At 28.9% G+C, this 61,638-nt stretch overlaps 1 protein-coding gene across 1 annotated transcript; it reads left to right on the top strand.

Moving 5' to 3' along the window:
• The first annotated feature begins 4,758 nt into the window (after positions 1-4,758).
• Positions 4,759-49,113, top strand: LOC140183544 (uncharacterized). Its single transcript, XM_072231994.1, has 4 exons — positions 4,759-5,362; positions 44,589-44,807; positions 46,964-47,346; positions 48,712-49,113. The coding sequence occupies exons 1-4, from the start codon at positions 4,759-4,761 to the stop codon at positions 49,111-49,113; spliced, it is 1,608 nt and encodes a 535-aa protein (XP_072088095.1).
• Positions 49,114-61,638: the final 12,525 nt, after the last annotated feature.

Below are 61,638 nucleotides of genomic sequence, written 5' to 3'. Positions count from 1 at the left end.
CAATAATATCTAGTAAATAACAGATCTGTAAATTTATTTTTTTTAATTTTTAAAGTAAAAAATATTTTTCTTTAATTGTAAAAAATTAAAAAAATTTCAAAAATATCCAAAAAATAAAAAATTTTAAATTTTAAAATTTTTAAATTAATTTATCCTTAATTTTTGAACAAGTGTAGCAAAAAAAGTCATCAGTATGGGTGTAGCGTTATCCGTCGAATAAAAAAATAAAAAATATTTTTAAAAAAATTAAAAATTTTAAAAATTAATTTTTTTATTTTTTATTTTTTAAATTATATTATTAAATTTTTTTTATTTAAATAAGAAAAATAAAATAAAGTCCAACAATATATAGTAAACAACAAATTTGTAAATTTATTTTTTTCAATTTTTTAAATTAAAAATTCCAAAAATATCCAAAAAATAAAAAAATTAAAATTTTTAATTTTCAAAATTAATTTATTCTTAATTCTTGAAAAAGTGCAGTAAAAAAAAGTTAACTTTCTAGGTGTAGCATTATACGGTGAATAAAAAAATATTTTTAAAAAATAAAAAATTTCAAAAAACAAAATTTTTAATTTTTGAATTTTTTAAATTATATTATTAATTTTTTATTTATATAAGAAAAAAAATAAAGTCCGGTAATATCTAGTAAACAACATATCTAGTAAATAACAGATCTGTAAATTTATTTTTTATTTTTAAACTAAAAAAATATTTTTTTTATAATTGTAAAAAATTAAAAATTTCAAAAATATCCAAAAAATAAAAAAATTAAGATTTTTTAATTTTTTGAATTAATTTATTCTTAATTTGCGAACAAGTGCAGCAAAATAAGTCAACTGTCTGGGTGTAGCATTATCCGGTGAATAAAAAATAAAAAATATTTTTAAAAAGATTAAAAGTTTTAAAAACTAAATTATTTATTTTTGAATTTTTAAATTATATTATTAAATGTTTTTATTTATATAAGAAAAATAAAATAAAGTCCAGCAATATCTAGTAAACAACATATCTGTAAATTTATTTTTTTAAACTAAAAAAAATATTTTTTTCTAATTGTAAAAAATTAAAAAATTACAAAAATATCCAAAAAAATAAAAAATTAAAATTTTAAATTTTTAAAATTATTTTATTATTAATTTGTGAACAAATGCAGCAAAAAAGTCAGCTGTTTGGTGTAGCATTATCCGGTGAGTAAAAAGATAAAATATATTTTTAAGAAAATAAACAATTTTAAAAAAATAAATTTTTTATTTTTGAATTTTTAAATTATATTATTAAATGTTTTTTATTTAAATAAGAAAAATAAAATAAAGTCCAACAATATCTAGTAAAAAATAGATTTGTAAATTTATTATTTTTTTTGTTTTTAAACTAAAAAATTATTTTTCTTTAATTGTAAAAAATTAAAATATTCCAAAAATATCCAAAAAGTAAAAAATTTAAAATTTAAAATTTTTTAAATTAATTTATCCTTAATTTATGAACAAGTTGATGCATTTGCATCTTTTACTAAACCCCACTTTCATTAGGGGGAGGAGCTCTGTTTATTTGAATGGGTTGACAACAAATGGTTTCCTTCTCAATTTAAGTGGCTTATCTAAGAGGAAACTCTTGTGCTTCACATATTCAATTACATTCGAGAGAAGGATTAAATCTATATGAATTGTGTGGTGAACTTGAGAAAGAATCCATACAATTCAGTTTGGAGTTCTCCTTTCACAATTTCTTTGATTAATACACTTTGGGTTGGTATGTGAGATGTAACCTCCCTTAGTTGAGATCCTGGAAGTTGTGTGGCTTTGGATTAGAAATTTGAACTTCACCTCTTCTCATGACCAATTAGATCACGAGAGTGGCAATTGATTGTCTTGAGAGAAATTGAGTTGCCAAGAGATTGGGACTCAATTATTCACAATCCGCCATGGATCTATACCCCTGATTGAGAAGGAGATGAGCAAAGTCAATTCATGACAATTTACACCTCTGATCCCTAATGATCTCTCCATCATTAATTCTCATCTCTTTTGTTATTTAGTTCTTTGAATACCCACTACCCAATTCCCTTCTACATTCTTGCAATTTATCATTCTTGCCATTTACATTCTGTTTTATATTGCAATTTACCTTTCTATTCTCTAAAATTCTGTAATCTTTAATTTCTTGCAATTTATTTTTAATATCATTTAAGTTTCTTGCCTTTTAAGTTGCAGTTATTTACTCTCATTTCCCTTCCTTATTCTAGTTCTTTAAATTCCTTGTCATTTAACTTTCCGCAATTACATTCAAAAATTAAATCTCATGAATCCAAAATCATGTTTGCTTAACTAAATATACCATTTAACTAAAGTTGCTTAATCTACCAATCTCCGTGGGATCGACCTCACTCTTAGTGAGTTTTATTACTTGATACGACCCGGTATACTTGCCGGTAATTATGTGAAATATAATTTTCACGTATCGAGTTTTTGGCGTCGTTGTCGGGGATTGGAAAAGATTGACAATGATTAAGTGAATGATAGTTTAGATTAAGCATTTTTTTCTTTTTGTTAGACCCACTAACTGTTTGACATTTGGTTTCACTAACTCTGATTCCACTCTAGCAATAGAGTGCTTCACTTTTGTTATTGGTGTTGTTTATGTATATCAGGGGTAAATAGATTCAATATTGAGAACGAGAGAACCCTCCGAAGGATAAGGAGAGCAGAAAGAGGAAAGGGGATAGTCGGTGAAGAGGAATCAGAGGGAGAGGACCAAGTCATGGAGGACGACATGCACAATCCTCCTGGAGGAGCTGCTAACAATGATGGACCACCTAGAAGGGTGTTGTCTTCTTACACCATCCCTGATCCAAAGCATTGTGGGAGCAGTATTGCCACCCCAAATGTTCATGCTCACAATTTTGAGTTGAAACCTCAGCTTATCACCTTAGTACAAAATAACTGCTCCTATGGAGGGGGACCTCTTGAAGACCCAAATCAACATCTATCTGTTTTTCTAAGGATATGCAATACAGTGAAGACCAATGGAGTGCACCCAGACGTCTACAAACTGCTGCTATTTCCATCCTCTTTGAGGGACAAAGCCACTCAATGGCTAGAGTCATTCCCGAAGGAAAGCATCAATAATTGGAATGAATTGATGAGCAGATTTCTAGCAAAGTTCTACCCACCTCAAAAGATCATCAAGTTGAAGACAGAGGTTCAGACTTTTAGGCAAATGGACAGGGAGTCGTTATATGAAGCCTGGGAAAGGTATAAGGCATTGATGAGAAGGTGTCCACCTGATATGTTTAGTGATTGGGTCAAACTCCAAAACTTCTATGAAGGCTTAAATCTAGAAGCAAGGAAAGGACTAGATTACTCATCGGGAGGATCACTCAACATGATGAAGACTGCTGAAGAGGCTCAAGACCTCATTGAGATTGTGGCAAACAATCAGTACTATTACTCATCAGAGAGGCATCATAACTCAGCCCCAAGGAAAGGCGTGATGGAGCTTGAAGGTGTTGATGCTATATTGGCTCAGAATAAGCTAATGCACCAACAAATCCAACAACAAATGAAAATGATGACAAAGAGAATGGATGGCCTTCAACTAGCATCAGTGAATATAACAAATCAACCTTCACTTGAATGGGGCCAGGGTGACGGAACTACTGTTTAACAACCACAGGAACAAGTTCAATACATGCAGAACACTTCAAATTTCTCTCAGAATGAATTCCATGGTGATACATACAACTCATCCTGGAGAAATCACCCTAACCTGAAGTGGGGTGAAAACCAAAATCATTGGCAAAAGAACAATAACTCCAACCATACCCGCAACACAAACAACCAAAATCACCCTCCTAACAACACTAACCAATACAAGAAACCACAAAACATATACCAACCACCTCACAACAACCCATAAACTCACCAAAATAACTTCCCCGCACCAACGTCCAACTCACAAAGCTACCACACCATGTCTCCAAACAACTTCCAGCAACAACAATCACCCCCCATCATACCATCCATTGACCATCATGAAATCAGGATCTCTAGTCTTGAAGCAGCTTTGCAAGCCCTTACCCAAAATATACAGTCACTTGCCCAAACCACTCAAGGTTTAGCCAAGGGGCAAGAGACTTTGATTAAAGGACAAAAGAGACATGAAGCCACCATGAGGAACCTTGAGCGACAAGTGGGACAAATGGCTAAACATATCACAGAGATAGGTGAGAAGCGAGCATTCCCTAGTACCACTGAAGACAACCCAAGAGACATAAGAAAAGCCATAAAATGGGAGGAGTGTAAAGCAATCACCCTGAGAAGTAGAAAGAAAGTTGAGACAGAAGCCATTACTCAGGAAAAGCACAACAAAGAAGGCTTAAAAGAAGAGGTGAATGAACAAAAGCAGGAGCAAGAAACCTATACACAAAGTGATAAATTAGCTAAGAAGGAAGCAGTGAAAGCATACCAACCAATGCTCCCATACCCTCAAAGGTTTAAAGGAGAGAACAAAGAGAAGTAATACTCCAAATTCTTGGAGATATTCGAGACACTACACATCAACATCCCCTTCATTGAAGCACTTGAACAGATGCCCCTATATGCTAAGTTCATGAAGGAATTGTTGACAAAGAAAAGATCCTTGAAAGAGGGACAAACGGTTTTGATGACCAGGGAGTGTAGTGCCATCATCCAGAAAAAGTTGCCAAAGAAGATGAAAGACCCAGGGAGCTTTCATATCCCCTGCACAATAGGCAACATGATGATTGAGAGAGCATTTTGTGACTTTAGTGCAAGCATAAATCTGATGCCTCTATCTTTGATGAGGAAGCTTCAGATTCATGAATTGAAACCCACAAAGATAGCTCTTCAAATGGCGGACAAATCTATTCAGCAAGCACTCGGGGTTGTAGAGAATGTATTGGTAAAGGTGGACAAATTTTTCCTCCCAGTTGACTTTGTCATCCTAGACATAGAGGAAGATGTCAACACTCCCATTATCCTAGGGAGACCTTTCTTAGCTACTGCCAGGGCATTGATAGATGTTGAAAAAGGAGAATTGATGCTAAGGGTGCATGAAGAGCATATAGTGTTCCATGTCTTCAAGAATTTGCAAGATTCCACCCAAGAGGAAGGGTGTATGAAGATCGATTCCATAGATTCAAACTTGAAAGAAGCACCTGATGAGACACTTCCAATGCACCTAAGCCCATGCTGGGAAGAAAGGAAAGAGGTGGAGGTGTTGCAACAAGATCAAAGAATAGAGGAGAAGCGACAACCAAAGCCTGCATTTGAGACTCTCAGCAAGAACCTTCCAAAAATTGAGGCTCCAAAACCTGAACTACTTCCTGGAAAAGAAAAGAGTCCTAAGAAGAAAGTGCCAAGAGGATGGAGAAACAAGAAAATCCCTACTGAAGGCTTCTCACCAGGGGATAAAGTGATGCTAACCTACCAACCAATGGAAACATCTCCACATTTTTCTGGATACTACACAGTGAACAAAATCCTCTCACTTGAACATGTGGAAATCGTCAAGAATGATACTGGAAGGAAGCTCACGGCGAGAGGGGAAGGATTAACGCACTATGATCATCATCCTCCCTAAAAGGGGACAACCGTCAAGCTAATGACGATAAAGAAGCGCTTGTTGGGAGGCAACCCAACCAAAGGTAGTTTTCTTTTCTTAGTTAATTCAATAAAAGAGTTAAGTATATTTATCTGCATTGCAAGGAGCTAAGTTTGGTGTTGCACACCAACAGAATTTAGAGGTGAATGTGAGGTGCTAAGTTTGGTGTTCCACCAAAAAGTTTCATTAAAGACACATTTTAACCCTCTGCATGATTAGTCACTTGCTCCAAACAATCAGAAAAACTACTTAACAATTGTTACTTTTAATTTAGATTTTATTTCCTTAATAGAAGCACTTGATGTTTCTTGCCTGCATTCATTTTTATTGCATATTAAAGTAAGCAAGGGACTAAGTTTGGTGTCCTCACACCAACTTATGTCTAGAAGATCACAAGCATACATGCATGCTAATCATCTCTTAAGTGCTTGGGGACAAGCAACTTCCAAAGTTCATTGTAGGCAGTCACTTCAATCTTGGGAAGGGTTAAGCATCATCAACCAAAGAGACAAAGATGGATATAAAGACCAACAATGATGATGATAAGGAGTAAAGCAAGTAAACTCCAAAAGGTTGTATTGTTGAGTGATTGTCTTGTATTCAAACTGCTATAATTGAAAGTGATATTGTACCCCTGTTTATCTGCTTAGTATAACCTCTTTATAGTTCAATAACTAAGATGTTTGATACATTATAACACCATACTCTTGAAATTGCTTGCACTCAATATCTATAAGAATGCAAACAGAGAACATCTCTTTAAAAAGAATGATGGAGGAGTCGAAAATTTGTTTTGAGGTAAGCAAAAGATTAAGAGAAGTGGTGGTTCTAGTTGTATAATTGTGTATTGAGGTTGCATGTTTGTGAAAACTTGCATGGGAGCTCATAGGCAAGAAATAGAGTTCAAAGAAGTATTATGGAGAATCTCAAACATTTATTAATCCAAGAAGCAGCAACAAAAGAAAGCAAAAGAAACAGAAAAACAAAAGAACATGGCAAAAGGCTCTGAGCATCAATTACTAGGAAGAAAAAGAAAGAAATGAGAACTCAAAGAGTTACTATCCTAGTTAAATGCTTGTGGTAGAATTGTGTCAAAGAGAGAGGCTTGAGCAAGTAAATCCTAAGGGGTGTTTCAACACCTAATACCTTAAAACCAACTGGTTTGGGAGTATTGATTGAAAGCTTATCTAAAGAGCCGCTTTGAGACATGACACTTAGAGTCAAGGCCAAGACACAGAAACTATGAGCTGCTTCAAGATGATTACCTATAGAGAGATTTCCATGATATCATTTGAATGAAAGTCCTAAGATCTAAGACTTCCAAAATGTAAGGACTGATAAGCACTGGGACCCTTGCATGAACACATAATTCAGAGTTCACCCCACTATCACTTAATCACTTCATTCACCAAGGTATTACAAGCTATTCCTCAACTCATTCCATTTAAAAGAAATCTTTGTGCATAGTTCTTTTCTTGCTTGAGGACAAGCAAGGTTTAAGTTTGGTGTTGTGATGCATTTGCATCTTTGCTATATTAGCTTGTTAGTTTAGCTAGTTTTAGGTTAGTTTCATTCATTTTCTTTGAAATAAATGAACAATTTTGTGAGCTTTTCATCCATGCATTCATGAACCAAGAACTAAGTGAAATTTGATATAATCTATGCAAATGATTCAAGAAGTTTATATGCAAGTTGAGGTGAATGATTTCCTTGAAATTTAATGCATAAGATGGCAAAACTTTGAGGAAAATTCTTTGGTTTATGTTAGGTGATGAAGCAAGAAGACAATGGAGCAAGGAAAGCTTGGAACAACGAGGAATAGCAAGTTGGCAACTTGGAAACCAAGTTAGCAACGCCCATTTTGTGCAACCAGGAGCAAACAGCACGTTGGCAACTTGGAAACCAAGTTGCCAACGCCCATTTGGTGCTGCCAGGGAAGAACAGCACGTTGGCAACTTGGAAACTAAGTTGGCAACGTGCTAGTGTGTGTTCAGCAGAGTTGGCAGCTTGACCTCCCCCTTTTCAAGGATGAATAACTTGAACCACAGAGATCCAATTGACATGCTTTCAATTGTGTTGAGAATCTGACATCCAGAGCTTTCCAACGATATACAATAGTCCATAATGTGACATGAAATGGAAGCTCAAATCAGAGAGAACTTTAAGCCCCAAAAATAAGGAAATGAAGTTGGAGCAGAGGATGGGCGTTGTCTCTGGCGTGTTTGCCAATAACATGGGCAACAACGCCCATCAAGCCAAGTTTCCAAGAGCCTGGCGTTGCCACTGGTGTGTTTGCCAGCAACGTGGGCAACAACGTCCAAGCAAGAAGAAACAATGGGCGTTGTCACTGGCGTTGTCACTGGTGTGTTCACCAAAAACGCCCAACTCAGGCAGCTTGACCATACCATCTTCAAAGGAGCATAACTTGAGTTATAGAGATCCAATTGAGGTGATTCCATTTTTATACTGGAAAGCTGACATTCAGAGCTTTCCAACCATGTATAATAGTCTATAGTGAAGCACAAAATTGAAGCTCAAACAAGAGGCAACTTTGGGCATCAAAACTGAATTCAGAAAGGACCAAGTGTTCAGCAACAACTTGGGCTGGCAACGCCCAAGCACCAAGCCTGGTGCCTAGGAAATTCTTTGCACGTTGCCAACATGCATAAAGCTGGCGTTTTTGGCAACAACGCCCAGATGGGCCAGAATTGATGAGAAATTGCTCTTGTTCTCTTCACCACTTTCAAAGGGGAATTCTTCCTTCATTGGACCAGGAACTTAACCATGGAAAAGCTCACATTGCCAACCCAATTGAGGACCTCCAAATGAGTCTTAGGAGTAGTATAAATAGAGTTAAATTTTGTACTTGGAGGACTCTTCTTCCACTTTTTAGAGACTTTTACTTTTACTTTTGACACTTAGACTATTCTTCACTTTCGGGAGGATACCCAAAAGCTATTTTGTTTTTCTTGCAACTTTCAATTTTAGTTTTCTAAGAACTTCTTCTTCTTCATTCTTCATTCTTCATTTTCTTTACTGCTTAATTTTAATGTCTACTTTTGCAAATGTTGTTGAATTTAGAGCTATGAGTCACTAAACCCCACTTTCATTAGGGGGAGGAGCTCTGTTTATTTGAATGGGTTGACAACAAATGGTTTCCTTCTCAATTTAAGTGGCTTATCTAAGAGGAAACTCTTGTGCTTCACATATTCAATTACATTCGAGAGAAGGATTAAATCTATATGAATTGTGTGGTGAACTTGAGAAAGAATCCATACAATTCAGTTTGGAGTTCTCCTTTCACAATTTCTTTGATTAATACACTTTGGGTTGGTATGTGAAATGTAACCTCCCTTAGTTGAGATCCTGGAAGTTGTGTGGCTTTGGATTAGAAATTTGAACTTCACCTCTTCTCATGACCAATTAGATCACGAGAGTGGCAATTGATTGTCTTGAGAGAAATTGAGTTGCCAAGAGATTGGGACTCAATTATTCACAATCCGCCATGGATCTATACCCCTGATTGAGAAGGAGATGAGCAAAGTCAATTCATGACAATTTACACCTCTGATCCCTAATGATCTCTCCATCATTAATTCTCATCTCTTTTGTTATTTAGTTCTTTGAATACCCACTACCCAATTCCCTTCTACATTCTTGCAATTTATCATTCTTGCCATTTACATTCTGTTTTATATTGCAATTTACCTTTCTATTCTCTAAAATTCTGTAATCTTTAATTTCTTGCAATTTATTTTTAATATCATTTAAGTTTCTTGCCTTTTAAGTTGCAGTTATTTACTCTCATTTCCCTTCCTTATTCTAGTTCTTTAAATTCCTTGTCATTTAACTTTCCGCAATTACATTCAAAAATTAAATCTCATGAATCCAAAATCATGTTTGCTTGACTAAATATACCATTTAACTAAAGTTGCTTAATCTGCCAATCTCCGTGGGATTGATCTCACTCTTAGTGAGTTTTATTACTTGATATCACCCGGTATACTTGCCGGTAATTACGTGAAATATAATTTTCACGTTTCACAAGTGTAGCAAAAAAAGTCAACTGTTTGGGTGTAGCATTATCCGTTGAATAAAAAATAAAAATATTTTTAAAAATTAAAAATAAAAAAAACTAAATTTTTTATTTTTGAATTTTTTAAATTATAATATTAATTATTTTTTATTTAAATAAGAAAAATAAAATAAAGTCCAACAATATCTAGTAAATAACAGATCTATAAATTTATTTTTTTTATTTTTTAAACTAAAAAAATATTTTTCTTTAATTGTAAAAAATTAAAAAATTTTCAAAAATATGGAAAAAATAAAAAATTTTAAATTTTAAATTTTTTAAATTAATTTAACCTTAATTTTTGAACAAGCGCAGCAAAAAAAGTCATCAGTCTGGGTGTAGCGTTATCCGTTGAATAAAAAATAAAAATGTTCTTAAAAAAATTAAAAATTTTAAAAAATTAAATTTTTTCTTTTTTATTTTTTAAATTATATTATTAAATGTTTTTTATTTAAATAAGAAAAATAAAATAAAGTCCAACAATATATAGTAAACAACAGATTTGTGAATTTATTTTTTTTCAATTTTTTAAATTAAAAAATATTTATTTATAATTATAAAAAATTAAAAATTTCAAAAATATCCAAAAAATAAAAAAAATAAATTTTTTTATTTTTAAAATTAATTTATTCTTAATTCTTGAAAAAGTGCAGTAAAAAAAATCAACTTTCTAGGTGTAGCATTATATGGTGAATACAAAAACAAAAAATATTTAAAAAAAATTTCACAAAACTAAATTTTTTATTTTTAAATTTTTTAAATTATATTATTAAATTTTTTTCTTTAATTAAGAAAAAAATAAAGTCTAGTAATATCTAGTAAACAACAAATCTAAAAATTTATTATTTTTTTAATTTTTAAACTAAAAAAATGTTTTTCTTTAATTGTAAAAAATTAAAAAATTCCAAAAATTTCCAAAAATAAGAAAATTTTAATTTTAATTTTTTTTAAATTAATTTATCCTTAATTTGTAAACAAGTGCAGCAAAAAAAGTCAACTGTCTGGATGTAGCATTATCCGGTGAATAAAAAATAAAAAATATTTTAAAAAATTAATAGTTATAAAAAAATAACTTTTTTATTTTTGAATTTTTAAATTATATTATTAAATGTTTTTTATTTAAATAAGAAAAATAAAATAAAGTCCAGCAATATCTAGTAAATAACAAATCTGTAAATTTATTTTTTTTATTTTTAAACTAAAAATTTTTTTAATTTTAAAAAAATAAAAAATTTCAAAAATATCCAAAAAAATAAAAAATTTTAAATTTTTAAATTTTTAAATTAATTTATCCTTAATTTTTAAACAAGTGCAGCAAAAAAAGTCATTAGTCTGGGTGTAGCGTTATCCGTTGAATAAAATAACAAAAAAATTTTTAAAAAAATTTAAAATTTTAAAAAATTAAATTTTTTCTTTTTTATTTTTAAAATTATATTATTAAATGTTTTTTATTTAAATAAGAAAAATAAAATAAAGTCCAACAATATATAGTAAACAACAGATTTGTAAATTTATTTTTTTTCAATTTTTTAAATTAAAAAATATTTTTATAATTATAAAAAATGAAAAATTCCAAAAAATTAAAAATTAAAATTTTTAATTTTTAAAATTAATTTATTCTTAATTCTTGAAAAAGTGTAGTAAAAAAAGTGAACTTTCTAGGTGTAGCATTATACGGTGAATAAAAAAATAAAAAATATTTTAAAAAATAAAAAATTTTACAAAACTAAATTTTTTATTTTTAAATTTTTAAATTATATTATTAAATTTTTTTATTTAATTAAGAAAAAAATAAAGTCCAGTAATATCTGGTAAAAACATATCTGAAAATTTATTATTTTTTTAATTTTTAAACTAAAAGAATGTTTTTCTTTAATTGTAAAAAATTAAAAAATTCAAAAAAATATCCAAAAATAAGAAAATTTTAATTTTAATTTTTTTAAATTAATTTATCCTTAATTTGTGAACAAGTGCAGCAAAAAAAGTCAATTGTCTGGATGTAGCATTATCCGGTGAATAAAAAAATAAAAAATATTTTAAAAAATTAATAGTTTTAAAAAATAATTTTTTTATTTTTGAATTTTTAAATTATATTATTAAATGTTTTTTATTTAAATAAGAAAAATAAAATAAAGTCCAGCAATATCTAGTAAACAACAGATCTGTAAATTTATTTTTTTATTTTTAAACTAAAAAAATATTTTTTTCTAATTGTAAAAAATTAAAAATTTCAAAAATATCCAATAAATAACCAAATTAGAATTTTTTAATTTTTAAATTAATTTATTCTTAATTTGCGAACAAGTGCAGCAAAAAAAGTCAACTGTCTGGGTATAGCATTATCCGGTGAATAAAAAATAAAAAATATTTTTAAAAAATTAAAAGTTTTAAAAAACTAAATTATTTATTTTTGAATTTTTAAATTATATTATTAAATGTTTTTATTTATATAAGAAAAATAAAATAAAGTCCAGCAATATCTAGTAAACAACATATCTGTAAATTTATTTTTTTAAACTAAAAAAATATTTTTTTCTAATTGTAAAAAATTAAAAAATTACAAAAATATCCAAAAAATAAAAAAATTAAAATTTTAAATTTTTAAAATTATTTTATTATTAATTTGTGAACAAATGCAGCAAAAAAGTCAGCTGTTTGGTGTAGCATTATCCGGTGAATAAAAATATAAAATATATTTTTAAGAAAATAAACAATTTTAAAAAACTAAATTTTTTATTTTTGAATTTTTAAATTATGTTATTAAATGTTTTTTATTTAAATAAGAAAAATAAAATAAAGTCCAACAATATCTAGTAAATAACAAATCTGTAAATTTATTTTTTTTATTTTTAAACTAAAAAAATATTTTTCTTTAATTGTAAAAAATTAAAAAAATTTCAAAAATATCCCAAAAATAAAAAATTTTAAATTTTTTAAATTAATTTAACCTTAATTTTTGAACAAGCGCAGCAAAAAAAGTCATCAGTCTGGGTGTAGCGTTATATGTTGAATAAAAAATAAAAAATGTTTTTAAATAAATTTAAAATTTTTAAAAATTAAATTTTTTCTTTTTTCTTTTTTAAATTATATTATTAAATATTTTTATTTAAATTAGAAAAATAAAATAAAGTCTAACAATATATAGTAAACAACATATTTGTAAATTTATTTTTTTTCAATTTTTTAAATTAAAAAATATTTTTTTATAATTATAAAAAATTAAAAATTCCAAAAATATCCAAAAAAATTAAAATTTTTAATTTTTAAAATTAATTTATTCTTAATTCTTGAAAAAGTGCAGTAAAAAAAGTCCACTTTCTAGGTGTAGCATTATATGGTGAATACAAAAATAAAAAATATTTTAAAAAAAATACAAAATTTAACAAAACTAAATTTTTATTTTTGAATTTTTTAAATTATATTATTAAATTTTTTTATTTAATTAAGAAAAAAAATAAAGTCTAATAATATCTAGTAAACAACAGATCTAAAAATTTATTATTTTTTTAATTTTTAAACTAAAAAATGTTTTTCTTTAATTGTAAAAAATTAAAAAATTCCAAAAATTTCCAAAAATAAGAAAATTTTAATTTTAATTTTTTTAAATTAATTTATCCTTAATTTGTGAACAAGTGCAGTAAAAAAAGTCAAATGTCTGGATGTAGCATTATCCGGTGAATAAAAAAATAAAAAATATTTTAAAAAATTAATGGTTTTAAAAAATAAATTTTTTATTTTTGAATTTTTAAATTATATTATTAAATGTTTCTTATTTAAATAAGAAAAATAAAATAAAGTCCAGCAATATCTAGTAAACAACAGATCTTTAAATTTATTTTTTATTTTTAAACTAAAAAAATATTTTTTTCTAATTGTAAAAAATTATAAATTTCAAAAATATCCAAAAAATAAAAAAATTAAAATTTTTTAATTTTTTAAATTAATTTATCCTTAATTTATGAACAAGTGCACCAAAAAAAGTCAATTGTCTAGGTGTAGCATTATCCGTTGAATAAAAAATAAAAAATATTTTTAAAAAATTAAAATTTTTAAAAAACTAAATTATTTATTGTTGAATTTTTAAATAATATTATTAAATGTTTTTATTTATATAAGAAAAATAAAATAAAGTCCAACAATATCTAGTAAACAACATATTTGTAAATTTATTTTTTTAAACTAAAAAAATATTTTTTTCTAATTGTAAAAAATTAAAAAATTACAAAAATATCGAAAAAATAAAAAAATTAAAATTTTAAATTTTTAAAATTATTTTATTCATAATTTGTGAACAAATGCAGCAAAAAAGTCAACTGTCTGGGTGTAGCATTATCTGGTGAATAAAAAGATAAAATATATTTTTTAGAAAATAAACAATTTTAAAAAAATAAATTTCTTATTTTTGAATTTTAAAATTATATTATTAAATGTTTTTATTTAAATAAGAAAAATAAAATAACGTCCAACAATATCTAGTAAAAAATAGATTTGTAAATTTATTATTTTTTAATTTTTAAACTAAAAAAATATTTTTCTTTAATTGTAAAAAATTAAAATATTCCAAAATATCCAAAAATAAAAAAATTAAAATTTTAAATTTTTTAAATTAATTTATCCTTAATTTGTGAACAAGTGCAACAAAAAAAGTCAACTGTTTAGGTGTAGCATTATCCGTTGAATAAAAAATAAAAAATATTTTTAAAAAAATTAAAAATTTTAAAAAACTAAATTTTTTATTTTTGAATTTTTTAAATTATATTATTAAATGTTTTTTATTTAAATAAAAAAAATAAAATAAAGTCCAATAATATCTAGTAAATAACAGATCTGTAAATTTATTTTTTTTAATTTTTAAGCTAAAAAAATATTTTTCTTTAATTGTAAAAAATTAAAAAAATTTCAAAAATATCCAAAAAATAAAAAATTTTAAATTTTAAATTTTTTAAATTAGTTTATCCTTAATTTTTGAACAAGTGCAGAAAAAAAAGTCATTAGTCTGGTGTAGCATTATCCGTTGAATAAAAAATAAAAAATGTTTTTAAAAAATTAAAAATTTTAAAAAATTAAATTTTTTCTTTTTTATTTTTTAAATTATATTATTAAATATTTTTTATTTAAATAAGAAAAAAAAATAAAATCCAACAATATATAGTAAACAACAGATTTGTAAATTTATTTTTTTTCAATTTTTTAAATTAAAAAATAGTTTTTTATAATTATAAAAAATTAAAAATTCCAAAAATATCCAAAAAATAAAAAATTAAAATTTTTAATTTTTAAAATTAATTTATTCTTAATTCTTGAAAAAGTGCAGTAAAAAAGTCAACTTTCTAGGTGTAGCATTTTTTTCGTCTTTTTCGGCCTGTTGGTACTTGTCGAATTGAAACTCGATACGACAATAAGAAGATTCACCAACATTACCCATTTTTTTAGTGGATTCGGGCCGGGGTAAGTACGTGATTTCAAATTGCATCTTATAAGCATATGATCCTCCTTTTACTGTTAAAGTACCATCTCCGCCTTTGCTATCTATGCTTCCTGGTCGCTAGACTCATTCTTCTACTTGACTTCCAGCTACTCTGCTCTGAGCTTAAGAAAGGTTCAAAAGTAGCTTTGGTTGCCACTAAAATCGGATGTGATTTTTGTAGTGGTGAATTCCAGAACAGGTAAATTCCCCCTCTCCTTTCGGGAACTCTCTTCTCTAGGGATTCCAATTCTATTTCTATTGACTCTTCCATGGGTGTTTTGTATTTCTACAACAAAAAAATTTTTGGTAACTTACTTACAGATTGTATCTTAAATAAAAGAAACATCAACATCCTTTAAGCTAAGACTAAGGGATGGGGGGAACACTATTGATCCCGAGACAGACGACGAAGCTACATCGATTACAAAAAAATCCGAGTCAGTGGTGGCAGACCCTTTCCCGGCCCCTACAATCAAGCAACCCCATACATCTCGACAAGTTCGTGCCTCTTTAGGATTTTAAGTGCGAACTAAAACCTCTTTTGAATTCTTATTCCGACTCCGAAGTCCGGATATTTGGTTGCTTTCTACTCGACCCATGTGGTTCGGCTTGTTGCGCCACCTCACTTAACCAAGCATATCCGAGAAGAAGTTCTACCAGATCTACAGCACTTGCTGCTTCATGCCCGGTTGCATCTGACTCTGCTAGTTCACCTTCTAAACAGGTATTCGCACCTGATACACATCCTTCTCCTGTAGCTTCTTCTTTTTCCTATATTGTGGTGGCTTATTCAGCGAGCTGGTGCTCCTACAGTTCCCGCCCCAGCTTCAACTCTAGCTCCCTTCGGCCTCGAAGATCATCAGGTTCCATCAAAAGTTTCTATCTTACTCTGTTAATAGGTTTTTTACTTCTGCATGTTATATGGTGAATACAAAAATAAAAAATATTTTAAAAAAATAAAAAATTTCACAAAACTAAATTTTTTATTTTTGAATTTTTTAAATTATATTATTAAATTTTTTTATTTAATTAAGAAAAAATAAAGTCCAGTAATATCTAGTAAATAACAGATCTAAAAATTTATTATTTTTTTAATTTTTAAACTAAAAAAATGTTTTTCTTTAATTGTAAAAAGTTAAAAAATTCCAAAAATATCCAAAAATAAGAAAATTTTAATTTTAATTTTTTTAAATTAATTTATCCTTAATTTGTGAACAAGTGCAGCAAAAAAAGTCAACTGTCTGGATTTAGCATTATCCGGTGAATAAAAAAATAAAAAATATTTTAAAAAATTAATAGTTTTAAAAAAAATAAATTTTTTATTTTTGAATATTTAAATTATATTATTAAATGTTTTTCATTTAAATAAGAAAAATAAAATAAAGTCCAGCAATATCTAGTAAACAACAGATCTGTAAATTTATTTTTTTATTTTTAAACTAAAAAAATATTTTTTTTTAATTGTAAAAAATTTAAAATTTCAAAAATATCCAAAAAATAAAAAAATTAAAATTTTTTAATTTTTTAAATTAATTTATTCTTAATTTGTGAACAAGTGCAGAAAAAAAGTCAACTGTCTAGGTGTAGTATTATCCGGTAAATAAAAAGATAAAACATATTTTTAAAAAAATAAAACATATTTTTAAAAAATTAATAGTTTTAAAAAACTAAATTTTTATTTTTGAATCTTTAAATTATATTATTAAATGCTTTTTATTTAAAAAAGAAAAATAGAATAAAGTCCAGCAATATTTAGTAAACAATAGATCTGTAAATTTATTTTTTTAATTTTTAAAATAAAAAAATATTTTTATTTAATTGTAAAAGATTAAAAAATTCAAAAAATATCCAAATAATAAAAAATTTGAATTTTAAATTTTTTTAAATTAATTTATCCTTAATTTGTGAACAAGTGCAGCAAAAAAAGTCAACTGTCTGGGTGTAGCATTATCCGGTGAATAAAAAATAAAAAATATTTTTAAAAAAATAAAAAATTTTAAAAAACTAAATTTTTTATTTTTTAATTTTTTAAATTATATTATTAAATGTTTTTTATTTAAATAAGAAAAATAAAATAAAGTCCAACAATATCTAGTGAACAACAAATCTGTAAATTTATTATTTTTTCCAGTTTTTAAACTAAAAATATTTTTCTTTAATTTTAAAAAATTAAAAAATCACAAAAATATCCAAAAAATAAAAAATTAAAATTTTATATTTTATAAATTAATTTATCTTTAAATTGTGAACAGGTGCAGCAAAAAAAGTCAACTGTCTGGGTGTAGCCTTATCCGGTGAATAAAAAAAATATTTAAAAAATTAATAGTTTTAAAAAAATAAATTTTTTATTTTTGAATTTTTAAATTATATTATTAAATGTTTTTATTTATATAGTAAAATAAAATAACGTCCAACAATATCTAGTAAATAACAGATTTGTAAATTTATTTTTTCAAACTAAACAAATATTTTTTCTAATTGTAAAAAAGTAAAAAATTACAAAAAATATCCAAAAAATAAAAAAATTAAAATTTTAAATTTTTAAAATTAATTTATTCTTAATTTGTGAACAAGTGCAGCAAAAAAGTCAACTGTCTGGGTGTAGTATTATCCGGTGATTAAAAAATAAAAAATTATTTTAAAAAAATAAAAAATTTTAAAAAACTAAATTTTTTATTTTTTAATTTTTTAAATTATATTATTAAATATTTTTTATTTAAATAAGAAAAATAAAAAAGTCCAACAATATCTAGTAAACAACATATTTGTAAACTTATTATTGTTTCTAATTTTTAAACTAAAAAAATATTTTTCTTTAATTTTTAAAAATTAAAAAATCACAAAAATATCCAAAAATTAAAAAATTAAAATTTTATATTTTTAAATTAATTTATCTTTAATTTGTGAACAGGTGCAGCAAAAAAAGTCAACTGTTTGGGTGTAGCCTTATCTGGTGAATAAAAAAATATTTTAAAAAAATTAATAGTTTTTAAAAAATAAATTTCTTTATTTTTGAATTTTTAAATAATATTTTTAAATGTTTTTATTTATATAGTAAAATAAGATAAAGTCCAACAATATCTAGTAAACAACAGATTTGTAAATTTATTTTTTAAAACTAAAAAAATATTTTTTCTAATTATAAAAAATTAAAAAATTACAAAAATATCCAAAAAATAAAAAATTAAAATTTTAAATTTTTAAAATTAATTTATTCTTAATTTGTGAACAAGTACAACAAAAAAGGTCAACTGTCTGGGTGTAGCATTATCTGGTGAATAAAAAGATAAAATATACTTTTAAAAAAATAAACAATTTTAAAAAACTAAATTTTTTATTTTTGAATTTTTAAATTATATTATTAGACATTTTTTATTTAAATAAGAAAAATAAAATAAAGTCCAGCAATATCAACTAAACAACAGATCTGTAAATTTTTTATTTTTTAATTTTTAAACGAAAAAAATATTTTTCTTTAATTGTAAAAAATTCTAAAAATATCCAAAAATAAAAAAATTTTAATTTTAATTTTTTTTAAATTAATTTATCCTTAATTTTTAAACAAGTGCAGCAAAAAAAGTCAGTTGTCTGGGTGTAGCATTATCCATTGAATAAAAAATAATAAATATTTTTTAAAAAAATTAAAATTTTTAAAAAACTAAATTATTTATTTTTGAATTTTTAAATTATATTATTGAATGTTTTTATTTAAATAAGAAAAATGAAATAAAGTCCAATAATATCTAGTAAACAACAGATTTGTAAATTTATTTTTTTTAATTTAAAAAAATATTTATTCTAATTGTAAAAAATTAAAAAATTACAAAAAATTCAAAAAATAAAAAAATTAAAATTTTAAATTTTAAAAATTAATTTATTCTTAATTTGTAAACAAGTACAGCAAAAAAGTCAACTGTCTGGGTGTAGCATTATCCGATGAATAAAAAGATAAAATATATTTTTAAAAAATTAAAAAATTTTAAAAAACTAAATTTTTTATTTTTGAATTTTTAAATTATATTATTCAACATTTTTTATTTAAATAAGAAAAATAAAATAAAGTCCAGCAATATCTACTAAATAACAGATTAGTAAATTTATTATTTTTTTAATTTTTAAACAATAAAAATATTTTTATTTAATTGTAAAAAATTCAAAAAATATCCAAAAAATAAAAAATTTTAATTTTAATTTTTTTAAATTAATTTATCCTTAATTTTTGAACAAGTGCAGCAAAAAAAGTCAACTGTCTAGGTTTAGCATTATAAAGTGAATAAAAAATAATAAATATTTTTAAAAAACATTAAAAGTTTTAAAAAAATAAATTATTTATTTTTGAATTTTTAAATTATATTATTAAATGTTTTTATTTAAATAAGAAAAATGAAATAAAGTCCAATAATATCTAGTAAACAACAGATTTGTAAATTTATTTTTTTTAATCTAAAAAAATATTTTTTTCTAATTGTAAAAAATTAAAAAATTACAAAATATCCAAAAAATAAAAACATTAAAATTTTAAATTTTTAAAATTAATTATTTCTTAATTTGTGAACAAGTGCAGCAAAAAAACTAAATTGTCTGGGTGTAGCATTATCCGGTGAATAAAAAGATAAAATATATTTTTTAAAAATTAAACAATTTTAAAAAACTAAATTTTTTATTTTTGAATTTTTAAATTATATTATTAAACGTTTTTTATTTAAATAAGAAAAATAAAATAAAGTCCAGTAATATCTACTAAATAACAGATCAGTAAATTTATTATTTTTTTAATTTTTAAACTAAAAAAATATTTTTATTTAATTGTAAAAGATTCTAAAAATATCCAAAAAATAAAAAAAATTTAATTTTAATTTTTTAAATTAATTTATCCTTAATTTTTGAACAAGTGTAGCAAAAAAAGTCAACTATCTGCGTGTAGCATTATAAAGTGAATAAAAAATAATAAAGATTTTTTAAAAAAATTAAAAGTTTTAAAAAAATAAATTATTTATTTTTGAATTTTTAAATTATATTATTAAATGTTTTTATTTAAATAAGAAAAATGAAATAAAGTCCAATAATATCTAGTAAACAACAGATTTGTAAATTTATTTTTTTTAATCTAAAAAAAATATTTTTTTCTAATTGTAAAAAATTAAAAAATTACCAAAATATCCAAAAATTAAAAAATTAAAATTTTAAATTTTTAAAATTAATTTATTCTTTATTTGTGAACAAGTGAAGCAAAAAAAGTCAACTGTCTGGGTATAGCATTATCCGATGAATAAAAAGATAAAATATATTTTTAAAAAAATAAACAATTTTAAAAAACTAAGTTTTTTATTTTTGAATTTTTAAATTATATTATTAAACGTTTTTTATTTAAAAAAGAAAAATAAAATAAAGTCCAGCAATATCTATTAAACAACAGATCAGTAAATTTATTATTTTTTTAATTTTTAAACTAAAAAAATATTTTTATTTAATTGTAAAAAATTAAAAAATATCCAAAAAATAAAAATAATTATTTTTTATTTTTTTAAATTAATTTATTCTTAATTTTTGAACAAATGCAGCAAAAAAAGTCAACTGTCTGGGTGTAGCATTATAAAGTGAATAAAAAATAATAAAGATTTTTAAAAAAATTAAAAGTTTTAAAAAAATAAATTATTTATTTTTTAATTTTTGAATTATATTATTAAATATTTTTATTTAAATACGAAAAATGAAATAAAGTCCAATAATATCTAGTAAACAGCAGATTTGTAAATTTAATTTTTTTAATCTAAAAAAATATTTTTTCTAATTGTAAAAAATAAAAAAATTACAAAAATATCCAAAAAATAAAAAATTAAAATTTTAAAATTTTAAAATTAATTTATTCTTAATTTGTAAACAAGTGCAGCAAAAAAAGTCAACTGTCTGGGTGTAGCATTATCCGATGAATAAAAAGATAAAATATATTTTTAAAAAAAATAAACAATTTTAAAAAACTAAGTTTTTTATTTTTGAATTTTTAAATTATATTATTAAACGTTTTTTATTTAAAATAGAAAAATAAAATAAAGTCCAGCAATATCTACTAAACAACAGATCTGTAAATTTATTATTTTTTTAATTTTTAAACTAAAAATGTACTTTTCTTTAATTGTAAAAGATTCTGAAAATATCCAAAAAATAAAAAATTTTAATTTTAATTTTTTTAAATTAATTTATCCTTAATTTTTGAACAAGTGCAGCAAAAAAAGTCAACTGTCTGGGTGTAGCATTATAAAGTGAATAAAAAATAATAAAGATTTTTAAAAAAATTAAAAGTTTTAAAAAAATAAATTATTTATTTTTTAATTTTTAAATTATTGATGACATGTCACCATGTCATGTTTTCCTATGCTTTTTCACTAGTTTTTTACTTGGTTTTCATGCATTCTTATGCAATAAGTAAGCCATTTGGGTGGAATTTCATGTTTCCTTGGATTCAATCAACCATGGATGAATTAATGCAATTTCATGAGATTTTGTGCTATGATTGTCATATATTATGAAAGAATAACAAACTCATGATTTTGAGCATAGCTTTGATGTGTTTGGTTGATTGATGACAGGTGAAAAGAGCTTTGAAGAAGGTTAGAGAAAGAAGAAAGGGCAAGGAGCAAGAGAGAACAAAAAGTTTGAGCAAAAGCTTGCCTCAAACTTTAGCTCAAACTTTTGGAAGAGTTGAATTCACCATGAATGAGGCAAAAGCTTGCGCCAACATTTGCCTCAAGCTTTTTGGCAAACGTTGGCGCCACACACCAACACCCTGGAGGCAAAAGCTTGCGCCAACGTTTGCCTCAAGCTTTTTGGCAAACGTTGGCGCCACACACCAACACCCTGGAGGCAAAAGCTTGCGCCAACGTTTGCCTCAAGCTTTTTGGCAAACGTTGGCGCCACACACCAACACCCTGGAGGCAAAAGCTTGCGCCAACGTTTGCCTCAAACTTTAGGTCAAACGTTGGCTTGTAGCTTGAAGGGGTATACTTCACACAAGAATAACTTGAGATACAGAGCTCCAAATGAGGTGATTCAAAAAGCAATGGAAAGTAGAAATCGAGATCGTTCCAAGCATATATGGCACTGCATGGTGGACACTAAAATTGAGGGAGAAAACTGCCCCGAAATGTGCATAAACAAACATGGTGGCAACCTGCAGTGAGGCCAACTGACCTCTGCACCTTCGACGGCGTATAACTCGAGCTGTGGAGCTCCAAATGATGCGCTTCTAAAAGCATTGGAAAGTAGACATTCAGGGCTTTCCAACAATATATAATAGTATGGGGTGGACAATGCTTTTGAGCCTCCAGAACTGGCGTTTTCGACCACGTTTGAGGCAAACTTTACCTCAAACGTTGGGCACCAAAGCCAGCGACCCTGTCCTCTTCAAAGGAGCATAACTTGAGTTGTAAATGTCCAACTGAGGTGATTTCAATTGGGTTAGAAAGCTGACATTCAGAGCTTTCTAACCATATATAATAGTCTATAGTGGACATAAAATTGGCAACATTGACAAGAGGACAAAGTAGCACCCCAAGGCTTGATATGCAACAAGAGGGATCCACGTTTGGCTCAAAGTTTGACCTCAAACTTTGGCTCAAACGTGGATGACAGCAAAATGGCCATCTGCATGATGAGTTTGGTGAATAAGTTTGAGTCAAAGTTTGCCTCAAACTTTGACTCAAGCTTTTGTGATTCATGGCCCGGTTCACAATGGGTTTCTTTCCAACTCCAAGAGCAATCAATAGAGGCTTTTGTCAACCCAATTCCATCAAGGCCAAAAGCCCAATTTACATCACTCAAAGGCACAAGAGATAGATAAAATAGGAATTTCATTTAATTGTAATTTGTCTTTAATTTTACTTTCATTTTCATTTTCATTTTGTAAAAATGCCTATAAATAGGCATCTGTGTCATTTTATTTGGAAGGCGAGCTCCATTAGAGAGCACTGAGAGGCTGGCTCCACTAGGGAGCATTAGGAATAGAGAACTCTCTCTCTTTAGTTTTTCTCTTTGTTTTGAATCTTGGGTTGAGAATTGAAGGAATTCTGTTTCATTCTCACTTTGAGATTTCTCTTGTTCTTCTTCTACAAAATTTCAGTGAATTAAGGATTTGAATCAACACTCTGTTTACTACTTCCATTCTTCTTTCTTCTGCAAACTTATTTTCTGTTGGATCAAGGAAGGGAGTGAGATCTAGACTTGTTCTCTAGTCTCATCCAACCCCTGAGATCTTCAACTTTCCTTTAGCTATTGCAATTGAGCTGCATATTACTTTCTGTTTGGTTCCTCAATTTAGTTTACATTAAGCTTGCTGCAAATTTCATTTACATTTCCTGCACAATTCTAATTTCTCTGCAATTGCTCTAAGTTCCGATTCACTGCAATTTTGCTTCTCTGTTTACATTGCTCCCAATTTACTTTCCTGCAATTTCAGCTTGCTACAAGAGTTTTGAGTTCTGATCTTTTGCTCTATTTAATTTCCAGCACCCCAGCCCCTTTACTTTTCATGCAATTTACTTTTCTTGCAATTTAAGTTTCAGTTATTTTAATTTCTTGCACTTTAAGTTTTATGCAATTTGACTTTCTACAATCTTTAAGATTTCTGCAATTTACTTTCTGTTGGTTACACTTCACACAATTCACTCAATGTTAGCTTGACTAAACTAATCACCCACTAAAGTTGCTTGATCCATCAATCCCTGTGGGATCGACCTCACTCTAAGTGAGTTATTACTACTTGATGCGACCCGGTATACTTGCCGGTTGGATTTGTGTGTTGGAAATTCGTTTTCCACAAAAATACCATCAAGTTTTTGGCGCCATTGCCGGGGATTGATTTAGATCAATAATGATTAAGTGGGTGAGAAGTCTAGATCAAGCATTTTCTTTGTTTTTGTTCTCTATTTTAAATTGATAGCAAGGTGTTTAAGCTATTGCCTCACTAAGAAATTCTTTCTCTGTGACATGAATTTCAAATTTCATTGATGTTTACAAAATACAAATGGAGTTCAACTCATCTTATGGTCAAACAAAATTTTATGGGATATCACCCACCATCCCCAATCTCTAATGGTGGCTGGGAATATCACCAAGAAAATACAAATTCTAAGCACTCCAATCCATGGAGATTTGCTTCACAGACACAAGATGAGCAAGAAAACCATATGGGATATTTTCCTCCACCATAAAATGATGCAAGTCATAATTCCAATGGTGGCTGGGAAAGGAATTCTAATGCTCCATATGATATTCATCCAAAGATATCATCACTTGACCATGCTTCAACAGAAAGCCCCTTTCAAAAATCACCACCCATACAAACTTCCATGAACCACTCAAGGTTCTCAAAGCTTGAATCCATGTTCAAAAGATATGAGGAGAAGACAACGAAAGTTTGGAAAGAACAAGAAAACTCCCTCAAAAGCATGGAAGCGCAGCTAGCTCAATTGGTGAGTGCAACGAAGAAGGAGGAAAAACAAGAGGAAGAGGCTACTGAGTCAAGTGGATTTTTAGGGAAGAAAAAAAAGGTGGTGGAAATATTTGAACCTGAACTTGCATATTCACAAAAGCCACTTGAGATGACAAGAGCACATGACAACTCACAACTCTCACAAACTTCCCTGGACCAAAACGCCTCAACATTTGAATCCATGATTGAAAGGTATGAAGAGGAGATGAAGAAAGCTTGGGAAAATCAACAAACCTCCTCCATGAAAGAGCTATTAAAGCAAATGTTGAGTGTAAAAGAGGAAGTGGAAGAACAAGCTAGTGAGGAGGACAATCAAGAACGTCCAAACTCAAGGGAAACAGAGAGTCACATGAAGGACAAGCTCATTGAACCACCAATTCAAAAGGCTCTGGATGAAGATCAAACTCCAAAAATCACACAGCAACCATGTCTTGACATCCAAGAAGTGAAGGCAACTAACAAAAGCACCAATCCTGTCCCTGAACCAGCAAGCAAGCTCAATCAAGCCAAATTCAAAAGGAAGCTTGCTGAGAAGAGGCCAAGAGAAGGGACAATAGCTGAAACTTCTCCCCCCTTGAGGTCATACCTCCTAACAAACTGGAAGAAGAGGAAGAAAGTAAAGAATAACATGTCAAGCTAATGACACTAAAAGAGCACTTGTTGGGAGGTAACCCAACCGTAGGTATAATTTCTCTTCTCTGCTTTGTTTTCTTTCTTTGCTTTGTTTAAATTCAATAAATTGGCATATGGTTACATTCTAAGTTTGGTGTTGCCATGCAACACATTGTTTTCAATCTTTTTGGATGATTGCATCAAATCAAAAAATGAAAGTGACACACCAAGATTCTAAGTTTGGTGTGCCACCTATTTTTCTATGCAAATCATCCAGCAGCACCACTTGTTTGCATAATCATAATGCCTCTGCAGTTTTATTTTTCTCTTTTAATTTGACACTTTTTCATTCTACTTTCTGTAGTCATTTTTCTGTTTTTAAATGCTTTCATTTTAGTTCGCTTATTTACTGTGTTTGTTAATACATTACCAAGAGAGCTTTATTCATGACAAATTCTTGGCTTGGTGATTGTACTTAACAAATAACAGTTTCACTTGCTTAGTTTTAATTCAAATAAATTGACATATGATTGCATTCTAAGTTTGGTGTTGCTATGCAACAAAATTTGGTTCCAATTCTTACAAGATACTTGCATTAATTCCAAGTGAAAGTGTCACACTAAGTTTGGTGCGCCACTTATCTTTTATGCAATGTATTGTGCACACCTTCTTATCTATGCAATCAAAATATCTCTGTCTCTTGTGCCTTGATTGTTATCTTAAATTTTGCTTGCTTAAAACACATGTGCTACTAACATTTCATTGTATAAGACATTCATGATCCATCTTAGCCCCATAGCCATTGTTCTAATTGTTGCTTGAGGATGAGCACGCATTCTGAGTTTGGCAAGGGAAATGGAAGAATAAGAGGAAAATGACAACAATAGAGAAGATGGACTACAAGGTTGTAAAGTTCCTTTTGCTCTCCTTTGTTTCCAGCACTTTATTTTGCATGATTGTCTTTATATTCTCTGTAAGCATGTGTGGTATGAATAAGCATAGCTTGAATGTTGATTTGTAACATGTTGCCATGCCATTATGACTACCAACTTGAGTTTTGTAAGTTCAAAAGCAATAAAGTATCATGATCATAAACAAACAAGGCATTAAAGAAGATTTCAGCATGTGCATAAAAGTATTGGAAAGCTAGTATGTTTGATTGTTGCTTAATTGCATTGGACTTTATTTAATTGAAGTTTTCATCTAGGACATTTTGTGAAATCTTTTGAAAATCATAAAAGCCTTGAAGAGGCAAATGCAATTAAAGCAAGAAAAGAAAAAGGGAAAGAATGAGAAAGCTGAAGGCTCTGAGTACCAATGACAATTTATTTGTTAAGTACTTGTGGTATTTATGTATCAAGCCAAATGCTTGAAAACAAAACACTTAGAAGTCAAAGTTAGGCTCAAAGTGCAAAAGCACTCCCTCAAAGCTCAAGGCTCTGAGCATCAATGATTAGAGAGTCAAGAAAAGAAAAGAAAAATGAGCTTAATGAAGTCCTCTAATCAAATGCTTGTGGTGCTTATGTATCAAGTGGTAATACTTGAAAACAAAGCATTTAGAAGTCGTAGCTTTGTTATCAACTCATGGGGCAAAGCACCCAAAAGGAGAAGCTAATAAGAAAATTAAAAGTTTGCTTCAAGGAAGAAATATAAGAAAAAGATTTCATAAATTGAGCTAGATGGAAGCATCAATCATTTACATTTCTTCTGTGATTATAGCATGCATTGAAAACTAGCTTACCATGAACATTAAGTTGCTATTCTTCTTACCTTGGATTGTCAATCTTTATTGCATGATTCTTTTCTTGCTTGAGGACAAGTAAGGTTTAAGTTTGGTGTTGTGATGACATGTCACCATGTCATATTTTCCTATGCTTTTTCACTAGTTTTTTACTTGGTTTTCATGCATTCTTATGCAATAAGTAAGCCATTTGGGTGGAATTTCATGTTTCCTTGGATTCAATCAACCATGGATGAATTAATGCAATTTCATGAGATTTTGTGCTATGATTGTCATATATTATGAAAGAATAACAAACTCATGATTTTGAGCATAGCTTTGATGTGTTTGGTTGATTGATGACAGGTGAAAAGAGCTTTGAAGAAGGTTAGAGAAAGAAGAAAGGGCAAGGAGCAAGAGAGAACAAAAAGTTTGAGCAAAAGCTTGCCTCAAACTTTAGCTCAAACTTTTGGAAGAGTTGAATTCACCATGAATGAGGCAAAAGCTTGCGCCAACATTTGCCTCAAGCTTTTTGGCAAACGTTGGCGCCACACACCAACACCCTGGAGGCAAAAGCTTGCGCCAACGTTTGCCTCAAACTTTAGGTCAAACGTTGGCTTGTAGCTTGAAGGGGTATACTTCCAACAAGAATAACTTGAGATACAGAGCTCCAAATGAGGTGATTCAAAAAGAAATGGAAAGTAGAAATCGAGATCTTTCCAAGCATATATGGCACTGCATGGTGGACACTAAAATTGAGGGAGAAAACTGCCCCGAAATGTGCATAAACAAACATGGTGGCAACCTGCAGTGAGGCCAACTGACCTCTGCACCTTCGACGGAGTATAACTCGAGCTGTGGAGCTTCAAATGATGCGCTTCTAAAAGCATTGGAAATTAGACATTCAGGGCTTTCCAACAATATATAATAGTATGGGGTGGACAATGCTTTTGAGTCTCCAGAACTAGCGTTTTCGGCCACGTTTGAGGCAAACTTTACCTCAAACGTTGGGCACCAAAGCCAGCGACCCTGTCCTCTTCAAAGGAGCATAACTTGAGTTGTAAATGTTCAACTGAGGTGATTTCAATTGGGTTAGAAAGCTGACATTCAGAGCTTTCTAACCATATATAATAGTCTATAGTGGGCATAAAATTGGCAACATTGACAAGAGGACAACGTAGCACCCCAAGGCTTGATATGCAACAAGAGGGATCCACGTTTGGCTCAAAGTTTGACCTCAAACTTTGGCTCAAACGTGGATGACAGCAAAATGGCCATCTGCATGATGAGTTTGGTGAATAAGTTTGAGTCAAAGTTTGCCTCAAACTTTGACTCAAGCTTTTGTGATTCATGGCCCGGTTTACAATGGGTTTCTTTCCAACTCCAAGAGCAATCAATAGAGGCTTTTGTCAACCCAATTCCATCAAGGCCAAAAGCCCAATTTACATCACTCAAAGGCACAAGAGATAGATAAAATAGGAATTTCATTTAATTGTAATTTGTCTTTAATTTTACTTTCATTTTCATTTTCATTTTGTAAAAATGCCTATAAATAGGCATCTGTGTCATTTTATTTGGAAGGCGAGCTCCATTAGAGAGCACTGAGAGGCTGGCTCCACTAGGGAGCATTAGGAATAGAGAACTCTCTCTCTTTAGTTTTTCTCTTTGTTTTGAATCTTGGGTTGAGAATTGAAGGAATTCTGTTTCATTTTCACATTGAGATTTCTCTTGTTCTTCTTCTACAAAATTTCAGTGAATTAAGGATTTGAATCAACACTCTGTTTACTACTTCCATTCTTCTTTCTTCTGCAAACTTATTTTCTGTTGGATCAAGGAAGGGAGTGAGATCTAGACTTGTTCTCTAGTCTCATCCAACCCCTGAGATCTTCAACTTTCCTTTAGCTATTGCAATTGAGCTGCATATTACTTTCTGTTTGGTTCCTCAATTCAGTTTACATTAAGCTTGCTGCAAATTTCATTTACATTTCCTGCACAATTCTAATTTCTCTGCAATTGCTCTAAGTTCCAATTCACTGCAATTTTTCTTCTCTGTTTACATTGCTCCCAATTTACTTTCCTGCAATTTCAGCTTGCTACAAGAGTTTTGAGTTCTGATCTATTGCTCTATTTAATTTCCAGCACCCCAGCCCCTTTACTTTTCATGCAATTTACTTTTCTTGCAATTTAAGTTTCAGTTATTTTAATTTCTTGCACTTTAAGTTTTATGCAATTTGACTTTCTGCAATCTTTAAGATTTCTGCAATTTACTTTCTGTTGGTTACACTTCACATAATTCACTCAATGTTAGCTTGACTAAACTAATCACCCACTAAAGTTGCTTGGTCCATCAATCCCTGTGGGATCGACCTCACTTTAAGTGAGTTATTACTACTTGATGCGACCCGGTATACTTGCCGGTTGGATTTGTGTGTTGGAAATTCGTTTTCCGCAAAAATACCATCAATTATATTATTAAATGTTTTTATTTAAACAAGAAAAATGAAATAAAGTCCAATAATATCTAGTAAACAACAGATTTGTAAATTTAATTTTTTTAATCTAAAAAAATATTTTTTCTAATTGTAAAAAATTAAAAAATTACAAAAATATCCAAAAAATAAAAAAATTAAAATTTTAAATTTTTAAAATTAACTTATTCTTAATTTGTGAACAAGTGCAGCAAAAAAAGTCAACTGTCTAAGTGTAGCATTATCCGATGAATAAAAAGATAAAATATATTTTTAAAAAAATAAACAATTTTAAAAAACTAAATTTTTTATTTTTGGATTTTTAAATTATATTATTAAACATTTTTTATTTAAATAAGAAAAATAAAATAAAGTTCAGCAATATCTACTAAATAACAAATCAGTAAATTTATCATTTTTTTAATTTTTAAACTATAAAAATATTTTTATTTAATTGTAAATAATTCAAAAAATATCCAAAAAATAAAAAAATTTAATTTTAATTTGTTTAAATTAATTTATCCTTAATTTTTGAACAAGTGCAGCAAAAAAAGTCAACTATCTGGGTGTAGCATTATAAAGTGAATAAAAAATAATAAAGATTTTTAAAAAAATTAAAAGTTTTAAAAAAATAAATTATTTATTTTTTAATTTTTAAATTATATTATTAAATGTTTTTATTTAAATAAGAAAAATGAAATAAAGTCCAATAATATCTAGTAAACAACAGATTTGTAAATTTAATTTTTTAATCTAAAAAAAATATTTTTTCTAATTGTAAAAAATTAAAAATTACAAAAATATCCAAAAAATAAAAAAATTAAAATTTTAAATTTTTAAAATTAACTTATTCTTAATTTGTGAACAAGTGCACCAAAAAAAGTCAACTATCTAGGTGTAGCATTATCCGATGAATAAAAAGATAAAATATATTTTAAAAAAATAAACAATTTTAAAAAACTAAATTTTTTATTTTTGAATTTTTAAATTATACTATTAAACATTTTTTATTTAAATAAGAAAAATAAAATAAAGTCCAGCAATATCCACTAAATAACAGATCAGTAAATTTATTATTTTTTTAATTTTTAAACTATAAAAATATTTTTATTTAATTGTAAAAAATTCAAAAAATAACCAAAAAATAAAAGAATTTAATTTTAATTTTTTTAAATTAATTTATCCTTAATTTTTGAACAAGTGCAGCAAAAAAAGTCAATTGTTTGGGTGTAGCATTATAAAGTAAATAAAAAATAATAAAGATTTTTAAAAAAATTAAAAGTTTTAAAAAAATAAATTATTTATTTTTTAATTTTTAAATTATATTATTAAATGTTTTTATTTAAATAAGAAAAATGAAATAAAGTCCAATAATATCTAGTAAACAACAGATTTGTAAATTTAATTTTTTTAATCTAAAAAAATATTTTTTCTAATTGTAAAAAATTAAAAAATTACAAAAATATCCAAAAAATAAAAAAATTAAAATTTTAAATTTTTAAAATTAACTTATTCTTAATTTGTGAACAAGTGCAGCAAAAAAAGTCAACTGTCTAAGTGTAGCATTATCCGATGAATAAAAAGATAAAATATATTTTTAAAAAAATAAACAATTTTAAAAAACTAAATTTTTTATTTTTGAATTTTTAAATTATATTATTAAACATTTTTTATTTAAATAAGAAAAATAAAATAAAGTTCAGCAATATCTACTAAATAACAAATCAGTAAATTTATCATTTTTTTAATTTTTAAACTATAAAAATATTTTTATTTAATTGTAAATAATTCAAAAAATATCCAAAAAATAAAAAAATTTAATTTTAATTTGTTTAAATTAATTTATCCTTAATTTTTGAACAAGTGCAGCAAAAAAAGTCAACTATCTGGGTGTAGCATTATAAAGTGAATAAAAAATAATAAAGATTTTTAAAAAAATTAAAAGTTTTAAAAAAATAAATTATTTATTTTTTAATTTTTAAATTATATTATTAAATGTTTTTATTTAAATAAGAAAAATGAAATAAAGTCCAATAATATCTAGTAAACAACAGATTTGTAAATTTAATTTTTTAATCTAAAAAAAATATTTTTTCTAATTGTAAAAAATTAAAAAATTACAAAAATATCCAAAAAATAAAAAAATTAAAATTTTAAATTTTTAAAATTAACTTATTCTTAATTTGTGAACAAGTGCACCAAAAAAAATCAACTATCTAGGTGTAGCATTATCCGATGAATAAAAAGATAAAATATATTTTAAAAAAATAAACAATTTTAAAAAACTAAATTTTTTATTTTTGAATTTTTAAATTATACTATTAAACATTTTTATTTAAATAAGAAAAATAAAATAAAGTCCAGCAATATCCACTAAATAACAGATCAGTAAATTTATTATTTTTTTAATTTTTAAACTATAAAAATATTTTTATTTAATTGTAAAAAATTCAAAAAATAACCAAAAAATAAAAGAATTTAATTTTAATTTTTTTAAATTAATTTATCCTTAATTTTTGAACAAGTGCAGCAAAAAAAGTCAATTGTTTGGGTGTAGCATTATAAAGTGAATAAAAAATAATAAAGATTTTTAAAAAAATTAAAAGTTTTAAAAAAATAAATTATTTATTTTTTAATTTTTAAATTATATTATTAAATGTTTTTATTTAAATAAGAAAAATGAAATAAAGTCCAATAATATCTAGTAAACAACAGATTTGTAAATTTAATTTTTTTAATCTAAAAAAATATCTTTTCTAATTGTAAAAAATAAAAAAATTACAAAAATATCCAAAAAATAAAAAAATTAAAATTTTAAATTTTTAAAATTAACTTATTCTTAATTTGTGAACAAGTGCAGCAAAAAAAGTCAACTGTCTAAGTGTAGCATTATCCGATGAATAAAAAGATAAAATATATTTTTAAAAAAATAAACAATTTTAAAAAACTAAATTTTTTATTTTTGAATTTTTAAATTATATTATTAAACATTTTTTTTTTAAATAAGAAAAATAAAATAAAGTCCAGCAATATCTACTAAATAACAGATTAGTAAATTTATTATTTTTTTAATTTTTAAACTATAAAAATATGTTTATTTAATTGTAAATAATTCAAAAAATATCCAAAAAATAAAAAAATTTAATTTTAATTTGTTTAAATTAATTTATCCTTAATTTTTGAACAAGTGCAGCAAAAAAAGTCAACTGTTTGGATGTAGCATTATAAAGTGAATAAAAAATAATACAGATTTTTAAAAAAATTAAAAGTTTTAAAAAAATAAATTATTTATTTTTTAATTTATAAATTATATTATTAAATGTTTTTATTTAAATAAGAAAAATGAAATAAAGTCCAATAATATCTAGTAAACAACAGATTTGTAAATTTATTTTTTTTAATCTAAAAAAAATATTTTTTTTTCTAATTGTAAAAAATTAAAAAATTACAAAAATATCCAAAAAATAAAAAATTAAAATTTTAAATTTTTAAAATTAATTTATTCTTAATTTGTGAACAAGTGCAGCAAAAAAAGTCAACTGTTTGGGTGTAGCATTATCCGATGAATAAAAAGATAAAATATATTTTTAAAAAAAAAACAATTTTAAAAAACTAAGTTTTTTATTTTTGAATTTTTAAATTATATTATTAAACGTTTTTTATTTAAAAAAGAAAAATAAAATAAAGTCCAGCAATATCTACTAAACAACAGATCAGTAAATTTATTATTTTTTTAATTTTTAAACTAAAAAAATATTTTTATTTAATTGTAAAAAATTAAAAAATATCCAAAAAATAAAAAAATTAATTTTAATTTTTTTAAATTAATTTATTCTTAATTTTTGAACAAATGCAGCAAAAAAAGTCAACTGTCTGGGTGTAGCATTATAAAGTGAATAAAAAATAATAAAGATTTTTAAAAAAATAAAAGTTTTAAAAAAATAAATTATTTATTTTTTAATTTTTAAATTATATTATTAAATATTTTTATTTATATACGAAAAATGAAATAAAGTCCAATAATATCTAGTAAACAACAGATTTGTAAATTTAATTTTTTTAATCTAAAAAAATATTTTTTCTAATTGTAAAAAATAAAAAAATTACAAAAATATCCAAAAAATAAAAAATTAAAATTTTAAAATTTTAAAATTAATTTATTCTTAATTTGTGAACAAGTGCAGCAAAAAAGGGTAACTGTTTGGGTGTAGCATTATCCGATGAATAAAAAGATAAAATATATTTTTAAAAAAAAAATAAACAATTTTAAAAAACTAAGTTTTTTATTTTTGAAATTTTAAATTATATTATTAAACGTTTTTTATTTAAAAAAGAAAAATAAATAAAGTCCAACAATATCTACTAAACAACAGATCTGTAAATTTATTATTTTTTTAATTTTTAAACTAAAAATGTACTTTTCTTTAATTCTAAAAGATTCTGAAAATATCCAAAAAATAAAAAAATTTTAATTTTAATTTTTTTAAATTAATTTATCCTTAATTTTTGAACAAGTGCAGCAAAAAAAGTCAACTGTCTGGGTGTAGCATTATAAAGTGAATAAAAAATAATAAAGAATTTTAAAAAAATTAAAAGTTTTAAAAAAATAAATTATTTATTTTTTAATTTTTAAATTATATTATTAAATGTTTTTATTCAAATAAGAAAAATGAAATAAAGTCCAATAATATCTAGTTAACAACAGATTTGTAAATTTAATTTTTTAATCTAAAAAAAATATTTTTTCTAATTGTAAAAAATTAAAAAATTACAAAAATATCCAAAAAATAAAAAAATTAAAATTTTTAATTTTTAAAATTAACTAATTCTTAATTTGTGAACAAGTGCAGCAAAAAAGGTCAACTATCTGGGTGTAGCATTATCCGATGAATAAAAAGATAAAATATATTTTTTAAAAAAATAAACAATTTTAAAAAACTAAGTTTTTTATTTTTTGAATTTTTAAATTATATTATTAAACATTTTTTATTTAAAAAGAAAAATAAAATAAAGTCCAGCAATATCTACTAAACAACATATCTGTAAATTTATTATTTTTTTAATTTTCAAACGAAAAAAGTACTTTTCTTTAATTGTAAAAATTTCTGAAAATATCCAAAAAATTAAAAATTTAATTTTAATTTTTTTAAATTAATTTATCCTTTATTTTTGAACAAGTGCAGCAAAAAAGTCAACTGTCTGGGTGTAGCATTATAAAGTGAATAAAAAATAATAAATATTTTTAAAAAAATAAATTTTTTATTTTTGAATTTTTAAATTATATTATTAAATGTTTTTATTTAAATAAGAAAAATGAAATAAAGTCCAATAATATCTAGTAAACAACAGATTTGTAAATTTATTTTTTTAATCTAAAAAAATATTTTTTTAATTGTAAAAAATTAAAAAATTACAAAAATATCCAAAAAATAAAAAATTAAAATTTTAAATTTTTAAAATTAATTTATTATTAATTTGTGAACAATTGCAGCAAAAAAGTCAATTATCTGGGTGTAGCATTATCCGGTGAATAAAAAGATAATTTTTTTTTTTAAAATTAAACAATTTTAAAAAACTAAATTTTTTATTTTTGAATTTTTAAATTATATTATTAAATATTTTTTATTTAAATAAGAAAAATAAAATAAATACAAGCAATATCTACTAAATACAAATCTGTAAACTTATTTTTTTTAAGTTTTAAACTAAAAAAATATTTTTATTTATTTGTAAAAAATTCAAAAAATATGCAAACAATAAAAAAAATTTAATTTACTTTTTTTAAATTAATTTATCCTTAATTTTTGAACAAGTGCAGCAAAAAAAGTCAACTGTCTGGGTGTAGCATTATAAAGTGAATAAAAATAATAAAGATTTTTAAAAAAATTAAAAGTTTTAAAAAAATAAATTATTTATTTTTGAATTTTTAAATTATATTATTAAATGTTTTTATTTAAATAAGAAAAATGAAATAAAGTCCAATAATATCTAATAAACAACAGATTTGTAAATTTAATTTTTAATCTAAAAAATATTTTTTCTAATTGTAAAAAATTAAAAAATTACAAAAATATCCAAAAAATAAAAAAATTAAAATTTTAAATTTTCAAAATAATATATTCTTAATTTGTGAACAAGTGCAGCAAAAAAAGTCAACTGTCTGGGTGTAGAATTATCCGGTGAATAAAAAGATAAAATATATTTTTAAAAAATTAAACAATTTTAAAAAACTAAATTTTTTATTTTTGAATTTTTAAAATATATTATTAAACATTTTTTATTTAAATAAGGAAAATAAAATAATGTCCAACAATATCTACTAAATAACAGATCTATAAATTTATTATTTTTTAATTTTTAAACTAAAAAAATATTTTTCTTTAATTGTAAAAAATTAAAAAAATATCCAAAAAATAAAAAAATTTAATTTTAATTTTTTTAAATTAAATTATCCTTAATTTTTGAACAGGTGCAGCAAAAAACGTCAACTGTCTGAGTGTAGCATTATAAAGTGAATAAAAAATAATAAATATTTTAAAAAAATTAAAAGTTTTAAAAAAATAAATTATTTATTTTTGAATTTTTAAATTATATTATTAAATGTTTTTATTTAAATAAGAAAAATGAAATAAAGTCCAATAATATCTAGTAAACAACAGATATGTAAATTTAATTTTTTTAATCTAAAAAAATTTTTCTTATTGTAAAAAATTAAAATATTACAAAATATCCAAAAAATAAAAAAATTAAAATTTTATATTTTTAAAATTAACTTATTCTTAATTTGTGAACAAGTGCAGCAAAAAAGGTCAACTGTCTGGGTGTAGCATTATCCGATAAATAAAAAGATAAAATATATTTTTTAAAAAAATAAACAATTTTAAAAAACTAAGTTTTTTATTTTTTGAATTTTTAAATTATATTATTAAACGTTTTTTATTTAAAAAGAAAAATAAAATTAAGTCCAGCAATATCTACTAAACAACATATCTGTAAATTTATTATTTTTTTAATTTTCAAACGAAAAAAGTACTTTTCTTTAATTGTAAAAATTTCTGAAAATATCCAAAAAATAAAAAATTTAATTTTAATTTTTTTAAATTAATTTATCCTTTATTTTTGAACAAGTGCAGCAAAAAAGTCAACTGTCTGGGTGTAGCATTATAAAGTGAATAAAAAATAATAAATATTTTTAAAAAAATAAATTTTTTATTTTTGAATTTTTAAATTATATTATTAAATGGTTTTATTTAAATAAGAAAAATGAAATAAAGTCCAATAATACCTAGTAAACAACAGATTTGTAAATTTATTTTTTTAATCTAAAAAAATATTTTTTTTAATTGTAAAAAATTAAAAAATTACAAAAATATCCAAAAAATAAAAAATTAAAATTTTAAATTTTTAAAATTAATTTATTATTAATTTGTGAACAATTGCAGCAAAAAAGTCAATTATCTGGGTGTAGCATTATCCGGTGAATAAAAAGATAAAATTTTTTTTAAAAAATTAAACAATTTTAAAAAACTAAATTTTTTATTTTTGAATTTTTAAATTATATTATTAAATATTTTTTATTTAAATAAGAAAAATAAAATAAATACAAGCAATATCTACTAAATACAAATCTGTAAACTTATTTTTTTTAAGTTTTAAACTAAAAAAATATTTTTATTTATTTGTAAAAAATTCAAAAAATATCCAAAAAATAAAAAAATTTAATTTAATTTTTTTAAATTAATTTATCCTTAATTTTTGAACAAGTGCAGCAAAAAAAGTCAACTGTCTGGGTGTAGCATTATAAAGTGAATAAAAATAATAAAGATTTTTAAAAAAAATTAAAAGTTTTAAAAAAATAAATTATTTATTTTTGAATTTTTAAATTATATTATTAAATGTTTTTATTTAAATAAGAAAAATGAAGTAAAGTCCAATAATATCTAATAAACAACAGATTTGTAAATTTAATTTTTAATCTAAAAAATATTTTTTCTAATTGTAAAAAATTAAAAAATTACAAAAATATCCAAAAAATAAAAAAATTAAAATTTTAAATTTTCAAAAATAATATATTCTTAATTTGTGAACAAGTGCAGCAAAAAAAGTCAACTGTCTAGGTGTAGAATTATCCAGTGAATAAAAAGATAAAATATATTTTTAAAAAATTAAACAATTTTAAAAAACTAAATTTTTTATTTTTGAATTTTTAAAATATATTATTAAACATTTTTTATTTAAATAAGGAAAATAAAATAATGTCCAACAATATCTACTAAATAACAGATCTATAAATTTATTATTTTTTTAATTTTTAAACTAAAAAATATTTTTCTTTAATTGTAAAAAATTAAAAAAATATCCAAAAAATAAAAAAATTTAATTTTAATTTTTTAAATTAAATTATCCTTAATTTTTGAACAGGTGCAGCAAAAAAAGTCAACTGTCTGAGTGTAGCATTATAAAGTGAATAAAAAATAATAAATATTTTAAAAAAATTAAAAGTTTTAAAAAAATAAATTATTTATTTTTGAATTTTTAAATTATATTATTAAATGTTTTTATTTAAATAAGAAAAATGAAATAAAGTCCAATAATATCTAGTAAACAACAGATATGTAAATTTAATTTTTTTAATCTAAAAAAAATTTTCTAATTGTAAAAAATTAAAATATTACAAAATATCCAAAAAATAAAAAAATTAAAATTTTATATTTTTAAAATTAACTTATTCTTAATTTGTGAACAAGTGCAGCAAAAAAAGTCAACTGTCTAAGTGTAGCATTATCCGATGAATAAAATGATAAAATATATTTTTAAAAAAATAAACAATTTTAAAAAACTAAATTTTTTATTTTTGAATTTTTAAATTATATTATTAAACATTTTTTATTTAAATAAGAAAAATAAAATAAAGTTCAGCAATATCTACTAAATAACAAATCAGTAAATTTATCATTTTTTTAATTTTTAAACTATAAAAATATTTTTATTTAATTGTAAATAATTCAAAAAATATCCAAAAAATAAAAAAATTTAATTTTAATTTGTTTAAATTAATTTATCCTTAATTTTTGAACAAGTGCAGCAAAAAACGTCAACTATCTGGGTGTAGCATTATAAAGTGAATAAAAAATAATAAAGATTTTTAAAAAAATTAAAAGTTTTAAAAAAATAAATTATTTATTTTTTAATTTTTAAATTATATTATTAAATGTTTTTATTTAAATAAGAAAAATGAAATAAAGTCCAATAATATCTAGTAAACAACAGATTTGTAAATTTAATTTTTTAATCTAAAAAAAATATTTTTCCTAATTGTAAAAAATTAAAAAATTACAAAAATATCCAAAAATAAAAAAATTAAAATTTTAAATTTTTAAAATTAACTTATTCTTAATTTGTGAACAAGTGCACCAAAAAAAGTCAACTATCTAGGTGTAGCATTATCCGATGAATAAAAAGATAAAATATATTTTAAAAAAATAAACAATTTTAAAAAACTAAATTTTTTATTTTTGAATTTTTAAATTATACTATTAAACATTTTTTATTTAAATAAGAAAAATAAAATAAAGTCCAGCAATATCCACTAAATAACAGATCAGTAAATTTATTATTTTTTTAATTTTTAAACTATAAAAATATTTTTATTTAATTGTAAAAAATTCAAAAAATAACCAAAAAATAAAAGAATTTAATTTTAATTTTTTTAAATTAATTTATCCTTAATTTTTGAACAAGTGCAGCAAAAAAAGTCAATTGTTTGGGTGTAGCATTATAAAGTGAATAAAAAATAATAAAGATTTTTAAAAAAATTAAAAGTTTTAAAAAAATAAATTATTTATTTTTTAATTTTTAAATTATATTATTAAATGTTTTTATTTAAATAAGAAAAATGAAATAAAGTCCAATAATATCTAGTAAACTACAGATTTGTAAATTTATTTTTTTAATCTAAAAAAATATTTTTTTCTAATTGTAAAAAATTAAAAAATTACAAAAATATCCAAAAAATAAAAAAATTAAAATTTTCAATTTTTAAAATTAATATATTCTTAATTTGTGAACAAGTGCAGCAAAAAATGTCAACTGTCTGGGTGTAGCATTATCCGGTGAATAAAAAGATAAAATATATTTTTAAAAATTAAACAATTTTAAAAAACTAAATTTTTTATTTTTGAATTTTTAAATTATGTTATTAAACGTTTTTTATTTAAATAAGAAAAATAAAATAAAGTCCAGCAATATCTACTAAACAACAGATCTGTAAATTTATAATTTTTTTAATTTTTAAATAAAAAATATTTTTCTTTAATTTTAAAAAATTCTAAAAATATCCAAAACATAGAAAAATTTTAATTTTAATTTTTTAAATTAATTTATCCTTAATTTTTGAACAAGTGTAGCAAAAAAGGTCAATTGTTTGGGGGTAGCATTATACAGTGAATAAAAAAATAAATATTTTTAAAAAAAATTCAAAGTTTTAAAAACTAAATTATTTATTTTGAATTTTTAAATTATATTATTAAATATTTTTATTTAAAAAAGAAAAATGAAATAAAGTCGAAAAATATCTAGTAAACAACAGATTTGTAAATTTATTTTTTTAATCTAAAAAAATATTTTATTCTAATTGTAAAAAATTAAAATATTACAAAATATCCAAAAAATAAAAAAATTAAAATTTTATATTTTTAAAATTAATTTATTCTTAATTTGTGAACAAGTACAACAAAAAAAGTCAACTGTCTGGGTGTAGCATTATCCGGTGAATAAAAAGATAAAATATATTTTTAAAAAAATAAATAATTTTAAAAAACTATGTTTTATATTTTTGAATTTTTAAATTATATTATTAAACATTTTTTATTTAAATAAGAAAAATAAAATAAAGTCCAGCAATATCTACTGAATAACAGATCTGTAAATTTATTATTTTTTTAATTTTGAAACTAAAAAAATATTTTTCTTTAATTGTAAAAAATTCTAAAAATATCCAAAAAATAAAAAAATTTTAATTTTAAGTTTTTTAAATTAATTTATCCTTAATTTTTGAACAAGTACAGCAAAAAAAGTCAACTGTCTGGGTGTAGCATTGTACAGTGAATAAAAAATAATAAATATTTTTAAAAAAATTAAAAGTTTTAAAAAACTAAATTATTTATTTTTGAATTTTTAAATTATATTATTAAATGTTTTTATCTAAATAAGAAAAATGAAATAAAGTCCAATAATATCTAGTAAACAACAAATTTGTAAATTTATTTTTTTTAATATAAAAAAATATTTTTTTCTAATTGTAAAAAATTAAAAATTACAAAAATATCCAAAAAATAAAAAAAATTAAAATTTTAAGTTTTTAAAATTAATATATTCTTAATTTGTGAACAAGTGCAGGAAAAAAAGTCAACTGTCTGGGTGTAGCATTATCCGGTGAATAAAAAGATAAAATATATTTTTAAAAAATTAAACAATTTTAAAAAACTAAATTTTTTATTTTTGAATTTTTAAATTATATTATTAAACGTTTTTTATTTAAATAAGAAAAATAAAATAATGTCCAGCAATATCTACTAAATAACAGATCTGTAAATTTATTATTTTTTAAATTTTTAAACTAAAAAAATATTTTTCTTTAATTGTAAAAAATTCACAAAATATCCAAAAAAATTTAATTTTAATTTTATTAAATTAATTATCCTAAATTTTTGAACAAGTGCAGCAAAAAAAGTCAATTGTCTGGGTGTAGCATTATAAAGTGAATAAAAAATAATAAATATTTTAAAAAATTAAAAGTATTAAAAAAATAAATTATTTATTTTTGAATTTTTAAATTATATTATTAAATGTTTTTATTTAAATAAGAAAAATGAAATAAAGTCCAATAATATCTGATGCATTCGCATATTTACCACTTTAACTAGTTAGTTTAGTTAGTTTTAGCTTAGCTTCATTCATTTTCTTTGAAATAAATAGACAAATTTGTGAACTTTTCTTCCATGCATTCATGAATCAAGAACTAAGTGAAATTTGACATAATCTATGCAAATGATTCAAGAAGTTTATATGCTAGTTAAGGTGAATGATTTCCTTGAAATTTAATGCATAAGATGGCAAAACTTTGAGAAGAGTTCTTTGGTTTATGATAGGTGATGAAGCAAGAAGACAATGGTGTAAGGAGATCTTGAAGCAAGAAGGAGAAGCAAGTTGCCAACTTGGTCCTCAAGTTGGCAACGCCCATTTGATGCAATCAGGATGAGTTAGCACGTTGGCAACTTGGTTTCCAAGTTGCCAACGCCCAAATTGGTGCTGCCAGGAGGATTAGCACGTTGGCAACTTGGAAACCAAGTTGGCAACGTGCTAGTGCATGTTCAACAGAATTTGCAGCCTGACCTTGCCCTCTTCAATGGAGTCTATCTTGAGCTACAAAACTCCAAATGAGATGATTCCAGTGGCATTGGAAAGTAGAAATCAAGAGCTTTCCAAGCATATATGGCACTATATGGTGGACACTAAATTTGATGGAGGAAACTTGCCCCGAAAATACATAGATGAACATGGTATCAACCTGTAGTAAGGCCAGCTGACCTCTTCACCTTCCATGGCGTATATCTTGAGCTTTAGAGCTTCAAATGGTGCACTCTTAATGACATTGGAAAGTAGACATCCAGAGCTTTCCAACGATATATAATAGTCCATAATGGAGCATGAAATGAAAGCTCAAATTAGAGGCAACTTTAAGCCCCAAGAACAAGGAAATGGAGCATTGCACGTTGCCAACTTGAGGATCAAGTTGGCAACGCCAGGAAGCCACCAGGGAAGAACATTGCATGTTGCCAACTTGAAGACCAAGTTGGCAACGCCAGGAAGCTACCAGGGGAGATGTTGGCACGTTGTCTCTGGCGTGTTTGCCAACAACGTGGGCAACAACGCCCAAGCAAGGAGGAGGAAATCATCTCGGTGTTGTTGCTGGTGTGTTTGCCAGCAACGTGTGCAACAACGCCCAAGCCAAGAAGAAAAGAGAGCCTGGCGTTGTTGCTGGCGTGTTTGCCAGCAACGTGGGCAACAACGCCCAGGCAGCTTGATGTTGCTCTCTTCAAGGGCGTGTATCTTGAGCTAGAAAATTCCAAATGAGGTGAACTCAGTGGAATTGGAAAGTAGACATCAAGAGCTTTCCAACCATATATCATAGTGAGGTATTGGAGTTCATTTGAAGGTTCAAAAGCCAGCTTCATTTAGAGCCCCAGAAACCTTGGGCGTTATCATGGGCGTGTTCACCAAAAATGCCAGGCAGCCTGATCATACCTTCTTCAAAGGAGCATAACTTGAGCTATAGAGATCCAATTGAGGTGCTTTCAATTGCGTTGGAAAGCTGACATTCAGAGCTTTCTAACCATGTATGATAGTCTATAGTGAAACACAAAATTAAAGCTCAAACAAGAGGCTACTTTGGGCACTAAAAACTGAATTCAGAAAAGGCCAAGTGTTTGGCAACAACTTGGGCTGGCAACGCCCAAGCACCAACCCTGGTGCCCAGGAAATTCCTTGCACGTTGCCAACGTGCATAGAGCTAGCGTTTTTGGCAACAACGCCCAGATGGGCCAGAATTGATGAGGAATTGCTCTTGTTCTCTTCACCACTTTCAAAGGGGTATTCTTCCTTAATTGGACCAGGAACTTAACCATGGAAAAGCCCACATTGCCAACCCAATTGAGGACCTCCAAATGAGTCTTAGGAGTAGTATAAATAGAGTCAAATTTTGTACTTAGGGAGTTTTTGTTTAATTTTTTTGAGATTTTTACTTTTACTTTTACTTGGACTCTGTGAGCATTCTTCACTTCACGGGAGGCTACCCGAAAGCTATTTTGTCTTTCTTGCAACTTTCAAATTTAGTTTTAAGAACTTCTTCTTTATTCTTCAATTTCTTCTCTATTCAATTTTAATGTTTATCTTTGCAATAGTTGTTGAATTTAGAGCTATGATTCACTAAACCCCACCTTCATTAGGGGGAGGAGCTCTGTTTATTTGAATGGGTTGACAACAATTCTTCTCTTTCTCAATTCAAGTGGTTCATCCAAGAGGAAACTCTTGTTCTTCACAGATTCAATTACATTCGAGAGAAGGATTGAATCTATATGAATTGTATGGTGAACTTGAGAAAGAATCCATAGAATTCAGTTTAGAGTTATCCTTTCATGATTTCTTTGATCAATACACTTTGGGTTGGTATGTGAGATGTAACCTCCCTTGGTTGAGATCCTGGAAGTTGTGTGGCTTTGGATTAGAAATTGAGCTTCACCTCTTCTCATGACCAATTAGATCACGAGAGTGGCAATTGATTGTGTTGAGAGAAATTGGATTGCCAAGAGATTGGGATCCAATTATTCACAATCTGCCATGGATCTATACCCATGATTGAGAAGGAGTTGAACCAAGTCAATCCATGATAATTTACATCTCTGATCCCTAATGATCTCTCCATCATTAATTCTCATCTCTTTTGTTCTTTAGTTATTTTGAATACCCATTACCCAATTCCCTTTTACTTTCTTGCAATTTATCATTCTGTCACTTATATTCTGCTTCCTACTTCCTGCAATCTTTTCCTCTGCTCTCTAAATTCTGCAACATTTACTTTCTTGCAATTTACTTTCCATGTCATTTAAGTTTCTTGCACTTTAATTTTTCAGCTATTTACTTTCATTTTCTTCCTTTATTCTAGTTCTTTAAATTCCTTGTCATTTAATTTTCTGCAAGTACATTCAAAAATCAATTCTCATGAATTCAAAACCATGTTTGCTTGACTAAATATACCATTTAACTAAAATTGCTTAATCTACCAATCTCCGTGGGATCGACCTCACTCTTAGTGAGTTTTATTACTTGATGCGACCCGGTATACTTGCCGGTAATTACGTGAAATCTTAATTTTTGCGTATCAAGTTTTTGGCGCCGTTGCCGGGGATTGGAAAGGACTGACAATGATTAAGTAAATGGTAGTTTAGATTAAGCATTTTTTTATTTATTTTTTTGCTGAGCCCACTAACTGTTTGACACTTTGTTTGACTAACTTCAATTCCACTCTAGTTATAGAGTGTCTCACTTGTGATTTTGGTTTTGTTTGTGTATGTCAGGAGCTAATAGACTTAATCCTGAAGACAAGAGGACCCTCCAAAGGATAAGGAGAGCAGAAAGAGGAAAGGGGATAGTTGGTGAAGAGGAATCAGAGGGAGAAGACCAAGTCATGGAGGACAATATGCACAATCCTCCTGGAGGGGTCAACAACAATGATGGACCACCTAGAAGGGTGTTATCTTCTTACACCATCCCTGATCCAAAACATTGTGGGAGCAGTATTGCCACTCCAAATGTTCATGCCCACAATTTTGAGTTGAAACCTCAGCTCATCACTTTGGTACAAAACAACTGCTCCTATGGAGGGGGACCTCTTGAAGACCCAAATCAACATTTGTCTGTTTTTCTGAGGATATGTAATACAGTGAAGACAAATGGAGTGCATCCAGATGTCTACAAACTGCTGCTATTCCCATTCTCTTTGAGGGACAAGGCCACTCAATGGCTAGAGTCATTCCCCAAGGAAAGCCTCGACAATTGGAATGACCTGATGGGCAGATTTCTAGCAAAGTTCTACCCACCTCAAAAGATCATCAAGTTGAAGACAGAGGTTCAGACTTTTAGGAAAATGGACGGGGAGTCGTTATATGAAGCCTGGGAAAGGTATAAGACATTGATGAGAAGGTGTCCACCTGATATGTTTAGTGATTGGGTCAAACTCCAAAACTTCTATGAAGGCTTAAATCTAGAAGCAAGGAAAGGACTAGATTACTCATCAGGAGGATCACTCAACATGATAAAGCAGAAGAGGCTCAAGACCTCATTGAGATTGTGGCAAACAATCAGTACTATTACTCATCAGAGAGGCAACATAACCCAGCCCCAAAGAAAGGCGTGATGGAGCTTGAAGGTGTTGACGCTATCTTGGCACAAAATAAGTTAATGCACCAACAGATCCAGCAACAAATGGAAATGATAACAAAGAGAATGGATGGCCTCCAACTAGCATCGGTGAACACAACAAATCAATCATCACTTGAATGGGGCCAAGGTGAAGGGACCACTGTTGAACAACCACAAGAACAAGTTCAGTACATGCAGAATACTTCAAATTCGCAGGATGAATTTCATGGTGATATATACAACCCATCCTGGAAAAATCATCCCAATCTAAAGTGGGGTGAAAATCATTGGCAAAAGAACAACAACCACAACCACACCCGTAACACAAATAACCAAAATCACCATGCCATCAACACTAACCAATATAGAAAAACACAAAACACATATCAACCACCTCATAATAATTCACAAACTCACCAAAACAACTTTCCTGCACCAACATCCAACTCACAAAATTACCACACTAATCCTCCCAATAACTTCCAACAACAACAATCAACCCCCATCATATCCCCAATTGACCATCATGAGACCAGAATCTCAAATCTTGAAGCAACCTTGCAAGCACTTGCTCAAACCACTCAAACCTTAATCAAGGGACAAAAGGAACATGAGGCCACCATGAAGAGTATTGAGCGACAAGTGGGACAATTAGCCAAACAAGCTGAACGGCCAACCAATGTTCTTGCAAGTGACACAATACCCAATCCGAGAGAAGAATGTAAAGCTCTGCAGTTGATGAGTGGCAAGGTAGTTGGAGAAAGTTCGAATAAAGAAGCAATAAAACCCAAGGAGCAAGACACAGTGGAGAAACAAGTGGAAGGGCAAGATGAAGAAAAGGCTTCAACATCTCAAAGAAGTAAAGAGGCTGTCAAGCTACAAGGCAAACCACCCAGTCAAGAAAACCACCACGATAACAAGGGGAATGTGAAGCCACAACAAGAAAACAAAAATGAAGGAGTAAAAGCTTATGTACCCAAGCTTCCATACCCAAACAGGATACATAAAGGAGCAAAGGACCAACAATTCCCAAGGTTCTTAGAAATCTTCAAGAAACTCGAAATCAACATCCCATTGGCAGAAGCTCTGGAACAAATGCCATTATATGCAAAGTTTCTTAAGGAATTGATCACCAAGAAGAGAAGTTGGCAAGAAAAAGAAACAGTGATTCTCACTCAAGAGTGCAGTGCCATCATTCAAAAAGGGCTACCACCAAAGCTCAAAGATCCTGGCAGCTTCCTCATACCCTGCACGATTGGGAACATGGCCATTGACAAATCACTTTATGACCTAGGAGCAAGCATTAACTTAATGCCCCTCACCATGATGAAGAAAATGATGATTCAAGAGCTTAAACCCACGAGGATGTCACTCCAACTTGCTGACAGATCCATCAAAATACCAAATGGAGTAGTTGAGAACCTCTTGGTGAAAGTGGGAAACTTTATATTCCCGGCTGATTTTGTGGTCCTAGATATGGATGAAGAAAGGAACAACTCAGTCATTCTTGGTAGACCCTTTTTGGCCACAGCAAGAACAATCATCGATGTGGAAAAGGGAGAGATGATCTTTAGAGTACATGATGAACAAATGACCATAAATGTCTTCAAAGCAATGCAATATCCTACTGAAAAAGAAGGCTGCATGAGGATTGATATGGTGGACTCATTGGTTGAAGAAGTATTTGAGGCAAACCATCAAGTGACACAAGATGAAGTCCAAAATACCCAAGAACAAGAGGAGAACGAATTGCAAGAACTAGAGGAACCAATGGAAACCAAGAAGGAAGAGGCGCCACAACAAGAGTTAAAGCCACTACCCTCTCATCTCAAGTACGCATTCCTTGGTGAAAAGGACAGCTTCCCAGTTATCATCAATTCTACATTGAGTGCAGATGAAGAAGAAAAACTCCTTGTAGTATTAAGATCCCACAAAGATGCACTAGGATGGACCATTGATGACTTGAAAGGCATAAGCCCTGCTATATGCATGCACAAGATACTCTTGGAAGAGAACTTTAAACCAGTGGTACAACCTCAGAGAAGGTTAAATCCCACAATGAAGGAGGTTGTTCAAAAGGAGGTGCTGAAATTGTACAAAGCTGGGATCATTTACCCCATCTCTGACAGTCCATGGGTTAGCCCAGTGCAAGTGGTACCCAAGAAAGGTGGTATGACTGTTATTGTCAATGAGAAGAATGAGCTCATCCCAACAAGAACAGTGACAGGGTGGAGAATGTGTATTGACTATAGGAGGTTAAATGATGCCACGCAAAAGGACCACTTTCCCCTTCCTTTCATTGACCAAATGCTGGAAAGACTAGCGGGCCATGCTTACTATTGTTTTCTTGATGGGTATTCTGGTTATAATCAGATAGTGGTTGACCCCATGGACCAGGAGAAGACATCATTTACATGCCCATTTGGAGTCTTTGCATATAGAAGAATGCCATTTGGATTGTGTAACGCCCCAGCTACATTTCAGAGATGCATGTTATCAATCTTCTCGGATATGGTAGAAAAGTTTATTGAAGTCTTTATGGATGATTTCTCTGTCTTTGGTGATTCCTTCAATACTTGCTTGCATCATCTTACCCTAGTCTTGAAAAGATGCCAAGAAACCAATTTGGTTTTAAACTGGGAAAAGTACCATTTCATGGTGCCCGAAGGAATTGTTCTTAGTCATAAAATTTCAAGAAGGGGTATAGAGGTTGACAAGGCAAAAATAGAAATTATAGAAAAACTACCTTTACCAACTAATGTGAAAGCTGTTAGAAGTTTCTTAGGGCATGCTGGGTTTTATAGAAGATTCATCAAGGATTTTTCCAAAATAGCAAAACCACTCAGCAATTTGCTAGTGGTGAACAATCCATTTCTCTTTGATAATGAATGTAAGCATGCCTTTAAAATTCTAAAAGCCAAGCTCACCACAGCACCAATCATCACACCACCTAGTTGGGGATTACCTTTTGAACTCATGTGTGATGCAAGTAATCTTGCAATTGGTGCTGTGCTTGGGCAAAGGAAGGAAAAGAAACTCCATGTCATCTTTTATGCAAGTAAAGTATTGAACGAAGCTCAAAGAAACTACACCACAACAGAGAAAGAGTTACTAGCTATGGTATATGCTTTTGATAAGTTTAGGCAATATTTGATCGGATCTAAAATTTTAGTCTACACTGACCATGCTGCTCTTAAGTATCTTATGTCAAAACAGGATGCCAAACCAAGGCTAATCAGATGGATACTACTCTTACAAGAGTTTGACATTGAGATAAAGGACAGAAAAGGGAGTGAAAATCAAGTTGCTGACCATCTATCAAGATTACCACAAGAAGGGAGTCAAGACACTTTTCAACCAATAAATGAAGACTTTCCAGATGAACACATCTTGCAGATTCAACACATCCCTTGGTTTGCAGATATGGCCAACTACAAAGCAGGCAGAAGCATCCCACAAGAATATACAAAGCAACAAGTTAAGAAGCTGCTACATGAAGCTAAGTTGTTCTTTTGGGATGAACCCTTCTTGTTTAAAAGATGCCCAGATGGAATGATTAGAAGATGTGTGCCAGAGGTGGAGATGAAGGACATATTGTGGCATTGTCATAACTCTAGCTATGGTGGTCACTTTGGAGCTGAAAGAACTGCAGCAAAGGTGCTTCAAAGTGGATTCTACTAGCCATCCATCTTCAAGGATGCTAGAGATTTTGTGAGTCATTGCAATGAATGCCAAAGAGCAGGTGGCCTAACAAAGAAGAATGAGATGCCTCAAAAGTTCATCCTAGAGGTGGAGCTCTTTGATCTATGGGGAATAGACTTCATGGGACCCTTCCCTCCTTCCTACACTTTCAAATACATTTTGGTGGCAGTGGAGTATGTTTCGAAATGGGTTGAAGCAATAGCCACAACCACATATGACACCAATGTGGTATTGCAATTCCTAAAGAAAAACATCTTCACTAGATTTGGAGTGCCAAAGGGACTTGTAAGTGATGGAAGGAGCCACTTTTGCAACAAACAATTGAACTCTCTTCTCCATAAATATGGAGTAACTCATAAAGTGGCAACACCCTATCACCCCCAGACAAATGGGCAAGCTGAACTTACCAACAGAGAGCTAAAGAGAATCTTGGAGAAAACTGTAGGAGCAACAAGAAAAGATTGGGTAAGGAAGCTGGATGATGCACTCTGGGCATACAAGACAGCATTCAAAACACCCATAGGGAAATCTCCATTTCAGCTAGTGTATGGGAAAGCATGCCATCTACCTGTAGAGCTTGAACACAAGGCCTTTTGGGCCACTCAACTCTTGAATTTAGATGCTCAAGCGGCAGGAGAAAAGAGGCTACTACAACTCAATGAATTGGAAGAATTCAGATTGGAGGCATATGAGAATGCTAGAATATACAAGGAAAGAGCAAAAAGGTGGCATGACAAGAGAATCTCTCCAAGAACATTTGAACCAGGCCAAAAGGTGTTGCTATTCAACTCAAGACTGAAGATCTTCCCTGGGAAGCTGAGGTCTAGATGGAATGGTCCATACACCATCACCAAAGTATCACCTCATGGATAGTGGAATTACTTGATGAGAATTCAAAAGAGACCTTTACAGTCAATGGGCAGAGGGTGAAACTCTATCTTGGTGGCCCCTGGAGCAAAGAAGAAACTGTACTATGGCTAGCATGAAAAAGGAGGCTGCATTGTCAAGCTAAGGACAATAAACAAGCGCTTCATGGGAGGCAACCCATGCACAGGAGTCTTTTATTTTTATGCTTTAAGTAGTTAATAATGAAAGGGTGCATCATATATCTAAGAAAACAAAAAAAGAGTATAGCATATAGTGTATGCAAGACACTAAGTTTGGTGTGACAAACCTTAAAGAAATGCAGATTTTTTTTGCAACACTTAGTCACAAACTAAGTTTGGTATCCATGCATGCATAAAATGCTAGAAAAAACATTTTAGTTTAATTCAGCATATAAAAACTCCCTCAGAATTAAATTTTTCATTTTAATTAAGGCCTCATTAGGATTTCAAAAAAAAAATTTAGATAGCAAAAGTCAAGAGTTTGTTTTCAAGAATCTCAAAGTTTTAATTTTTGTTGCAGGGAAGTGAAAGAAAGAAGTGATGGAGAATCTTGGGAGAGGAGTTCACGGATGCACATAGAAGAAAAAGGAAGTCACATGTGCCTTGGAGTTTGTGCTTTGGAAAGAACCACTCAACATGCATTAGCTAGAAGATTCATACTTCCCATGCCACAACCAAACCATTAAAACAATGCTTCCACCATGCAAAGTAACTATGAACCCCCAACAACATCTCACTTCACTTCCACTTCTATATATAGACCACCACCATGCTTCACCAAGTCATCCGAAAACACTCCCCTTATTATTCTTACTTGTTTCACAAACTTTAGTCTCTAGACTACCCGTACCATCTTCACTCCACAAATCCCTTTCAATCACTTTCAAACCTTCATTTCTTACCCTATAAGCTTACCAATCTAAGCCTCACTTACTTACACTTCTTGTATGCTTAAGGACAAGCATTGCTTCAAGTTTGGTGTTGGGAAGATTCGACCATCACAATTCAATGGCCTCATCAACACGAGCTAGGAAGAAGAAGGATAAGCAACCCATGCAAGAGCAACCCACATTTGATGAAAGAAGGTTCAAATCTGAATACCATGAACGCATCTTCAATTGGATGATGAGCAGAGATATTGTCCCCGAGGTGCCTTTCAAGCTAAAAGATGAAGAATACCCAGACATACACAAAGTGATTAAAAAAAGGGGATGGGAGCTTCTATGTGACCAACCCCAAATTGTAAGTATGCTTCTCATCCATGAGTTCTATGCTAATGTCATAAAGAAAGATGAGGAGGAAGAACCATACTTGAGTTATGTACGAAGAGTGGTAGTTCCATTTAGCCCAGACACCATCAATAGAGTGCTAAAAACCAAACCAAAACGGTTCAAGCAACCTAGCTATGAGGAGAGGATCAAATATGACCCAAGGTGTGTGGATGTTCTAAGTGATTTATGTAAAGTAGGCACAGACTGGGTGTTGGACTCACACAAACAACCACTCAAACTCAGAAGGGGTGATCTCATACCTCAAGCAAAAGGATGGCATGACATAGTGAGAAGATCATTAATCTCCACCTCAAACAACTCAGAGGTGACATTGAACAGAGCTATAATGATTCATTGTATAATGAAAGGAGGGGAGATAGATGTGGGAGAAACCATAGCCAAGAACATCATTAGCATAGCCGAAGGTGTCCAAAGAGACGGCTGGCTAGGATATCCTAGCACTATCTTGCGTTTATGTGAAGAAGCTGGAGTGCCACTTGAAGAATTTGATTCCACAGACATAGTCTCCACTGGGAAACCCATCACCAAGAAGTTAATGGAGTATGTCACCACAACCCACTTAGAGAGGCAACCTTTAGCAAGAAGAAAGAGGAGGAAAGAAACAAGGCAAGAGGAGGAGCAAGAAGAAGAATGGGAGCAAGGAGAAGGAGAACAACAAGAAGATAGAGAAGAACCAGCTGCATTAAGCATGAACCAACTTCAAGCTACGTTAGAAGGAATCTCCGGGCAATACTCACAAATTCAAAGAAGCCAAAATGAGCAAGCTCAACAACAAAGAGATCTTTGGCAATTGATGGATCAACAAAGAGGAGCCCAAGCTCAATGGATGGAGCAGCAGAGGGAATATCAAACGCACATGATGGAACTTCAACAAGAGCAATATACTAAGATGTATGAAGCCATCAACAACTCAACTGCTGAATATGAAAGATCCATGAATAAAGTAATACAAGAGCAGGTTCAGTTGAGGAAAGAGCAAGCTCAACAAAGGGAGCTTCTTCAAAGGATGGATGATAGAGAAGATAAGCTTTACAGAGAATTCAATGAAAACAGAATGTTTAAAGAAGCTAGACACAGAGATAGAATTGAGTATGATATGTGCACTCAAGAAAAACTCAGCTACATTTGTGGAACACTCCCAGTGCTCAACCCAAAAATCCAAACATTCAATGAAGCACATAAGATATTAGAAGAACAGGAAATTGCAAGGGTAAAGTTCAACATTGAAAGGCTAAAAGATAGGATGGTGAGCTCGGGAATATGGAGAAAGATAGAGGAAAGATCAACAACAAAACAACAAGGAGAAATAAGAAGCAAGAAAAAGCAAGATCCAAAAGGCAAAGGAAAGCAAGGAGAATCGGGCAAAGGAAAGGAACCCAAAGCTTAAAGGTGGTGAAGTTTCTTTTAATATTTCAATAAATAAAGAAGATGTACATCTGAAACATGTGTACCTTCTAAGATCCCTCTGTTATGCATTTTTATGTTTGTGTTATGCATTCTCATGTCTACATCATGTTTGAAATGTATGTTTGTCCTAAGTCCTTTTGTTTGATGATTGAATAAAAGATGAAATTTAAACAAGAACAGAGAGAAATTTGGCTTAGAAAGAATGAAGTTGTTTCTTAGAGAATGTTAGTATACATGGTTTCTTTGTAAATGAATCAAGGTTCAAGAACTCAAGAGGATGCTTGTTTATACAAGACTAGTTGGTTACAAGTTACAAGGCTTAAGAAATCTAAAGCACAAAAGTCCTTAATGAAAAAAAAAAATGAAAAGCTAGGCATCAATGACCAAATTTAGATATGTGTCTGTGGTGATTGATGTTAGGAGACATACTTGGGCTAGTAAATCCGAGGGGTGCTTCATCACCCGATAACTTGAGTTAACTAACTCGGGATCATTGATTGAAAGCCCCAATTCAAGAGTAGCTCCATAACAGAACATTTAGCAACCCAAAGAGGTGATGGACACCACTATCCAAGTACAATCCCAAAGTTATATGCCTGTGATAGAATGTATTAAGGAGAGAGGCTTGAGCTAGTAAATCTTTAAGAGTGTTTCAACACTTAACAACTTAAACCAACTGGTTTGGGATTGTTGATTGAAAGCTTATGCTAAAAAGCCGCCTTAAGACAAGATATTTAGCTCAATTGAAGCAAAGGAAACTGGAAAGAAAAGAATTGAGTTAAGGATTAGATGCTAAGGTATGAAAAAGGAGTCTAATAAATCTAGCTAGTCTAGTATTAAAGTAAGCATTTTGATAAAAAAGTAAATTAACCTTGATCATTTGCATTGAATAAATGGCTACACAACTAAGGATGATAGAGTTCTTGAAAGGAGTTCCTCTCTATTTAAATATTTGTGCATCTTAAATTCTGTTATCAAATCATTTTCTATTGCTTGAGGACAAGCAACATTTTAAGTTTGGTGTTGTGATGCATTCGCATATTTACCACTTTAACTAGTTAGTTTAGTTAGTTTTAGCTTAGCTTCATTCATTTTCTTTGAAATAAATAGACAAATTTGTGAACTTTTCTTCCATGCATTCATGAATCAAGAACTAAGTGAAATTTGACATAATCTATGCAAATAATTCAAGAAGTTTATATGCTAGTTAAGGTGAATGATTTCCTTGAAATTTAATGCATAAGATGGCAAAACTTTGAGAAGAGTTCTTTGGTTTATGATAGGTGATGAAGCAAGAAGACAATGGTGCAAGGAGATCTTGAAGCAAGAAGGAGAAGCAAGTTGCCAACTTGGTCCTCAAGTTGGCAACGCCCATTTGATGCAATCAGGATGAGTTAGCACGTTGGCAACTTGGTTTCCAAGTTGCCAACGCCCAAATTGGTGCTGCCAGGAGGATTAGCACGTTGGCAACTTGGAAACCAAGTTGGCAACGTGCTAGTGCATGTTCAACAGAATTTGCAGCCTGACCTTGCCCTCTTCAATGGAGTCTATCTTGAGCTACAAAACTCCAAATGAGATGATTCTAGTGGCATTGGAAAGTAGAAATCAAGAGCTTTCCAAGCATATATGGCACTATATGGTGGACACTAAATTTGATGGAGGAAACTTGCCCCGAAAATACATAGATGAACATGGTATCAACCTGTAGTAAGGCCAGCTGACCTCTTCACTTTCCATGGAGTATATCTTGAGCTTTAGAGCTTCAAATGGTGCACTCTTAATGACATTGGAAAGTAGACATCCAGAGCTTTCCAACGATATATAATAGTCCATAATGGATCATGAAATGAAAGCTCAAATTAGAGGCAACTTTAAGCCCCAAGAACAAGGAAATGGAGCATTGCACGTTGCCAACTTGAGGATCAAGTTGGCAACTCCAGGAAGCCACCAGGGAAGAACATTGCATGTTGCCAACTTGAAGACCAAGTTGGCAATGCCAGGAAGCTACCAGGGGAGATGTTGGCACGTTGTCTCTGGCGTGTTTGCCAACAACGTGGGCAACAACGCCCAAGCAAGGAGGAGGAAATCATCTCGGTGTTGTTGCTGGCGTGTTTGCCAGCAACATGTGCAACAACGCCCAAGCCAAGAAGAAAAGAGAGCCTGGCGTTGTTGCTGGCGTGTTTGCCAGTAACGTGGGCAACAACGCCCAGGCAGCTTGATGTTGCTCTCTTCAAGGGCGTGTATCTTGAGCTAGAAAATTCCAAATGAGGTGAACTCAGTGGAATTGGAAAGTAGACATCAAGAGCTTTCCAACCATATATCATAGTGAGGTATTGGAGTTCATTTGAAGGTTCAAAAGCCAGCTTCATTTAGAGCCCCAGAAACCTTGGGCGTTATCATGGGCGTGTTCACCAAAACGCCAGGCAGCCTGATCATACCTTCTTCAAAGGAGCATAACTTGAGCTATAGAGATCCAATTGAGGTGCTTTCAGTTGCGTTGGAAAGCTGACATTCAGAGCTTTCTAACCATGTATGATAGTCTATAGTGAAACACAAAATTGAAGCTCAAACAAGAGGCTACTTTGGGCACCAAAAACTGAATTCAGAAAAGGCCAAGTGTTTGGCAACAACTTGGGCTGGCAACGCCCAAGCACCAACCCTGGTGCCCAGGAAATTCCTTGCACGTTGCCAACGTGCATAGAGCTAGCGTTTTTGGCAACAACGCCCAGATGGGCCAGAATTGATGAGGAATTGCTCTTGTTCTCTTCACCACTTTCAAAGGGGTATTCTTCCTTAATTGGACCAGGAACTTAACCATGGAAAAGCCCACATTGCCAACCCAATTGAGGACCTCCAAATGAGTCTTAGGAGTAGTATAAATAGAGTCAAATTTTGTACTTAGGGAGTTTTTGTTTAATTTTTTTGAGATTTTTACTTTTACTTTTACTTGGACTCTGTGAGCATTCTTCACTTCACGGGAGGCTACCCGAAAGCTATTTTGTCTTTCTTGCAACTTTCAAATTTTAGTTTTAAGAACTTCTTCTTTATTCTTCAATTTCTTCTCTATTCAATTTTAATGTTTATATTTGCAATAGTTGTTGAATTTAGAGCTATGATTCACTAAACCCCACCTTCATTAGGGGGAGGAGCTCTGTTTATTTGAATGGGTTGACAACAATTCTTCTCTTTCTCAATTCAAGTGGTTCATCCAAGAGGAAACTCTTGTTCTTCACAGATTCAATTACATTCGAGAGAAGGATTGAATCTATATGAATTGTATGGTGAACTTGAGAAAGAATCCATAGAATTTAGTTTAGAGTTATCCTTTCATGATTTCTTTGATCAATACACTTTGGGTTGGTATGTGAGATGTGACCTCCCTTGGTTGAGATCCTGGAAGTTGTGTGGCTTTGGATTAGAAATTGAGCTTCACCTCTTCTCATGACCAATTAGATCACGAGAGTGGCAATTGATTGTGTTGAGAGAAATTGGATTGCCAAGAGATTGGGATCCAATTATTCACAATCTGCCATGGATCTATACCCATGATTGAGAAGGAGTTGAACCAAGTCAATCCATGATAATTTACATCTCTGATCCCTAATGATCTCTCCATCATTAATTCTCATCTCTTTTGTTCTTTAGTTATTTTGAATACCCATTACCCAATTCCCTTTTACTTTCTTGCAATTTATCATTCTGTCACTTATATTATGCTTCCTACTTCCTGCAATCTTTTCCTCTGCTATCTAAATTCTGCAACATTTACTTTCTTGCAATTTACTTTCCATGTCATTTAAGTTTCTTGCACTTTAATTTTTCAGCTATTTACTTTCATTTTCTTCCTTTATTCTAGTTCTTTAAATTCCTTGTCATTTAATTTTCTGCAAGTACATTCAAAAATCAATTCTCATGAATTCAAAACCATGTTTGCTTGACTAAATATACCATTTAACTAAAATTGCTTAATCTACCAATCTCCGTGGGATCGACCTCACTCTTAGTGAGTTTTATTACTTGATGCGACCTGGTATACTTGCCGGTAATTACGTGAAATCTTAATTTTTGCGTATCAATATCTATTAAACAACAGATTTGTAAATTTAATTTTTTTAATCTAAAATTTTTTTTTTCTAATTGTAAAAAATTAAAATATTACAAAATATCCAAAAAATAAAAAAATTAAAATTTTATATTTTTAAAATTAATTTATTCTTAATTTGTGAACAAGTACAACAAAAAAAGTCAACTGTCTGGGTGTAGCATTATCCGGTGAATAAAAAGATAAAATATATTTTTAAAAAAATAAATAATTTTAAAAAACTAAGTTTTTTATTTTTGAATTTTTAAATTATATTATTAAACATTTTTTATTTAAATAAGAAAAATAAAATATAGTCCAGCAATATCTACTGAATAACAGATCTGTAAATTTATTATTTTTTTAATTTTTAAACTAAAAAAATATTTTTCTTTAATTGTAAAAAATTCTAAAAATATCCAAAAAATAAAAAAATTTTAATTTTATTTTTTTTAAAATTAATTTATTCTTAATTTTTGAACAAGTGCAGGAAAAAACGTCAACTGTCTGGGTGTAGCTGATGTGTGGAAAACGATCCAACACAAAACTCACCGGCAAGTGTACCGGGTCGCATCAAGTAATAATAACTCACATGAGTGAGGTCAATCCCACAGGGATTGAAGGATTGAGCAATTTTAGTTTAGTGGTTGATTTAGTCAAACGAATCAAGTTTTGGTTGAGTGGGTTGTATTTAACAGAAGCTAAATTGCTTGGAATGTAAAGGGAGAGGAGGAAATTGCAGTAAATTAAAGAGCAGGAAAGTAAACTTGCTGAATTGTAAAGAACAAGAATGTAAATGACTGAAACTTAAAGTGCAAAAATGTAAATTGCAGTAACTTAAAGTGCAAGAAATGTAAATTGCTTGAATATAAAAGGGGAATTAAGGATTGGGAATTCAGAATTCCAGCAAGAGAAAGTAGATTGCAACAATTAATAGAGTAGAAGATGAATTAGAAGCAATTAGAACTCAAACAGTAAAGAAATTAAGTGCAGCAAAGGTTCACAGAAGAACCAAAAGGAAATTGGGATCTCAGGACTTCAGAGACTAGGTAGCAAAGCCTAGATCTCAATTGCCCTCCCAGATCCAAGTTCTCAAAGCAATTGACAAGAAATTGAAGAAGAAGCAGTAAAGGGAATGTAAATGAATTCAATTATGCAGAAGAGAAATTAAAGAGCTCTTGAGTGGAGATTGAGACAGAATTTCCTCAATTCTTAACACCCAAGACTCAAACAAGAAAATTAAAAGTGCCCAAGCAAGAACGAGGAAGAAGAGAGATCAATTCTCCTCCCCAATTCTCTGAAATCTCAGTGAAGTCACCAAGAGAAAAGTTGCAAAATTCAAAGCTCCAAAAAAAGTGCAAAATTCAAAAGTCAAGTTAAAAGTCCTAATTACATCAAACTAGCTCCTATTTATACACTTTCTATTCTTGGATCTTGGGATTTAGATGGGCTTTTGATTTGGTGAAGAAATGAATTAAATTGGATTTTTAATTCAATTTTTGGCCCAAAAACAATAGCTTCCAGGAGGCTGCCCTGCCCTTGTGGAGGGCAGGGCAGAAAATTGATGCGTGGTGCGTGCGTGGTGCGGGCGTGGTGCGGTCTTGGTGCGCAGGATGCTGCCCTGCCCTCGCGGAGGGCAGGGCAGAAAAGTTTGGTGCGCCAGATTGGTGCCTTGGTGCGCTGCTGGTGCTGCCAGATGATGCTGTGGTGCGCCAGGTTGGTGTGCTGGCCGTGCACAACAAAATGCTACCCTGCCCTCGCGGAGGGCAGGGCAGTGTTTCCACCTTGAAGCCCCGTGTTCGAAACTTGGATGCTACACACGCTACCCATTTTCCTTGGCTTTCTTGGTACCAAAGTGAGGCTTAATTCCTTGCTTCCTCATGGTCCCGTGTTCAACTCTTGTGGCAAGCATTGGTAGGCATTTTCCTTTAATTTATTTTCCATGAAGGCCCGATACTGCCCTTGAGGAGGGCAGGGCAACATTTTGTTCTTCTTGATTCCAAGGCACAGATTTGTGCTCTGCCCTTGTAGTGGGCAGGGCAGAGTTGCCTTTCAAGCTTTGTTCCCTTATGTTGCCCTCCTAGAGGGCAGTGTGCCCTTGTGGAGGGCAATGCTTGCTTCCTCCATTATAAGCCACGCCTTTTTCTCCTTTGGCCACACTTTCTTAGGCCACGCTTTCTCTTTTATTCTTTTCTTCACCTACAATAAACCAAAACAACCACTCCAAGTATCACTAAATTCACAAGGCTTATAAATCAATTAAAATTAGCTTAAACCTCATGAGTTAACATTAATTTCATGGTGGTTGTTTGATTTAAAGAAGTTATGCATTTTCACTCCAAATCACTTACTTAGGATGCAAGAAAGTGCATAAAGACTAATAAAACAAGTGAAATTAGCTTGAAAAATGGGTATATGATGACTTGTCATCACAACACCAAACTTAAATCTTGCTTGTCCCCAAGCAAGCATCAAAATTAAGAGCAATTGAATGAATTAAGAAAAGAACACATATCCTTATTAGGCATATAGCAGAACTTGATTTATGGGATCTTTATGCAGACAATGATAACTCAATTATTGTTGCTGTTACATAATATACATCTTTCCTCAAGGCTTGCTAAACTTGCTGTTATAAGACTCATTTTTAATTACTCCCTTGCTAACTTTTCTTGGCTTATAATGCTTAACAAGCTTATTATTCTTTTAGAGGTTTGGTGTCTAATGTTGCAGTAATAGCCTTTGGCTTTATTTTTCTTTTCTTTTGCTCAACATCTTTCCACCACAGACACATGGCTCACTAATTCTTCCTAGGATCATTGATGCCCAGCATCTCTTTGGATAACTAAATGTTCTGTATCTAAGTTGCTCTTTATTGTGGACTTTCAATTGGCCATCCCAAATCAGTTGATCTAAGTGACCGGGTTTTAAAATACCCCTTAGAATTTACTCATCCAAGCATATCTTAGTACAAGAACACCACAGGCATATGTCCTAGGGTCCAAGCTATTGGTGTCCAACCTTTATTCTTTGTTTTCTTGCCACTTTGGCTTTTTCTTCTTCCTTTTCTTTCTGTTTTTGTCCCAAGGGTTTTTCTTTATTGATAAGAGTCTTTATAACAGCAAGCTAACTCACACTTTAATGAAAATGATACTATGCAACAATTATTTCATGAGTCATGCATTTAATCAAACACATATACCACCATTAACTTCCATCCTTACTTATGCAACATTGGATATTTCACTTTTCAATTCTAACAATTCTCTTTTATTCAAGCATGTGGGAAACAAAACAAAATTTAGCTAAGTGATGGATAACAAGCATTATGCAGATTTAGCAGTTCTCTATCTATTAATTAAATAACTAAAATAAAACAAAGAACAAAAATTGCATGAGGTAAAAAGAATAAACGATGGAGGCATATCATGTTTCAGATATGCATCTCCTTATTAGGGACATGAAAGAGGAATATGAAAGAACTTTGCCACCTTCTAATGGTCGTGGCTGCTGCTTGATTCTCCCTTTTTCTTCTTTCTCTTCCTAGCTTGGAATAATCTTGAATCTCTTCACAGGACATCTTCTACCCAAACAGAATCTAAGAGTCCTGAGAGCCCAACTTCTTCTAATCTTTTAAAGTTGCTCAGTATAGTGATGAGATCTTGCCTGTTGCTTGGCTCAAATTCAGGGCATTGCTCAAATGGCTTGATCTGAGGATTGAGTGTTGGCAAATTATGGGTCAAGTACTCCAACCTTGCTTGCATGTTTTCATCATTCTCCATTCTTTGCGCATATCTAACTTCTCCCATGGTGTGATGAATATTCTTCCATTGATACAGGTTGTGACTATATTCCCCTGCTTTAGCTTGACTAAAATACAGCTTATCATATGATTCTTTGAATTCTTTGTATTGCTCTTTTTGTCCTTCAAGAATCTGTGCTTGAAATTCTTGCTGCTGAGTCATCATTTGTTGTTGCCATCTCTCTTGTTTCTCCTCCATTTGACGCTGCCAGTTCTCGTTCCTCTTTATCTTTCAAATATTGCTCCTAAATTCTGGATGGGGCTCTAGATATTTCTCTTGGCCCCTAGTTTTGGCCTTGTTGAGCCTGCATGAGTTGCTGAGATAGTTCTTCAATTGATCTTTGTAACTGGCTCATGTCTATGGCATCATGAGCTTGATTTCGTCCTTCCTCTTTGTGATCTCCTTTGTCTGGGAGCTACCACCCCTTCTTGATCTTCTTCTTCATTCATTCCCTCCATACTCTTCTTGGTGATTCCTTTCCCTTTTTTCACTTTTTCTGTGCCTCATCTTCAAAGATCACTCCTGCTTTGTTGCATAGCCTAAGGATGTACTTGGATGTCCAAGACACTTGATTTACTTGTACTGTTGCCATATCTTGAATACTGTCGGCTATGAGTTGTGCGAGGTTGATTTCACCTCCATGTAGGATGCAATATGTCAGAGTGCTCGTTTGATTGTGACCCAAGAGGCGTTTCCAGTAGGGAGATAGATCTCCTTACTATTTCATACCATCCTTTGGCCACAGGAGTAAGGTTTATTCTCCTCAATGACTTGGAACTCCTTTTGAGTCTCTCTCCCAATCTGTATTTTCCCACATAGCCCTTGCAAGATCTCATCAGGATTGTTTTCCATTTGCAATCTGGTCTCATAACTAGGCTCTGCATAAGTTATGGTTCTCAACTTTAGAGCCTAGTGATGGCTGCTGGACTGAAGCTCACTTCAATCCTCTGACATAACTTGTGTAAGGAGCACTATCTTTGTTTTCTTTACAGCATTTGCATAGAACTCCCTGATCATGACTGCACTGATGTCAA

The sequence above is a fragment of the Arachis hypogaea genome, chromosome 1, assembly GCF_003086295.3.
Source record: "Arachis hypogaea cultivar Tifrunner chromosome 1, arahy.Tifrunner.gnm2.J5K5, whole genome shotgun sequence".
NCBI lineage: Eukaryota > Viridiplantae > Streptophyta > Magnoliopsida > Fabales > Fabaceae > Arachis > Arachis hypogaea.
The sequence above is the reverse complement of the archived record's forward strand: the minus strand, read 5'-3'. Positions and strand labels throughout refer to the sequence as shown.

Coding starts and splice junctions, on each gene's coding strand:
- LOC140183544 (XM_072231994.1), top strand. CDS start 4,759: ATGATGATTGAGAGAGCATTTTGTGACTTTAGTGCAAGCATAAATCTG. Junction 5,363..44,588: donor ACTTCCTGGAAAAGAAAAGA/GTCCTAAGAAGA, acceptor TGTGTATGTCAG/GAGCTAATAGACTTAATCCT. Junction 44,808..46,963: donor TCCAAAACATTGTGGGAGCA/GTATTGCCACTC, acceptor TTTTGGCCACAG/CAAGAACAATCATCGATGTG.